The sequence below is a fragment of the Tasmannia lanceolata genome, unplaced genomic scaffold (assembly GCF_043159265.1).
Source record: "Tasmannia lanceolata isolate RefF3 unplaced genomic scaffold, GAP_Taslan_0.1 ptg000013l, whole genome shotgun sequence".
NCBI lineage: Eukaryota > Viridiplantae > Streptophyta > Magnoliopsida > Canellales > Winteraceae > Tasmannia > Tasmannia lanceolata.
Window position 1 is genome coordinate 44,541,094 of NW_027518690.1, and position 64,398 is coordinate 44,605,491.

General features: G+C 39.3%; 3 protein-coding genes and 4 pseudogenes across 3 annotated transcripts in view; 1 reads left to right on the forward strand and 6 right to left on the reverse strand.

Moving 5' to 3' along the window:
• LOC143889226 (uncharacterized) overlaps positions 1-1,302 on the forward strand; it is a 1,440-nt gene extending 138 nt beyond the window's left edge. The window contains exons 1-2 of the mRNA XM_077393406.1: positions 1-367; positions 783-1,302. The exon at positions 1-367 is cut by the window's left edge and continues 138 nt beyond it. Of these exons, the coding sequence (XP_077249521.1) occupies positions 97-367; positions 783-1,021 (510 nt within the window). The 5' untranslated portion in view covers positions 1-96 and the 3' untranslated portion in view covers positions 1,022-1,302. The remainder of the gene's footprint in view (positions 368-782) is intronic.
• Positions 1,303-14,480: 13,178 nt separating this feature from the next.
• On the reverse strand, positions 14,481-14,957 carry LOC143891310 (dirigent protein 2 pseudogene; annotated as a pseudogene).
• Positions 14,958-27,574: 12,617 nt separating this feature from the next.
• On the reverse strand, positions 27,575-28,438 carry LOC143890226 (dirigent protein 2 pseudogene; annotated as a pseudogene).
• Positions 28,439-30,618: 2,180 nt separating this feature from the next.
• On the reverse strand, positions 30,619-30,987 carry LOC143891311 (dirigent protein 2-like). The gene has a single exon (XM_077395912.1). It carries the CDS (start codon positions 30,985-30,987, stop codon positions 30,619-30,621), a length of 369 nt encoding a protein of 122 aa, XP_077252027.1.
• Positions 30,988-37,105: 6,118 nt separating this feature from the next.
• On the reverse strand, positions 37,106-37,981 carry LOC143889227 (dirigent protein 1 pseudogene; annotated as a pseudogene).
• Positions 37,982-38,997: 1,016 nt separating this feature from the next.
• Positions 38,998-45,850, reverse strand: LOC143891313 (dirigent protein 11-like). Its single transcript, XM_077395913.1, has 3 exons — positions 45,779-45,850; positions 45,625-45,706; positions 38,998-39,903 (listed from the first exon to the last, which is right to left on the reverse strand). The coding sequence occupies exons 1-3, from the start codon at positions 45,848-45,850 to the stop codon at positions 39,665-39,667; spliced, it is 393 nt and encodes a 130-aa protein (XP_077252028.1). The 3' UTR covers positions 38,998-39,664.
• Positions 45,851-46,201: 351 nt separating this feature from the next.
• LOC143889228 (dirigent protein 2 pseudogene) lies at positions 46,202-46,982 on the reverse strand (annotated as a pseudogene).
• Between the last annotated feature and the right edge of the window lie 17,416 nt (positions 46,983-64,398).

Genomic DNA, 64,398 nt, shown 5'->3' on the forward strand with positions numbered 1-64,398 from the left:
AAATTCTTCACATGGTTGTTTAAGGGAACTCACTTTCTTTCTGGGTTTTTTCTCTCTTCCTAGTACCTGTAGGGGTTTGTTCAGAAGAATAAAAAAATGATTCAGTTGCTCTTTTCGCTCTTATTCTCCGAGGTGGCCGTGGTGTTTCTTCTCTTCATGAAAACCCCATTGCTTAAATTGGTTATTGCGAGTTTGGATCGGGTCAAGAGAGGGAGAGGGGTTGTTATGGTGAAGACAATTGCTGGTACAATTTTCGTGGTGTTGGTTTCGAGCATTTACAGCATGACAAAGATCCGGAAACGCTCGCTCAACACGGCCACGGATGAGGTTCTCATGGTCAAGCATCTTCTTGAAGCTTCACTCATGGGTAATTCTTTTTTATGGTTAACTGTTTTTAGATATGGTAAGATCTCTGATCTTACACGATATAATGGAAGTATTGGGTTTAGTTAGTGGACCAGGTGCAAGTTCGATCGAGTTTCTGATGATGATGTCTTAGTTGAGTTAATAACTAGTCTAAATAGTAGAGGTAGAATTTAATGGAACTCTTTTGGAAAACTTTACTGACCTTGTAAACTATTTGAATTCTAATTAGGGGTACTATTTCCGCATGTTGGCATTTAGTCTAAAATGTGAGATGCGTGTGTGTGTCTGGGCGCGCGGGCATGCCAGCCTCTCTCTTGGGGGAAGAAATCGGAAACTTATTTCGAGGAGGGTTGAAGACCCCTGGGATTGGATTTCAGGCGATTGAATCTAAAGTAGAAAATTGATTAAATTTGCAGGTTTCTCGCTGTTTGTTGCACTAGTAATCGACCGATTGCACCATTATATCAGGGAGTTGCGTGGTTTGCGAAAGAACATGGAGGCTACAAAGAAACAAAACAGTGGATTTGAGGATGGGAAGAGCAAGGGCCTAGAGGAGAGAAAAGCATTGGATGAAGAAATTGCTGGTCTGAGGGCAAAGGTTAAGCAGCTTGAATTAGAAGCTGAGACGAGGAAGAGAGACACAAAATCTGTCTAAGCTAATGTTGTAGCTCTAAGGAAACAATCAGAAGGTTTCCTTCTTGGAAAGTATAAATGATTAAATAAGACACAAAATCTGTCTAGGCTAATGTTGTAGCTCTAAGGAAACAATCAGAAGGTTTCCTTCTTGGATAGTATAAATGATTAAATAAGACCAACTCTAAATGCTTAAGCTTCTTGGACATGGTATCAGAGCAATTGCCCGTAGCAGGTCTGTGGTTCAGAACACCAACAACTCGTTGATTTTAAAAATCCACATGTACGGCCAACCTAAAAGAGGGGCCGTACATGAGGGGGATGTTGGAAGTATAAATGATTAAATAACACCAACTCTAAAAGCGTAAGCTTTTGGACTAATTGGTTGTTTCACATGCTCGAGGAAAACCAAAACCTTTGGAACCAGTTGCAATCACTTCACCATAGATTGTCACATTCTGACAGTAAGAAGATCATGTAAGACAACTTCTTACTTTATGCTGCTTTTCTTTGTACTGGTACATGGTATCCTTCTTTTGCCCAAAAAACATATTCTCTGAGCTCCTCTTTCACAATTTTTGTTCATTACAAATGACTAATACGTTGCTTGTGTCCTTTGATGGGGTATTTGCTATCTATTCTGTAGACACGAGGAAGTGAATCAATACATATGATTTTAGTAGTTACTATGTAAAAGAAACAACTTTCTTTTTATTAATTAGAATGCAGTAAACTGCATAATGCTTCCCATGTTTGTATAACTTGTGTGGGTGGCGGTATCAAATAGCATGTCAATGACACACACACACACACATGTATACATTACAAAAGGGGATTGGAATATCTAGTGATATTAAGAGATTGATATTTCCTATACTATCAATGACTGGTAAATATGGTCGTGTTTCTTGCAATCCAAATCTCCCACTAAGCAATGTAGAAAATCACCAAAGCACACTACTTACCAGCCTTGGTAAATCTCAGACAATGCTTCCACCCTATCAAGGAAAATAATACGTGTACAAAAGTGTTACATGCACAGTGCAACGTGTGGTTGTTGGGATAACGATGGTGATGTGGCTTTGGGATAAACCACTTGGTTTGGGTAGATCTTAGGTTGTTATTATCTTTTTGCAATTTCTTAGGAAAGCACTATTTCTTAGGAGTTGCACGTAGGATGTTGTTGCTTGTTTGTTGCTAATGTTTAGGTGACGTGGTAAGTTGTTTTCTCTTTAAATAATATGTAACCAGTCATTTTGAGGAATGAAGAAATTGTTTCAAATCGTGTCTCATGCACAAAGGAGGATTGATCCTTCCCTCAAAGTGGATCAAGAACTCGATCTTCCCTCTAAGAAGATCAATCCGCTACGAACTGGATCTGGTTCGTAACAAAGTGGTATTAGAGCAAGGCATGGATGATCCAAGGATCGGATGGTTGGAAGCTGCGTTGCGTTCTCTTGCGGTGGAACAAGAGAGGATGATTAAGGAGATGGAGGTGATGTTTTCTGCTCTGAATGCTCGGTTTGACGAGATGACGGCTACACATACGCGCGGCCCGAAGGAAAGCTCCAACAACCAAGACCGTAATGGTGGAGGTAGATCTTATGGCATCTATGTGACAAATGTTTCACATTTAATGAATTCTTGTCTTCCCAAGTACAGAAAAGGGAAGGAGAAAAAGCCACAAAAGAAAGGCGTTTGTCAGCCTTGTCAATTCCGACAAGGTCGTCGTCAGAAAATCCGTCGTTCCTTGAAACATCTCCAATGCCATCAAACAGATTCTCTTCCACAACCATCTCTGTGTCAACATTTCCAAAAAATACGGCTATGGAGCTTTGGTGATCAACACGGTCAGATTAATTTGAATATGGAGGTGGATCAACCCTTGATGACACCATACAAAATGGAGACTAATCGTAGGACGAAGAAAAGAAGAGAGGGAGGAAGAAGGTAATAAGAAAAAGATAAGAGAGAAGACTTTCGAAAAGTCCTGCAGAAGAAGATTTTATTTTTCTTTGACTGGCCAGTGCTTCATCTCCAACCTTGAGGACAAGGTTGATTCCAAGAGGGGGTGGAATGTTACATGCACAATGCAACGTGTGGTTGTTGGGATAACGATGGTGATGTGGCTGTGGGATAAACCACTTGGTTTGGGTAGATCTTAGGTTGTTATTATCGTTGGCGAGGGCTGCAAGGCAAGGAGTTTTGGAAACTTACAAATCTCCCAAAAGTATCCAACGTCTCTTTCTAAAATTGGGAAAAGAAAGGAAGCAGCATATTTTTAATTCAAAGCAATTTCTATTTGAGTCCGATTAAATTAAGGAACCTAGTTATTTGTTGCTTTTTAGGACTTTAGGTGATAGTAGTTGATTTAGAAGTAGAGTTTTACTTGGAGAAGAAGTTAGTGCTTTATAAAAACCTATGTGCAAGGGTTGTTGCACAGTTCATATTTGTTTTGGAAATCAAGAAATTTTCTTCTTTCTTTTTGGAGAAAGTTGTTTATCTCGTTCTTTGTGGATTCGACGAGCACCCTTCGTGGATTTGAAGGTTTATTCCGATCGGTGGTTGACAGAGATCAATCCTCGACTCGTTCTTCGCCCTTCCGGCTACGCCAGGTGGTATCAAAGCCCTGCTATGTTCCGTACATGGCTTCCCACGGAGAACGGGAAAATCAAGAAACCGTGACGGTGGAGATGTTTAACATTCTCCAGGCTACCGTTAATCAAATAGCGGAGCAATTGGCATGGTTTAATCCTACTGAGCGCGAGCAACCCCAAATCGACGACGGTGATCGGTGACGGCACGCTCAAGCTCTACGTCGAGTTCCACGCTCCAGCCCTAGAGTTACATATTTTCCTAACGTTTATTACTCTAGCAATGAGGAATTTGAAGACATCATCCATCTGAGGTATATTCGTGACCGCGCTCCGAAATCCACGGTTCGTAATCGCGATTATTGTATTAAGGTGGATTTGCCCAATTTTAATGGCCAACTCCATCTCGAAGATTTTCTTGACTGGTTAGCGGCGGTCGAGAGATTTTTTGACTACATGGAAGTTCCCGAGGAGAAAAAGGCAAAACTTGTGGCCAACAAACTTAAGGGAGGTGCTTTGGCATGGTGGGATCAACTACAACTCTCACGTATAAGGATGGGGAAGTGACCAATCCGGACATGAGCACGGATGCGTCAAGTCCTTTGTGAGAGGTTTCTACCCGTTGATTATGATTATATGACTTTTTACACGAGTCAAGCCGTGGTAAAAACATCGCAGACGGTAAAAGCTAAGGTGACTTTGAATCTTCCTGTTGGCACAAGCAAGCCGGCTGAGGCATTTCCAACACAAGGAAAAGAATGCGGAAATGTTCTTTCTACTTCGGCAACGACCAAAGTCCCATGTCATGGTTCGTACCAGTCACAGTTTAAGCAACAGGTCATGTGCTACAAGTGCAACCAATCGGGTCACAAGTCCGATCAGTGTCCCCTAGCCATTGGTGACGAGCTTGAAGACGATGATCAGAAGCTATGTGATATAGAGGAGCATAAAGAGGAGGAAAATAAGAAAGAAGACCTCATTCCTGCCCTTTGTGCATCCGAGCAATACTTAACTATGCATCAAGTTATGTGTTCATCAAAAGTAGAGGAGGACCCCAAACCCTTTCAAGTGGAACGGCAATTATGTTTGGTACTAAAAGAATCTCTTATCAACTCAAAGAAGGAAAAGAAGAAAAAACGAATCTACAAAGGTGTCAAAAAGAAGAAAAAGAAGCTCGATGAGTCCAAATCTAAGTACAATGACAAAGGGCCAAGCATCAATTTAGTAAGGTCTTTGAAGTTGGAGATTCTATAACGACATCACCATTGAACTCGAGGTCGAGTTCTCTTCAAGTGAAGGGGAATGACGTGGGCTGCAAGGCAAGGAGTTTTGGAAACTTCCAAATCTCCCAAAAGTATCCAACGTCTCTTTCTAAAATTGGGAAAAGAAAAGAAGCAACATATTTTTAATTCAAAGCAATTTCTATTTGAGTCCGATTAAATTAAGGAACCTAGTTATTTGTTGCTTTTTAGGACTTTAGGTGGTAGTAGTTGATTTAGAAAGTAGAGTTTTACTTGGAGAAGAAGTTAGTGTTTTATAAAAACCTATGTGCTAGGGTTGTTGCACAGTTCATATTTGTTTTTGAAATCAAGAAATTTTCTTCTTTCTTTTTCGAGAAAGTTGTTTATCTCGTTCTTCGTGGATTCGACGAGCGCCCTTCGTGGATTCGAAGGTTTATTCCGATCGGTGGTTGACAGAGATCATTCCTCGACTCGTTCTTCGCTTTCGACTATGCCAATCATTTTGCAATTTCTTAGTAAAGCACTATTTTTTAGGAGTTGCACGTAGGATGTTGTTGCTTGTTTGTTGTTAATGTTTAGGTGACGTGGTAAGTTGTTTTCTCTTTAAATAATATGTAACCAGTCATTTTGAGAAATGAAGAAAATTATTTCAAATCGTGTCTCGTGCACAAAGGAGGATTGATCCTTCCCTCGAAGTGGATCAAGAGGCCGATCTTCCCTCTAAGAAGATCAATCCGTTGCGAACTGGATCGGGTTTGTAACAAAAAGCTCAAAAGCTTATAGAAATACCAAAAAGAGAAGAGCAACACATAAATGATAAAAGTTGAAAAATACAACAAAAACATATCATATTTCATTCTTATCTGTTTTTTTTTTCATTGTAATTTATTGAGAAAATATCAAACCTCAAATATAATTTGCAAAGATTAGGAAACAAAAAATATATGGAGCAAACAGTGATGTGCAGGCTGATCTATAAACACCTCCGATCTTTCAATGGCGATCTTAGGGAAAGAGAGGAGAAACAGAAATGGGAAAAATTGGTGTTGGCGAGAGAGAAGATACAAAAAGAAATGGCAATCATGAGAGCTGGAGTGTGGTCGAGGGCAACTCGAGCTACTTATTTTCAAAGATTAAAAAGTTTCAGGGGTTATTTTATCTCGGTTAGAAGTAAAAATAGACAGATGTTAGCAGGGGTAACCCAGAAAAAAATAAAACCTGTGTACGAGCCTCCTGAATTCTTGGTTAGGTTATTGAATTCTGATTTTCCCTGATTCTAGTCATGTCTATCCAAGCAAAACATTGCGAAATTTGTAGTTCCTGGAACTTTCTACATCTTCTAGTTGGTCATTTGCATCCTAGAATACCCAAAACTTAAATGTGCTTTTGCGATAAAAAACTACTGCTTCTTATTGACATGACCAATCCAAGAGACAACACTAGATGGGAAAACAGAACAAGTGCATCCCCAAAAGAGGAACAAATTTTTACCCTTGAATGAACTGTTCATTGACACACTATCAACATTTGATTATTGTGTCAGAAACGGATGTTTTGCAAACAAAATCACAGCTATGAACATGATTTGGATTAGATTTGTCGTGGAGGGAGGCTCCTATCCTCATCCATGGAGTGATTTGGATTAGACTCATCATAGAGGGAGGCTCCTCATCGTGGAAGGAGGCTCATGTCCTCATCCATGGAGTGATTTGGATTAGACTCATTGCAGAGGGAGACTCCCTCAACATTATCAGGTGGATGAATAGACACTGAAAACATTTAGACAGGATTTGCTCTATTCTCAAGGTGAGAGATCGTTATTCATGTTTTGTTCCAAAGATTGTACTGGTGTGAGAGATCATCAGTATGGTAGTTTTTGAACAATTTCAAAAGAGAGAGTTACTTGTTGCATTGGGAGTAGCTGATCTTTCAAGGCGAGAGATAACATTATTCATGTTTTGTTCCAAAGATTGTACTGGTGTGAGAGATCATCAGTATTGTAGTTTTTAAACAATTTCAAAAGAGAGAGTTACTTGTTGCATTGGCAGTAGCTGATATTTCATCTAGCCTACCGGCCACTTCAGAGATCTTAGAACAAGAATTGGAATCCATTTTCGAATGGTGTTTGGAATTACAATTTGCTACCTTTTGGAATTTTGAAACTCTGCAGAATGTTGTTGTGCTAAATGATGGTATTTAGAATGTTGTTGTGCTAAATGATGGTATTTGACTCCTGTTCATGCATTATTTGATCTGAGATTTTGCTCTCCAATGGGATTATATTCCTGAATTGTTCTTGTTGGCTGACTACAAACTAACCCCATTTCAATTGCTTTGGGGCTCTTGAGAGGTAGGAGATAAATCTAGTTGAGGGCTGCCTATGTACACAGTTTCTATTACTCGTGGTCATGGATGGAGTGCTCAAATGACCTGCGTAGAAACATTGATAACCATTGCAAGTTGAAGGCTATGTTACTGGTCTTCATTGCATACAACCGGAATCTCCAAACAATTTGTGGAATGAGTGGTTACATACTATCTTCCCCAGGTTCATTTTGCTTGCGGCCTATTTGGACACCGATTGGGAGGGCATTTATTTACCGGGACAGATTTGACATATGGCTCCACCCTTTGTTCCACACTTTGACGGTTATGATTGCTATGGTGATTGTGAGACTAAGTGTTTACAATAGATCAGTGCTCTAGAGGCATATCGCACAAATAATGGTGCGTTAGGGAGACTGTAACATATCATGCCAAGTATATGTGGATGTGTTGGGACAGTGAGCGCTTTGCATTTAGTGAGCCTTGCATTTTCCCTTGAGGGCTCTTAACATGCCAATCCCTATTTCCGCATGTTAAGACAATTGTCCACTATTCCACATTCATTCTCGTCCTCCAGCCATGTACTACTGATCAAGCTTCCTTCCCTTCAGACTTCCGGCTGAGTTTCCTGAATTCAAACTTCATGCCAAACCTTCAAGCCTCGTTTATAAATAAATTTCATTGCAAGACCATCATGGAGTGATCAAACCAGAAGGATTAAAACAATGGCGTAACAAACTAATATCCTCAACATTTTTTTATTAGTACCGAACATTTTTTTTATGAAGTACAATTAACTGTCACTTGAAAATGACTGGGTCTCCAGTCAATGAGAAAACATTAAGATTTGTATGGAGTATCATGCCCTAAAATTTGGAACTCAGGAACATGTAACATAGGTTAGCAAGATTCAGGCCACCAAAATATTTCTGTTCAAGAATTTTTGATATTAGACTTTCAGAACCCAATTATGAATTATGTGCCTGTACATATTTTTTTGCCAGGGTTCTTTCAAGTCACCAAGGAGTGACGCTTCTTTAATTTTAAGATGTCTTCAATCATAAGCTGTAGATAATATGGAGTGCATGGTATCCATATTTTATTATTTGAATTTCCAACTTCAACTATGGAAATCACTGTATTCATTCTACTCATGAAGTCATGTATGGACATCTACGGCCTCCCAACCCCTTCTAAAGAGAAAATTAATGAACACCTTATTCTCTTTGAACATTAGATGCATCACTAAACTTTGAGACCACTGGATACCAGACTACTTACAAGACCATCGACCTACTACCTGACATTATGTTGCATCATTCCCTAACAAAGCCTGGAGCTTGTAGAAGGCTGACATTGCATACCAATTTATTGCTTAAGCAAATGGAAGAACCCATTCCCTGTGTACTACTAAACTCAGTTATTCTAAATACTAGTGTGCTAGCTCCTCCAAATAATACGATCAGAATAAACAATTATATAAAAATATGCATATATGCATGGAAATAAAATTCGAGGTACATGATGGGGATGCCTAGTATAATATGTATAATAATCCATCACACGCTACCACCGATTAATTATTTTTTACACTGTTCACAAATACGTCGATAAAAATGATAACAAATATGTTGTCAAAATGAATTGCATTCCTAAAATTTGATTCCCACAAGAATTTATCCAGATCCTACGTTTTTTTCCTACTTGCTGCTCCTCCTGCCACTATTTCCAATATTAATTGAGCATATAATTGAAATTTGGAATCAACAAAGGGAGGTAATAAAAGTGCAGAGGAAGTAACTGTAAAAGCCTAGGCGCAGCAATAGCTGGAAATATTGATCTCGCAGATTAATGTAGGGTACGTGTTTGGCTACAATGAATTTTTCCCCTGGAATATTAGCTTAACGAATGGTGAGGGAGACTGGAAGAGGGATTGATACATGAGGGACTGTGAAGAGAGGGTAAGAAAAGCCTGAAAATCAAGGAAACAAAAAACTCCACTCAAAATATGATGGACTTTTTCCTTGTTTTTTAGCCACTTCTCACCCTCTTCTCATTCGCGCCCTCTCAAGTGTTTCTCCCACCTGCACTACGCCTCTCTCACCACTTTGAGAAACTAATTTATCATGAAAAAAAATTCATGGTTGCCAGACATGGCTATATATGAAAGGATTAAGAGTATTATAAAAGAATGGAAAAATGACAAATCACCATTTCAATCAGTGAACACATTTTTTGGTACTCTCAGTCAACATGTTTTATCAGTTGGAATGGCAATGAGCAAGTAACCAGGGTGAGCAGTGGATTAGGTGCCTTTAGAGGCTAAACTTCCTGTCATTGTCAAATGAAAGGAGTGAGGAGCCTATTGAGAGATGGAAGAAACTCCCAGAAATTAGCAGTAAACAAAACTTGATATAGTTCTAGTTGGATTTACCTCAAACTAAGTCCTACAACATGATTTTTTGCAAATAGCAATGAGAAAATTATGAGAAATCAAGATTAATGCACCAAAAACTATGTTAATGATATATTACTCTATCCATACATAAAAAACAAACTAATAAATTGCACAACAAGAAGAAAACAGTCAAAACACTAAGTGCTGATTTGAACCTTGACAGTGGGTTCAAGCACAAGCAACATCAACCCAAAAGAATAAGCATGAGACCCAAATGCAATCTCACAATAGTGAAACAGGAGAGAAGTAGCATTCAACTTTGGAATTACAATAAGCAACAAGCAATGAGGAAGGGTTTTGTGTGCGAATTCAAATTAGGTAGGAAAACCCATAGACGAACACTTGTGTCTCCATGTACTATCAGTTTGTCTATAGTTATAGTTTGTCTATAGTAGAAGTCTCTATAATCCCCATGCCCTTGACGACCGCTCTCACAGGCTCACCGCAGCCTCATTGGAATCCATTGTTCCAATAGGACCTGAGAAGGCCCACAACATCGTTGCTCCCTACCCGTCTCTCAATAGTTCTATGTGTGCTGACCTTGGGTTACCAAAGCTAAATCCATCAAAGTTGAATTTTAGCTTCCCAAGGTCTGGTGGTTTCCATTCTGGCGATTTGTTTGGTGCCTGATCACTGCTGAAGTAAATCTCTCTCCACCTCTGCGACAAATCATAGGCTGATACAAGCCCAAAGCTCGGGAGGGTTTTGACCCAAGCTATGGTCAGTGTGATTACCTTTATATAGACAAAGTGCGAAAACAACACTTTCCACAAAGTCTTTCCTTTTAACCATCATGGAACAAAGGACCATCCCTCCAAAGGGTCAATTACTCTAGCCGGAAGACCCACTCTATGTCAAACCTTATCAGGATCTTACTCCATACTTATTTGGCCATCCTGAATGGACAAGTGGTCCACTGCTTCGCCTGACTCCACAAAGAGGGCAAAGTGGTCTACTAATAGCATCTGTCGATTGCGCAAAGCCTCCAGTGCTTCTAGTAATCTTGCTACCCGATCCAGCTCCCTATCGAAAAAATTTCTCATTAAATTATATACCATGATATTCTCTCTTCCACCCACTTGAAACACTCCTTCAAAAACACCTCCTTGTTTGCTACCACCTTGAACAAATCTGGAAAAAAATCCTTCAGAGGGGCTTCTAATAAAAAACCTCCACTGTCAATTGGTGTTATTAGTGGATGCTTTTTATTAGCATTAAAAAGGAAATTTTATGTTTTATCACCACAATTTGGATAAAAACATCAATCCAGACAGCATTGTATGTGTCCATTCGTACTCAATTCAGTCCCTGGGATTATGAGCAGATGAAGTTCCCTAAGTCAGCAACAATTACTCTAGCCTGCCCTCGCTTGTTGGCTTAGAAATCTACAGGGAGCCAAGGGGCTGTGTTACATGTTCATAAACAGCTTCTTTGAGCTTGATATGGTTTTTGCATCTAGTTACTTGGCCAATTCTTCTTCTCAAATAATTCGAAAAAAAAAAGTGCTTCTCAAATAATAGAACATGATATCTGCACTCCTTGTTTTGATAAGGGCACTCCACACTTTATTTACCACTCTTTAATTGACTATTGAGAGCATCTTGAGAATTATAGCAGTCTTTAAAACTAAATGTGTAAAGATTGTACTGCCATTATTGAAACAAGAAAGTGTTGGTATTAATTCCTAATATAGTTTTTAATTAAGGCGAAGCTGCAAATATTGTTGAATATAATGCAAAGCTTGTCGTTACTTCACCTCGTTGATGTAGTTCAATACACTACCCTGTGTCTCATTATGCCTAATCTGATTTTGCATCCAGATTCCATACAACTGATATCTCACAAGCGGAGCACATTGGAGCACCCACACCAACATGTTTATTCACTACGCTCTTGATGCCAATACTGTCCACAGACACAATCACATTCTAATTAAATTTAATTGATTTAAAAATTTAATTGAAAAAACTGATAAATATGAAAGCCAACCTAACACTTCGGGTTCCATCAAAAGCACACAACTTAATCTGAGAGCAGATTGTTTTTGGCTATGCCTGTATAATTACCATCCAAAATATCAAGAAATGAGCAAGCCTTCTTTAAGTAATATCGCCAGTTCGGAATGAATGATACTGAAAATTGAACGCTTCTGAATATGCTACAGGGGATACCTCGGTTGACAACATTTCCATTATCATTTCACCATACTGTGACACACTACTGTTTTGCATATTCCTGGCTAACAACCCCAGCAGCTCCAATGGCATGATTGATTTCAGTAATAACAGTTTGCAGATAAATAATCAGAGAATAACAACAATCAGATGAGAGCCCGCGAATAACTACCAATTGGTAAGCCTCAAATATGGAAAAGTCAAATTACAGTAATCAGGTTCAACACCTGGGAGCAATCACATCATAAAATAGAGCACTAGGAGGAAGTTGTTAACGTATGAAGAGGCTATTTATTCAATTTGCTCCAACAAAAAGGTACGCGTCGAGCAAGATTCTTATGAGATTCATGGTTTAAGAGGTCTTTCCCCCATCTTGGCAGTTTGGACAATGGATTGAGGAGATTATAGATCCAGGGGAGTGATCTTCCATTTCCTTGCATCATGTTAGAAGATTTCCAAATGTTGAGGCGGATAGACTACCGAGGGAGGGAGCTTTCTTATTAATCCAATTCTTTATCATTAAAAAAAACACAAGGGTTGGTAAATATCAAATAGAACTTTATTTTCCATCAAAATCTTATTCAATTTAAATAATAATAAAGAATTCAAAAATAAATAAAAAAATCAGAGTTCTCTGAATGAATTTCAATTATAGAACTTTATTTTCAAACAAAATCTTATTCTCTGAATAAACGTTTCATAATAGAGAATGAATCAAACCAGTCAGCATATAGTATCTCTTCATGGGTACCATATGCTGTATTCACCATGTTTTTCTATGAGCACAGGTGAATGGGCGATATTTCACCATATTCTAGAGAGCCAAGATTGGCTGAGAAGATCAAATCGAGAAAGATATAATCCAATCATTGCTAGAACATCTTCTGGAAGGTCAGAAAACGAAGTTCTTTGAGCCCTTTAACGAAGAATACCACTTCTGTGTAGTGTATATAGTAATCTAAGAAATCCAAATTCTATCCTCTTGACCAGATTAGCGTAACGGTGGAGAGTTGCCAAACTTATTCTCAATTTAATCAGGAATCTCTATTTAGCTAGATTCTTAATGTAATGTATGACGATTATTATAGAAAGAAATGGGAGATGATTTTTTCACCCCTGTAGGATTATGCCCCCCACTTTTAAAAGTGAATTGTGGCAGACTTTAACGCTTTTTAATGTCAAATCAAAAGGGGGCGCATAATTTTACAGGGGTGAAAAACTCATCTCCCAAAGAAACCCATAGCACCAAATTTGCTATAGGGTAATGATAAATTCGCACCCCCTTTAGGATTATTCGCGGCCGTTATAACGTGATTTGAGGTAAAAAAAGTGTTAAAGTCTTCCACAATTCACGTAGAGAGGGGTGCGATTAATCCTACAGGGGTGCAAATTTGTCAGCTCCCTTGTGGAATTACACACTCTCAATTTACCTAGATTCTTAATGTAATGTATGATGATTATTATAAAAAGAAACCCATAGCACCAAATTTGCTATTGTGGAATTACTCTCTCTCTCTCTCCAAATTGGCAACAGGCACGCAAGAATGCAATCTAAAACCTCAATGTTTCAATCGTACACGTCTCCTTATCTATGATTAAGAGACGTCATCAAGTGGGCCCAGAGTTGGTTTGAGTGGGGCCCAGACCTGCCGTGTGGAAATACTCTGATGCCATGTGAAACAACCAATTACTGTGATACAATATCTGAATAATGTTAAAAAGACAGATGGTTGCGAGGTTCATTCTAGTAGTCCCTTAATTTTGAATCGGGTTAGGTTGGGAAAAGCCAACGATTTAATTTCGGGTTGGGTTAGGGTTGAGGACATGGGTATCCCAACCCCATGCCGAACCTGACCAATTTAATTTTATTGCCATTATAACATCATAGGGTTCTGTGTTTTTTGTTTTATTTTCTCATGATATTTCCCTGGGCCAACCTGAACCTAACTTGACTCAATACAAACCGATTTGGAAAAAAACAGGTTAGACGGGGTTGAGAGATTTAAAGGGGTGTCGGGTTAGGGTTGACCTTCCTTGATATGAGGAGGCTTGGGTGACGACGAGGGAATGCTATTTTGGGTTGGCCTCAACCCGTCCCAAACAGGCCCAAGTTTCACCCCGACTACATTCCTAACAGCCCTTTTTAGGCCCCAAATGTGTCAAGTGGATGTTATAAGATTCACTGGGATGTGAGTTATTGTTTGATTTCTTTGGACTGGCCGTTAGTTATTTCAGGATGGAATTCATTGATCTTACCGAGGTCCTCAAGTATGGGCCATTGCTAGGTGATTCCGGGACCCAACCCACAAGCCCTTGACCTCTTAAGCTCATTTAGGATTTGTCAGGAAGAGGAAAACATTTTACTTTTATATGCCTTAAATCTTACACATGGGATGTCCGTTCCACATTTGACTCATGTGGGTCGAGCCATTATGGTCTAGAAGATCAATGGTCAAGATCACACGTCTCTGTGCGGGACCCAGAAATAAACGTTCAGAATGATCCAGCAAATGATGACAAATGAAAAACTATACTCCAATAATAACACCCATGCACATCACAAAAGAAGCGTGAAAACTTGAAAACATGGTGACATTTGGGCATGGAATCCTCTCAAGCAGCGTACTAAGAGGCAGACATTATTCTATTATAAGGAAATAAAACATAAGCTCCACCATGGAATCTGGATTCAGTAATGGTGAACTGTGACATTAAACTTGATAATCGCATTGAAACCTTCAAAGAATTCAGTTTCTAAGACGGCATATCCCCTAGCGAACCGAAATGCACCTGTTCCGGACACCACCGACACCTCTCTCTGCCTTTGTAAGAACCGATCCGTGCCTTGGATTTCCAGGGTGCTACCATTGTACTTCTTATTTGTAAAGACAATTGAAAAGAGGAGGTGGAAATCCATTTCGTCCAACGCCGAATTCACATAGATTCCGTTTGCTCGCCCCACCTGATTAGACTTCCGATCGACTCCTTCTGTCACTGCATCGTTGATCACCGTTACCGTACCAAAATTGAGTACGCTCGAACTGGTTCCATTGGCCCCCACAACGGCAATTGCCGTTGCATTCTCACCTGTTACCCAATCTTGTAGATAGAACACCATCTCTGTCTCCTTCAACTTTGGGTGTTTGGCATCAGAGCTGACCCCCATCGCTATAAGCAGAGCTAGGGTGAATTTTAGACATCTTAAGGTGTTTGGTGCCATGGATCAATGGTCTAATTAGTCTGGATGGATTATTTCATGAAGAATACGAATACTTCTATTTATATTGGTAAAGATAGGTTGAGAGACTGTCTTGTGGTTGATTTTGTGGATTGGAGAAGCAAAAGTTGATGTTGTAGCTTGTTGGATGGAGAGTGATGGAGAGTTCTAGCTTGTGGAGAGTTCTTACTATAAAGATAGGTTGGATGCACTATTGATGGAGAGTGATGGAGAATTCTATCCTTATCAGAACTTCAAAATCAATATATGATAGGCGACTTCCTGACAAGTCTAATGTTCTACGTATCTGTTATAGTAAGAAAGGGAAGATGGTATCCCCCCTCTCAACTCCCAGCATCCCGCGAACTGTTGGATGACCTATTTACTCTGGCAAGGCATAGCCAAAGAATTTGATTGGCTCACATCAGTTATGTTGCTGAACTCCGGCAAGGCATAGCCAAAGAAATATTTTAAAATAGAGATTTGCTCGGCAATGTCCCGGAAAGCCATTTCGTGGCTCACTTTTGCAGAAGAGAACAGCCACCTGGCTCACTTTTTTTTCTTTTTTTCTTTTTTCTTTTTTTTTTTTTAAATTTATGGCAAATCTGTTTCTTTATTTTCTAGATGTTTGGCACAAAGAAAAGCAAAAATCCCAATGGTGGTTGGCACAAAGAAAATGTTTTATGTAGTTTTGGCATAAACATTATCTCAGTTATCTCAATGGTGGTTGGCACAAAGAAAAGCAAAAATCCCAACTTGGGAAGACTTCTCAAAAGAAAGTAGCCGGTCATACTAGAAGATAATGCTAATCTGTTTCTTTATTTTCTAGATGTTTTATGTAGTTTGGGCATTAGTTCCCATGGGCCATTTTGGCTTTTTTCTATTGGATATTGTTAGTAGTTTTGGATCAAGTGGTATTAGAGCTCCGGTTCCACCATTGTCTTGGGACCGCTAAACAATGGTGAACATTTGCACTTCACTACAACAACTACGTGAAGAAGAAGGCCTAGTACCTGTATCCGTTGAGCAAAGAGATACGGTGGAAGATCGTGGAGTAGATCAAAGACTTTCACAGATCGAGAGCCAATTGGTGACCATGATACAATTGATGTCTGCCAAGGAGGCATCAACCTCGCAGCCGAATCCTGAACCTGTCACCCGTGCGAAAGAGGTGGAGGTCGAGAATGAATGAGAGGAGGAAAAAGGAGATCCGGAGTCGCAAACATTTGACATGCAAGAGAGAATCCAAGTTCAACCATTCAAGGTGGAGGCAAGGATCAACATGCCGGTGTACGATGGCAGAGTCGATGAGGAAATATTGGACGATTGGATCGACAAGCTCGAAATGTATTTCTCAATCTACCCATACACAAACACGTAGAAGGTAAATTTCACTAGACTAAAACTGACCAGTCACGCTCTCACGTGGTGGAATTCCTATGCGAGAAGCAAGGGATTAGCAGATGTGACCTGTCAGTAGTTCAAGACAATGATTCAGAAGCAGTTTTACCCCCTCGGATACCAGAAAGACTGGTGGGTACGATGGTAATACCTACAGCAACAGTTCGAGCAAACAGTGCAAGAGTACAATACAGAGTTCCACAAACAAGCCATAGTGCTTGGGATCTCCCTAGAGGAGAAATAAACCTTTATGAAATACCAAGGCAGATTACATGAGTACATCCGAGAAGAGTTAAATCTCTTCCCCATCGATACTATTGTGGGGGCAAGCATCAAAGCGATGGGAATCGAGAAATGAGATCGAAGGCACAAGAAGAAAGATGATCGAACAAGAGATAAACCAAAGTCAGATCCAAAGCCGAGTAAGTATACCAATACAATTCGTAAGGCTTAAACGTCTAGGGGATACAATCGAGGACTGTTGGATACTACACCCTGAGCTACAACAGACGAGAGCCCGAAACACAAACACGAAAGAAGAATCTAAGGCTACTTTACATGCCGTAGAAGCAGAGAAACTCCAGGAGATGACAACCGTAGATGAGAAGTTGACACTCATGACCAGATCTGATTGAACACCTTCAGTTCAAGACGAACATGAGGGGCTTTTCCATGTTTGGATCCAAGTCAAACAGAACTTGGTCAGTACGATCATCGATCCAGGATGCCAGAAGAATTTAATCTCCGTAGGACAAGTCGTCAAGATGGGATTGATGACCACTCAACATCCACAGCCGTATCCACTTGGATAGATCTAAAAAGACATGGAAAGGAAGATCACACATCAATGTACGTTCAAGTTCACCATTACGAATAAGTACGTTGACGAAGTTACCTGCGAGGTAGTACTGTTAGATGTCTGCCAAGTAATTCTTGGCAGTGCATATCTATAGGATCGCGATGCTATCTTCTATTGTAAAGAGAGAAAGTACCGACTCATCAAGGATGGGAAAGATTACATCATCAAAGCAAATCAACCGACAAAAGCTCTCATCTCTACCACTCAGGCCAAACGATTGGTGAATGCTAGCGGCAAATTTGTGACTCTCATGACAAGGCCAAAGTCTAGTAGATAATGACGAACACACTAAAAACCGGGCCCATCTAACTGACAAAAGTTCCTAAGCCGAGGAAGCGGAGACGCACTCGGAAGGCTCGTCAACCGAGACAAGGCAGATCCCGTGAACGAGGTAGGCTAGATTAAACACTGTTCAATTGGAAAGGGTGGATCTACGCTGAGCCAAACAAAGTGGACATGTAAAGGTGGGGGGTCAATCGCCTCCCTCCATCTAGAATGTTGATCTTGCAGGAGCAAGATCCCTCAAAAGAGGGGGAGCCATGATCCAGGTGGATCGTGAAGTGATGGGCCCAATGGTGGTTAGCACAAAGAAAAGCAAAAATCCCAATTTGGGAAGACTCATCAAAAGAAAGTAGTCGGTCATACTAGAAGATAATGCTGATCTGTTTCTTTATTTTCTAGATGTTTTATGTAGTTTGGGCATTAGTTCCCATGGGCCATTTTGGCTTTTTGCTATTGGATATTGTTAGTAGTTTTGGATCACACAATCAGCTGTGAAATGGCTTTCTATGAGATTGCCTAGCAAATCCCTTTAAAATAAAGAGGCAGAATATATGGCAAGAGAGAGGAAGATACTTAAACAAGCAGGTGAAATTTTCAGCTCCAATTTTATTTTGTGGCAATGAAATGGTTTTGCAAGGCCACGGGAAAACGTCATAAATCCCGACATTATCAAGTGGCTGAGAATATTCTTGCACTCTCTTACAATGCTTTTCCTCTCTTGGCAAGTTGCTAAAACTAGTGTTTTTTCTTTAGAAAGACAAGTAATCGACTAGAGACCTTTTGATTTGCATATTGGACACAACTATAAAAAATTAGTTGATTGCCTCTAATCTGATCCTGAGATAGAGACCAAAAACAAATTTCTTACTCAATTTTCTTTGTGGTTTCAGAGCATTTTTGAGGTGAGAGAAGAGAGAGGCATCCTACCTTCTCAAAAACCCAAGAACTTCCTTTTATTTGCTACGTGCCACATAAGGCTTAAGATGAAAAGGCCACATTGGGCATTATAAATATTTAGGCCATATCCGGAAACCAAGATTTTTTTTTCATGATAAATTACTTTCTCCGACTGGTGAGAGATGGTAGGATGGGTGGGAGGAGAGACTTGAGAGGGCACGAATGAGTAGAAGGTGAGAAGTGGCAAAAAAACAAAGAAAAAATCAATCATATTTTGGGTTGAGTTTTTAACTTCCTTGTTTCTCAGGCTTTTCTTACCCTATCCTCACTCAGTCCCTTGTATCTATCCCTCTCCCACCCTCACCTGCACCATTAGGTGCGCTAATATTCCAGGAAAAAAAATTCATGGTAGCCATGTGCCCTAGTAGGTTGTTTTATCAATTAGGATTGGTTATTGCTATTATTTAGAAGAATTGTGAAAAAAAAAAATTAATACAAGGTTGTTGGGAGGATTAGGTACCGTGTTTCCTAAAGGGGGCTGCTTTTCGTCAAACTAAATCCTTCTTCCCAAAGATGTGCCAGGGCTAGTTGTGGGTCTAGACATCACTAAAGATTGCGTGAAAGCACTTAAAGATGCCCTTGTCAAGATTCCCAAGAAAGAGAATTCCAACTGACCCAAGAAACGTCACTTCTTAAAAACTTAGACAAGTACCTTCGAAAACTTAAGGCTATATAAGATGATCTGGTAGCTAGCTAAAGGCAAGACGGTTCAATATCAAAATAAAGTCTTTCGTCTACTTGCAAGTTGCAACCATACAAAGGAAACGATGGATTGATGGTTGAAAACAACCAAACTCCATTCATCACACATGGGATTGAAAAAATGGTTTACTATATGTCAGTCAAATCAGGAGTGAAATGCTCTATAATTTTGAATTTAATTCTGATGACTGTAGAGATTGTTTCGGTCCTAACCATTACCCGACAGTGTGAGTGTGTGTGGTTTGTGATGGATGTGTGGACATACCAATTTGTAGAAAATCCAAAATCCGATTCTAAGGGTAATCACTTTGGATTTCAAGCGATTGATAAGGAGAGGAGAACATCACTTTTCCCTTGGGCTCTAATGCCTTTCAGACAAAAAGATTTTTAACGTATGACGCAATGCCAAGGTGATGGCTTTCAATGTTGATACATGCGGAATGTAAAGGACATGTTGATACACTCAGAATGTAAACGACTCGAGTTAAACGACAGTGTCAAAATGACTAGAGATCAACATTGATCCGATTAACCTTTTAATAAAATAACACAAACATCAATGCGAGGGATAGATAATTAAAGATAAATTCTCACCTGAGACGATGAATCCATTTCGCTGGGTCTTCAATTCTTGGAGAGAAGCTATGTAAAGTACAATGAGAAAAAGTAAAGTAATTGTAAAGATAAGTTATGGCATGTTTGATGTTCGGTTGGGGTTGGGCCTAGACTGTAGCTCAACGATTGAGGCTTTGTTTATCAATCTTGAGGTCGCAGGTTCGATCCCAGCTTACCTACCAAAAAAAAATGTTTGATGTTCAGTTCTATAAGCTACAACATTTGATTTTTGTATGCCTTAATCTTACACTTTGGATGACCATTCAGCATGTGACCCATGTGTATCGCGTCACGATGATCTACAAGATCAATGGTCTAGATTATATGTGCATGTCTCCATGTGGTACCCAAAATTGATCACTAAGATTGATCTAGCATATGATGACAAATGAAAAACTTAATTCACATAAAATATCCATATAAACAAAGAATAAGTGTGAAAATATGAAAACATGGTAAATTTGGGCATGAAATCTTCTCAAGCAATGAACTAAGAGGTAGGTAAGCTGGGATCGAACATGGGACCTCAAGATTGAGAAGCAAAGCCTCAACCATTGAGCTACAGAACAAAACTCGGCTGCGCAACGCCCTAAAATAAAGAGAAAACTGGGGGTGTGGAAATACAAACATGGGGTGTGAAAAATGTAAAATGATGGAATTGATATTGCCACACCCACTGCTTTTAGTGTATTTTAATGCGTTGCGCTGGAAGCCAAGTTTTGTTCTGAGCTACAGGGCCAACCCATTAGTTTTGCAATTACAAGGAAAGAAAAAGATTGCTAGCGTGGGAAAAGGCTATTTGTTTGGTTCTCTACTCCGTCACCATATCGTTATTCTTTTGGATTTTTGACGACTAGTCCTTGCTTTGCAAAATTATTGCTAAGGACTAAGGAGTCCTTAAGAATTTGATATTTGCTAGTTATTCTCACTTTTAGATGATAATTCTCATACAATCCCCAAAACAAACATAGTTACTTTTCTCATTTAAAATTTTTAAGATGAAAACTTATTCACAACACCTCTCTCTACGGTTCACACTCCCACAAGTCCACAACCAATGCTCTCTCTCTCTCTCTCTCTCTCAACATGAACAGCTTGATGGGTCAAATATTTTAGGGAAAGTGATACATGCACCCCTTGTCTTCATTGGGCCGCCGATCAGTGTATTTATGACTACTCTTTTTACACTAATAGAAGGTTGGCCAGGAAGGTAAAGGGATTTAGATTTTTGAACAAGATAGGCCCACCATATTTTTAAAAAAATGCGTACATCTATAGGCAGACATAATATAATGTATAGTTTTTAAGCCACTTGTACTCACTTTGTTCAAAGATCCAACCGTTCATCCTATGGAGATGATTTTTGGGTCACAACCTATTTATGTTGAGGCCAAAGAAGTGAAAGGTTTGGATCTTATGTGGCATCCTTAATTAGGTGCACATATAATAGGCGGCCCCAATGTACATGGTGGTCTGCATGGATGCGCACATTTTTTTTTTTTTTTTGCTGCGGAGAGGCCTGCAACAGGTTGGTGCCCTCCTAATATATCGCATAAAATGGGGATATTATATGGCGGTACCTTGTTCGAAGATTTAAACCACTCATTTGTTTGGCCTTAATGTAGATAGGCTATGTGGCAAAAATTATCTCAATTAGATGATCCTAACCCTCAACTCTGTTGATGGACGATACCCTGTATCATTCTCTACACATCGAAAGAGTTAGGATAACATGTGGAGATGATTTTTGGGGTAAGGCCTAATAAATGAACTGTTTCAATCTTTTAAATGTAAGCCTACCTTTTTCTGAATGGTAGATAATGATTGGTTGCGTGTGTTAACTGTTCAAAATTCGAAACAACGAAAATATGAGGAAAGTTTTTATGGTCGGCCAACTAGAGAAGCTTCTCTAGTCCGCCGACCAAAAATAGAGTGGGCTCATGTTGTTTGGATCATCCAAAGCATTCATTTGATGGGCCCTATCATAGATAGGGTGTGTCCAAAAAATCAGCTCCATAGGATCATCTTTGCCCTTCGATTTGTTGAGGTTAAAAATGGACAGTGGAGGTTAAAAACATAGTGACCCCACGTTGTTTTGATGATCCAAAGCATTCATTTGATGGGCCCTGACATTCATTTGATTTTTAACCTCCACAAATCGAAGGGCTAGGATGATCCTATGGAGCTGATTTTTTGGGCACACCCTATCTATGATAGGGCCCATCAAATGAATGCTTTAGATCATCCAAACAACATGGGCCCACTGTGTTTTTGGTCGGCAGACTAGAGAAGCTTCTCTAGTCGGCCAACTAGAAAAACTTTCCTCATCAGGTGGCCTAGGAAGAAAAGGGGCTGAATATATCACTCTCGCTAAATAATTCATGCCGTGAAAAGGAGTGTTCACGTTAAAAGAGTAGAGAGGTGAGTGTGTTCAGAGTGGAGAGGGTGTGTCTGCACTGATTCTGCGTGTGAGGTGGAGTAGGTTGTGGGACCTTTTATGATTTTCAAGAATGTTAAAGCAGAGACTAATCGGCAAATACGATATAAGAACTCACTTTGGTTTTTCTCTTTCGATTCAGAGGCAGCTGTTGTATTTCTTCTCTCGATTAAAACCCAGTTGGGGCAGAGCCAGGAATTTTCACTTGCGGGGGCCAGGACTAATTTACACTTGCCCGCATTGGTCAACCGGGGGGGGGGGGGGGGGGGGGGGAGGTGTGCATGGCCACTAACCATCATAGAGATTTTGCAAGTCATTGGTCCCTCTCATGCTATATGTGCCTCCGCCCGGGTTGCCTAAGTTGGTGATCATGGGTTTGGATTGGGTCAACCGAGGGAGATGGCCTGTTATGGTGAAGACGATCGCAGCTTCAATTTTGTGGTGTTGGTTTCAATCAATTACAGCATGGGAAAGATCATGGTCACTGCCACGGATCAGGTTCTCATGGTGAAGCATCTTCTTAAAGCATCACTCATGGGTAATTCTTTTTTTCCCTCCTTTCTCGTTTTGTTTTTGGAGAATTGGAATTAGGAGGTTTTGAATCTCTGATTTCGATTACCATTTCAGTGTTGGGGATATAGTAATTTTTTTTTTTTTTTTGGAATGGTAGGTAGAATATATATTAAGAAAAAGACCGAGGTGGTCTTGGAAAAAGATACAAGAGAGACTACAATACAATATAAAGGATGAAGGCAATATCAAAGGGGCAAATAGTCATACTGCTCCAATCTATCCCTGGATATAGTTAATTGTTTCTAGATATCGTAAAATCTCTGATCTTACGAGATAAAGTATTGGGGTTTAGTCAGCTGATCTGGTGTAAATTCGATCGAGTATTTGACGATGATGCTTTAGTCAAGTTCATAACTAGTCTGAATAGTAAGGGAGAATTTAATGGAACTCTTTCGGAAAAGTTTAGTGACCTTGTAAACTATTTGAATAACTGTGTATGTTTATTTTTTCTCCTTTTTAGCTTGTATACAGTTTCAGATCCAATAATTAATATTATTGGTGGCCACATTTTATATGAAGTATCATAAAGTATTAATTATCAAATAGCATTGTCCATCACCCCCCTTCCCTTACCCCTAGTCACGATTATCATATAGGTGTTGTCCATCACCCCTGCCCCTTACCCCTAGTCATGTGGTACATTCTTCATCCAATTCTATGTCCTTGCCCAACCCGCATTTCTTGTGTACTAGGTTTTATACCAGATGTTAAGAAGAAAACCTGAGAATCTCCAATTGTCATTGCTAGGCATGAGTCTCCATTTCTGCATCCTCCATTGGTGCCACTATCATTGCCATGCTAGAGTCCGTGGCTGTTGTGAGTCTTGTGACTGCAACAACAGACTCCACAGAAGAGACTCAAGAACGTTTCGTTCGTATATACCTACATATAGTATATACTTTGATCTACCTACATATAGTATATACTTTGATCAACACTAATGTTCGTCTACATGTACTTTGAACTTTGTTTCCTAAGAAAGTACTCTCTTATATCTTTTATCACTTAATTTTTGGATTAAGTGAGAGAGTATATAAACTACCACCATCGGAACATTGCTGGTTCCTGGTCTGAGAAATACAATATAAGAGAATATAAATGTATGGAGCATAAATTATTAGAGCCCCATCTGTTCAGTTAGAAATTTTTTGTATAGCAGGGACTGGACAAACATTGCATCTCATGTGCAGGGGCGGAGCTACATGTAGCATAAGTGGGGCAGTTGCCCCTGTTGAGTTGGGTCAAATCCTTAAACTTGCAAATTCAGTCCCCGGGATTACTCATCCAGGCATGGTTGTCGTTTTCTTAAGTCAGACAATAGTTGCTCTGGCCTGGCTTGGCTTGTATCTGCAGGGAAGCTAACATGATGTCTTACATGTTCACAAACAGCTTCTTTGAGCTTTTGGACCGTTGTATTCTCATATAATTGGAAATGATATCCACACTCCCTGTTTTGATAATGTCACTCGACAGTTTTTTAACTGCTTTTTTAGTGGCTATTGAGAGCATCTTGTGAGTGATGACAGTATTTTAAAGCAAACCAAAAAAAAGTGTAAAGATTGGAGTGCTATTATTGAAACAGGAGTGCCATTAGGGTTGGGATCAACCTATGGCGCTAGCCATAACCTATTCAGGCATCAAACCCTTAAAAAATAGATTAGCATGACAAAATCACCATCCTTGGCATTAGAAAAAAGAGCCATCTAACTAGATTAGCATAACAAAATCACCACCCTTAAAAAAGCAGGTGCCCGCGGGTTGACCCGACCCGGCCCGTGTTTTGCGGGTTGGGTCACCCGCGGGTTAGTTTTGACGGGTCACTAAAACTCAGACCCGTGCCCGCAAATTTGCAGGTGGGTCGGGTCAACCCGCGGGCACGGGTCGCGTTTGCCAGGTCTATTGCAACTTTGATTAAGTGAATCAAAACCCCTTTCTCTCGTACAACGGTTTGCCTCCTTCCTTATCTCCGATTCCTTTCTAGTTATTGATTTCATCTATCAAAACCTATTTTGATTCTATTGATACAGGAGCTTTAAATAGATAATAAAGTAATAAACAACAACAATCAATAAAAACTCCTTTTTTTCCTATATCAATATAAAGAAGCCAAGTAGAAATATCTTTTCAGTTGTTGGTTTTATTCATCAAAACCCATTTTGGTTTTATACAAGTCAAGAAAATCTTGTTTCGTTTTATTTTCTTCCGCAGAAGATGCCATGACTCCCAAGAACTCATCCACAAGACAAAAAAAAGCTCTTGCACCCATGAATACCAAGCATGCCTTACATTCATATTAGACCCAAATGGAATCTTCCAGCCGGCCATTTCCAATGCCGGCAGAGAGGAAGCCACAAACAAATTCATTAGAACGACTCTTGAAATAGGCCATGAAAAACATACGTCTTAACAACCATTCAAAAAAAAAAAACATACCTCTTAACACCCTTCTCCCAACACAGACAATTTCCAATTCTGGCAGAGAGGTAGCCACAATTTCTTTCGAACGACTCTTGAAATAGGGCATGAAAAACATCCACTCTTAACACCCTTCTCTCAACTCAGTTTGCACTGCTAAGTTATAAGTGTGAAACAACCAATTACTCCAAAACCCCAACACAGTTTGCATGAGTACTTCTCGATCTATTCCAAAATGTAAGTGTGAAACAACTAATTACAACTAATTACTCCAAAAGCTTAAGTTGTTAGAGTTGCTGTTATATAATTATTTATACAACACTCCCCCTCACGTGTGGCCCCTCTTTTTTTGGGTGGGCCATAAACGGTGGGATTTTAATATTAAGGAATTGTTGGGTTTTTTAAACCAGGACCTGCCGTGTGGAAGTACTCTGATACCATGTTAAAAACACAGATGGCTGCTAGGTTCATTCTAGTGGTCCCTTAATTTTGAGTCGGTTTAGGTTGGGAAAAGCCAACGATTTAATTTCAGGTTGGGTTAGGGTTGAGGCCTTGGGTATCCCAACCCCATCCCAAACCTGACCAATCTAATTTTATTGCCATTATAACATCATAGGGTTCTGTGTTTTTTTGTTTTATTTTTTCTGGGTTAGGGTTGAGAGATTTAAAGGGGTGTTGGGTTAGCGTTGACCTTACTTGATATGAGGAGAATGCTATCTCAACTAAACCCGGCAAAATGGGACCCGTACCCGTGGGTACACCCGGCCCGCAGGGGTACGGGTACCAATTTCAATACCCGGGAAAAAAATACCCGCACCCAACCCTTACCCGTGACCTGCGGGTGGGTCTGGGTCGGGTGTTGGTGCCCGCGGGTTACCCGCCATTCGGTTTTTAGCTTTTTATTCTTAAGGCCTAAACACTAAACACTAAAAAATAGACTATGAGGGTGGGCCAACAAAACAAGTCAAAGCAATCAAACCATGTAACTGGTATCTTTGGTTGTACCAAAACAAACATTTGTTAAAGTAGATGAAAATTTGTATGATGAATGGGTGTATAAACATGTAATCATCCCATCCTTGATATTTGATCCAACAGCAGCTGACTTGTTAAGAAGCTGCTGTTGGATTAAATATCAAGGCTTGTACATCCATCGTACCACATTTATGTGTTCATACACCCATTCATCATATAATTTCTTTTCGTAAAAAAAAATATAATTTCTTCTTTAAATTTGCCAGGTTACCCACGGGTATACCCGTACCCGCCCTGGTGGGTTCCGAGTTCATGAAAGGCTACCCGTATCCACGCCGGTATTTCTTACCCGTACCCGCCGGTACCCGTACCCGCCCGGGTTACCCGTTTGCCGGGTCTAATCTCAACCCGACCCAAATGGGCCCAAGTTTCACCCCGACTACATTCCTAACAGCCCTTTTTAGGTCCCAAATGTGTCAAGTGGATGTAATAAGATTCACTGGATGTGAGTTATCGTTTGATTTCTTTGGACTGGGCGTTAGTTATTTCAGGATGGATTATTAGGTCCAATTTTAGATGAGCATAACCTTCAATGTTATCTTTCAATATAAAAAGATTCATTGATCTTACCGAGGTCCTCTAAGTATGACCCATTGCTGGGTGATTCCGGGACCCAACCCACAAGCCCTTGATCTCTTATGCTCTGTTTGGTTGCCGGGTTTTTTTTGTGCCTGGGAGTTTTGTGGGAGAGTAAGTTAAATTTTGGTCCCATCCCATGTTTGGTTGCCTTTTAGCACTAGGTTTATTTTAACCCCACTCTTGTAATGATTACTTGTGGGGTGAATTTTTTAATCCCACTTTTGTAATGATTGCCTTTTCATCCCATCCCAAGATAACCCCAGGAACAAAAATAAACTCAGGAACCAAAAATAAGCTTGAGAAGAATTTTTTTCTACCCAACAGTTCAAGCAACCAAACAAAGGTTTTTTTTTCTCCCACCATATCTCCCAGGGTATTTTTTTCTCCCACATAACCAAACATGGGATTTTTATTTTACCAGGATACTTCCAGGACTTTTTTTTTCCCACCTATCTACCAGGGTATTTTTTTCTCCCACATAACTCCCGGGAACAAAAAAAACCCGGCAACCAAACAGAGCATTAAGCTCATTTAGGATGTCGTCAGGAAGAGGAAAACACTTAGTTTTTATATGCCTTAATCTTACACGTGGGATGGTCGTTCCACATTTCACTCATGTGCGTCCCATCATGATAGTGTAGAAGATCAATGGTCTCGATTACACGTCTCTATGTGGGACCCAAAAGTTATCGTTAAGAATGATCCAGCATATGATGACAAATGAAAAACCATACTCAAATAATAACACCCATGCACATCACAAAAGAAGTGTGAAAACTTGAAAACATGGTGACATTTGGGCATGGAATCCTCTCAAGCAACGTACTAAGAGGCAGACATTATTCTATTATAAGGAAATTAAACATACGCTCCGGCTCCACCATGGAATCTGGATTCAGTAATGGTGAACTGTGACATTAAACTTGACAATCCCATTAAGACCTTCAACCAATTCAGTCTCTAAGATGGCATATCCCCTAGCGAACCGAAATGCACCTGTTCCAGACACCACCGAGACCTCTCTCTGCCTTTGTAAGAACCGATCCGTGCCATGGATTTCCAGGGTGCTACCATTGTACTTCTTATTTGTAAAGACAATTGAAAAGAGGAAGTGGAGATCCGTTCCGTCCAACGCCGAATTCACATAGATTCCGTTTGCTCGCCCCACCTTATTCGACTTCCTATCGACGCCTTCTGTTACTGCATCGTCGATCACCATTACAGTACCAAAATTGAGTAAGTTCGAATTGGTTCCATTGGCCCCCGCAACGGGAATTGCCGTTACATTCTCACCTGTTACCCAATCTTGCAGATAGAACACCATCTTTGTCTCCTTCAACTCTGGGTGTTTGGCATCAGAGCTGCTCGCCATCACCATAAGCATAGTTACAGCGTTTTTCAGACATGTTAAGAAGGTGTTTGGTGCCATGGATCAATGGTCTAATTGGTTTGTATGCATTATTTCACGAAGAATGCTTCTATTTATATTGGTAAATTTAGGTTGAGAGCTTATAATTGATGTAGAGTAAGTTGCTGAAAATATTATTGCGTTCTCTTAGCATGCTTTTTTCTCTCTTGGCAAGTTGCTAGAGACCTTTCCATTTACATATCGACACAACTATAAAAACAAAGTAGTTAGATGCCTCTCGCTAATCTGATCGACCAAAAACAAATTTCCTACTCAATTTTCTTTGTGGCTTCAGAGCATTTTTTTTAGGTGAGAGGAGAGGAGAGGCATCCTACCTTCCCAAAAACTTCCCTTTATTTGCTACGTGCCAGGCTTAAGATGAAAAGTGTTGTGTTTGCCTTGAATTATCAGAGGCAGAGTCGTTTAGGACTCTTTATTAAGAGCCCTATTTTGTGGTTTGTTTCCCACATCGCAGATTCCTATCTCACATGGGAACCTAGTGATTGGTTTTGATGGACACTCCTCAAACGAAAAAGCAAGGCTTTGTGGTGTACAGCGAAAGCGTTATTAGAGTGTTGTGTACGAGTTGGACTTGGAGGAATCAGAAACAAAAAAACGCCTAACGTTTGGTTGCCGGAATTTTTTTGATTCTTGGGACTTTTGTGGAATTTCCGCAAGAAACCCACGTTTGGTTGGTGGGACCAAAATAATCCCAGGAACCAAAATAACCCCACACAAAACCCCAGGAAAGAAAAAAAAATACTACAAGGAACCAAAATAATCCTAGGAACCCAAAATAAGCTTGCAAAAGAATTTTTTTTTTCTTCCCAACAGTTCGAGCAACCAAACAAAGCAGGATTCCAAGAATTTTCCAGAAAAGTTTGGAAAGGAAAATATTTATAAAATTTCCTACTTTTTTTTCACACATGAAAGAGATAACTTGAACAAGTCATATTCAATTTTGACTTGAGAGACCTTCAATTTATCATAATATCCCTCCAAATTAACCATAATCAACTAATTTCTCTGGAAAGAAAAAAATTTCTCAGAAAAACATTTTCCATCAGAAAGGTTTTTCTTGCATTCCGGATTATTTTGGTTCCTGGGATTACAATTTTTTTCCCCACCATAGTCCAATCAACCAAACATGGGATTTTTATTTTACCGAGATACTTCCAGGGAGTTTTTTTCCCACCAATATCCCAGGAAGTTTTTTGTTCCACAAAAATTCCGGCAACCAAACGGAGGTGAAGAAAAAGAAAAACTTCTCCAAGGGTTTGTACGACTCTCTTGTGTGGGACAAGGGAAGAGTAAAGGTGAGATTTTGTGATCTCTCTTGGATTGTTAGCAACAAGAAGAAGCAAGGCTATTCTAGGGAGCGAAGGCGCTTGGATCCTAGACTACGTAGAATTTATTTCCGGTGTAAGCTTGGATCCTAGACTACGTAGAATTTATTTCCCGTGTAATTCGGAGAAAGCTTTGGGCTTTTGTAATCTGGTGAGTGCTTCTTGTAACCCAATTATTTTCCACATAGTGAAATCTTTTGAAGTCTTCTCCCATGGACGTAGCCACACATATTGTTTGGTGAACCAAGTAAAATCTTGGTGTTCTTGTGTCTACATTCCCAACAGCCCTTTTTAGGCACCAAATGTGTCGAGTGGATGTTATAAGATTCACTGGGATGTGAGTTATTGTTTGATTTATTTGGACTGGTCGTTGAGTTATTTCAGGATGGATTATTAGGTTCAATTTTAGATGAGCATAACTTTCAATATTATCTTTCAATATAAAAAAATTCATTGATCTTACCGAGGTCCTCAAGTATGACCCATTGCTGGGTTATTCCGGGACCCAACCCACAAGCCCTTGATCTCTTACGCTCGCTTAGGATTTCGTCAGGAAGAGGAAAACATTTTATTTTTATATGCCTTAATCTTACACATGGGATGGCCGTCCCACATTTGACTAATGTGGGTCGCCTCATGATGGTCTAGATTACACGTCTCTGTGTTGGACCAGAATGACCCAGCATATGATGACAAATGAAAAACCATACTCAAATAATAACACCCATGCACATCACAAAAGAAGTGTGAAAACTTGAAGACATTGGTACATTTGGGCATGGAATCCTCTCAGTCAAGTACTAAGAGGTAGACATTATTCTATTATAAGGAAATAAAACGTACGCTCCACCATGGAATCTGGATTCAGTAATGGTGAACTGTGACATTAAACTTGATAATCGCATTGAGACCTTCAAAGAATTCATTCTCTAAGACTGCATATCCCCTAGCGAACCGAAATGCACCTGTTCCGGACACCACCGACACCTCTCTCTTCCTTATTAAGAACGATCGGCACCTTGGATTTCCAGGGTGCTACCATTGTACTTATTTGTAAAGACAATTGAAAAGAGGAGGTGGAAATCTGTTCCATCCAACGCCGAATTCACATAGATTCCGTTTGCTCGCCCCACCTGATTAGACTTCCGATCGACGCCTTCTGTTACTACATCGTTGATCGCCGTTACGGTACCAAAATTGAGTCCGTTTGAATTCATTCCATTGGCCCCCACAACGGCAATTGCCGTTGCATTCTCACCTGTTACCCAATCTTGCAGATAGAAGACCATCTTTGTCTCCTTCAACTTTGGGTGTTTGGCATCAGAGCTGACCCCATCGCTATAAGCAGAGCTAGGGCGAATTTCAGACATCTTAAGGTGTTTGGTGCCATGGATCAATGGTCTAATTAGTTTGGATGCATTATTTCTTGAAGCATGCTTCTATTTATACTGGTAAAGATAGGTTGAGAGACTCTAATTGATGTAGAGTAATGGAGAGTTCTAGATTGTGGATGATTTATTGGGTTGGAGAAGCAGAAGTTGATGTTGTGTGAGATAGTCTACACTCAACACCAAGAAATGGCAATGTTTATTGACTAATAAATTGAATATCTCTTTTTATGGTAGGTAATAATTTGAATATGTATCCTTATCAGAACTTCAAAATCAATATATAACCTGCCAAGTCTAATGTTCTACGTTTCTGTCATATTAAGAAAGGGAAGATGGTATACCCCCCTCCCCAACTCCCAGCATCCCGCGAACTGTTGGATGACCTATTTACTTTTGCCATAATTCCACTAAATTAGTAATTGGAAATTTTAATTTATCTTGGCCAACGGTTTGCAAACCAAAGAATTGTGGTGGGCTTGGTATTGGAAGAATCCGCTTGCGCAACAAAGCTCTATTGGGGAAATGGCTATGGAGGTTCGGGGTTGAGAAGGATGCTTTATGGCATAATACTATCGCAAGGAAATATGGGCAGGGTTGGGGGGATTGGGAATGTAGAACACCGTCAAACAGGACTGGTTCTGGTGTGTGGCGTTCTATTCACTCTACACGGGAGCTTTTCAAACCATTTATAAGATTTAGACCGGGCAAGGGCAACGAAACCCGATTTTGGATTGATCTATGGATAGGAGACTCTCCTCTATCTGTAGCTTTTCCGGATATATTCAGAGTGGTTCTAAAAAGGGAAGCAACAATTTCGGATTATGTTATCCGTGGTGAAGACGGAGGGGTTTCTTTTTGGGATATTAGGTTTCGGCGGAATTTAAAGGATGAGGAGATCGAATCTTTCACATCTCTCCTCAATCTTTTAACTAACACCTATCTATCCCCTACTTTATCGGACAAGTGGATATGGACACCTGATTCTGAAGGGGGTTTTACTGTAAAAAGTTTTTTCCTGAAATTAACAATGGGAGATGGATGGGACAGCAAATGGAAACGCTTATGGCTACCCTATATACCCCCAAAGATAGCGGCTTTTGCTTGGTTGGTTGCATACAGATGTATTAATACTTGTGAAAGGCTTCAAAGGAGGAGTGTTCGGTTGGCAAGCAGATGTGCTCTATGTTGTAATAGCAATGAATCAATTGACCATCTGTTGTTGTTATGCCCTTACTCCAACGAGGTATGGATGGGGATTCTCAGATTCTTCGGAATGTGTTGGGTGCTCCCAAATAACATTTCAAAGTTGCTCATGACCTGGACGGGAGCTTTTCATGGCTGCTTGGGGCAGAAGATGTGGAACGCTATTCCGTTTGCAATAACATGGTTTTTATGGATAGAACGTAACAACAGAATTTTCAATGATCGAAGCAAGGCTCCTAGATTTTTATGCCTCTCCATTATTATTGCAATCCTCACATGGGCAAGCAGTAAAGGGGGCGTACCATATTCAATATCACATATATTGCGGAATGGATTCACAGTCGTGATGGAAAAGCAGGGTGTAAAGGCCATCAAGCCGATTTGGTCACCACCGCCGGAGGGCACTCTTAAACTCAATTTTGATGGAAGCTCGATGGGAAATCCAAAACCTGCGGGGTTTGGGGGAGCAATTCGCGATTTTATTGGAACCACCATTATGACATTTTCTGGACCGGCGGGTGTATGTGATGCGAACGAGGCGGAAGCTAGAGCATTATTATTCGGCCTTCGTTGGTTTAGGAATCATAGTTTGGGGCCCTTAATCGTGGAAGGTGATTCAACCAACGTCATTGCATGGGCGAGGAATCAAGGTCCTGGACCTTGGCGGCTTGCAAACGAGATTGATGAGATACGAGATCTCATGGGTTTCATACGTCCGTTGATAACGCATCGAAGGCGTACGGCTAACACTCTGGCCGATCGTTTAGCGAAGGAGGGAGTGGGATTATCGATTCCGAATGTTGTATTTAATGCTCCGGGAGCGAATCTCTTGTAATTCACTGTATTACACAGGGACATCTTGTCCCTTCTTCGTGTAATTTCCTTCTAGGAATTAAATAAACTGTTATCTTTATAAAAAAAAAGTAATTGGAAATTTTCACACACTATTTAAATTGCCATTGACTTGATGATCTGAAATCTCTCACGCCGGAGTTAGTTGCACCAAATGCAAAAGGATTTTGATTGGCTCACATCAATTATGTTGCTAATCTCAGGCAAGGCATAGGCAAAGAAATAATTTAAAATAGAGATTTGCTAGGCCGGAAAGCCATTTCGCGGCTCATTTTTGCAGAAGAGAACAGCCATCCTGGCTCACCTTTTTTTTTTTTTGAATGGCAAATAAATTTATATTCAAGAAGAGCGACCGAGATGGTCAAATACAAATAGGAGCAGAATGCTTAAGAGCAATGAAACAGAAGGAACAAAAGCAAAAACAAGGCTGCCCTCGAGGGGGTAAGAAGTCAAACATATATTGATCATCTCTTTTAACTCTTGAGCCCAGACCGAGCTAAACGATCGGCGTCAAAATTAGCCAATCTCTAAACAAGCTAATAAACATGTTGATACAACATTAAAGCCCCCTCCACCCTGTCAAAAATCTCATCAAACATTGACCCAAATCTCCATGCAGGCGGCTGGCTTCTAGTTGCCCACCGAATAGCGTTGAGCGAATCCCCCTCAACAATTAGTCCACTGAGATTCAAGCTCTCTATAATCTTTATTCCTTGTAATAATGCTCTAATACAAGCTTCATTCGAGTCTGTTATTTCGTTCGGACTCGAGAAAGCCCAAATTAGAGTACTCCTTTTGTCCTTCAGGACTCCACCTACCCCTGCTGGCCCTGGGTTACCAACGTTGGTTCTATCAAAATTAAGTTTTAGCTTGGGGTTCCCAGCTAGGATTAGGGATTAGTGTTTGTACTTTACTGGCACATATCTCCCACCATCCCCTCCATAAGTCATAACAAGAGATGAAAGTAAAACTGGGAAGGGTCTTAATATGGTGAGTGCAATCGCTTTCATGTATAAGAACGGTGTGCTTTTTTTCCCGGCCCTAAAAACCCTGACATTTCTTCCATATCACCAATAGTGTAGCTAAGAGAACTACCCACCACAAAATCTTTCTTTTTTCCCCACCAAGGAACAGAGAACCAGGAGACTAATAAGTTGGTCAAGTGTAGTGGAAATACCTATGACATCCAAAATTTCCGTAAAATATCTCCTTGCCGTTCTACAATGTATAAAAATGTGATCCACCGACTCCCCTGATTCCACACATAATGCACAATGGTCCACAATGAGCCGCAAAATGGCTTTCCATGAAATTTTGTTAGAAACCTACCGACTTCTCCAAAAGCTTAAGTTGTTGGAGAAGGCGTTATTTATTCTTTTATACTTTCACACTCCCCCTCACTTGTGGCCCCTCTTTCTTTGGGTTGGCCTACACCAAGGGCAATATTTAATCTTTTGTACTTTAACACTCCCCCTCAAGTGTGGCCCACTTTGCAAACACGTGGCACATGTGGTCCCACCTTGGGCCAACCATTGCATGTGGTTTTTGTTTTTGTTTTTTTTGTTTTGACATCAGGGAGGTTTGAAGTCGTGACCTTTGGCTCTAATACCATGTTAGAAACTTACCGACTTCTCCAAAAGCTTAAGCTATTGGAGAAGGGGACGTATTTAAGTTGCTGAAAATATTCTTGCATTCTCTTAGCATGCTTATGCTCTCTTGACAAGTTGCTCAAACTATTTTGTGTTTTCTTTAGAAAGATAACTCACCGACTAACCTGTACAGGTGTGGCTCTTTGGCTCAAAGTCATGGGTATGCTCCTCATTGATGCGAGTTCAAATCCCCCGGGCTTACCCGATGCGCATGGTTTACGGGTGATTGAACTCATCGGTTGGGAACAGTCCCACCCTAAAAATTGGGGTGGGGATACCCTATGTCATTCAAAAAAAATCTCACTGACTAGAGACCTTTTGATTTACATATTGGACACAACTATAAAAGAATAGTTGGTTGCCTCTCTCAATCTGATCCTGAGATAGAGACCAAAAACAAATTTCTTCTCAATTTTCTTCGTGGTTTCAGAGCATTTTTTAGGTGAGAGAAGAGAGAGGCATCCTACCTTCCCAAAAACTTCCTTCTATTTGCTATGAGCCACCTAAGGCTACGAAAAGACCACATTGGGCATGATAAACATTTAGGCCATATCCGGCAACCAAGAATTTTTTTCATGATAAATTAGTTTCTCCAACTGGTGATCGAGAGATGGTAGGACGGGTGGGAGGATAGACTTGAGAGGGCTAGAATGAGTCGAAGGTGAGAAATGGCTAAAAAACGGAAAAATCAATCATATTTTGGGTTGAGTTTTTACTTTCCTTGTCTTTCAGGCTTTTCTTCCCCTATCCTCAGTTAGTACCTCTAGTATCTATCCCTCTCCCACCCTCCCTCCACCATTGGGTATGCCAATATTCCACGAAAAAAAAATCATGGTAGCCACATGCACTAGTAGGTTGTTTTATCATTTAGGATTGGTTATTGCTTATTTAGAAGAATTATGAAAAAGCAATAGAAGATTGTTGGTAGGTGTTGCTATTATTTTAAGTAAGGGGATCAAGGACGTGAGAGTTGTTTCCTATTTTGTAGGTTTGTTTCCTATTTTGTTAGTAGTCAAGAGAGTCCATTATATATGGAGTTGGTTCTATTTGGGAGGATTGCTTAATGATTGAAATTCCTATAGGAAGCTGGTTTTCCTCAAACTAAGCCAACTTTATCTTCGATTCCTCTTCCCAAATATGTGCCGGGGCTAATTGTGGGTCTAGATTCCCAAGAAAGAGAATTCAAACTGACCCAAGGAACGTCCCTTCTTAAAAACTTGAACAGGTGCATTCGAAAACTTAAGGCTATATAAGATGATCTACTATCTAAAGGCAAGACGGTTCCATATCAAAATAAAGTCTTTTGGCTACTTGCAAGTTGCAGCCATACAAGGAAACGATGGAGTGATGGTTGAAAACAACCAAACTCCATTCATCACACATAGGATTAAAAAAATGGTTTGCTATATGTTAGTCAATTCCCAAGTGATATGCTCTATAACTTTGAATTTAATTCTGATGGCTTTAGAGATTGTTTTGGTCCTAATGATTACCCGACAGTGCAAGTGTGTGGTTTGTGATGGATGGACGGGCATACCAATTTGTATAAAATCCAAAATTCAATTCTAAGGGTAATTGACCAATTTCCATCCTCTGGGATTGGATTTCAGGCGATTGATGAGAAGATTGATGAGAAGAGGAGAACATCATTTCTTCCTTGGGCTCTTATGCCTTTCAGACAAAAAGACTTTTTAACATATGATGCAATGCCAAAGTGATGACTTTCAATGTCGATACATGCATAATATAAACGCACGATAAGTCGTTACACTAGAATGTAAACGACTCGCGTTAAACTTTGATGTGTGCAAAACGCAAATGAAGGTATCAATGCACGCGGAATGCAAACGACTAGAGATCAACATGGATCTGATTAACATTTTAATAAAATAACACAAATGCTAATGCAAGGGATAGATAATTAAAGATAAATGCTCACTTTAGACTATGAATCCATTTCGCCGGGTCTTCGATTCTTGGAGAGAAGCTACAATCACTGCAAAGTAAAGGACATTGTGATAAAGTAAAGTAATTGTAAAGATAAGTTATGAAATGTTTGATGTTCGGTTGGGGTTGGGCCTGTAGCTCAATGGTTGAGGCTTTGTATATCAACTTTGACGTCACCGTTGGATCCCAGCTTACCCACGGAAAATCGAAAATGCCTTAATCTTAAACTTTGGATGACCGCTCAGCATGTGACCCATGTGGATCGCGTCATGATTGTCTACAAGATCAATGGTCTAGAATACACGTGCATGTCTCCGTGTGGGACCCAAAAATATTGATAACTATGATTTATGCAAATATATATGATGACAAGTGACAAACTTTATTCAAAAAATACCATCCACATAATGAAGAATATTGTGTGAAAACTTGAAAACATGGTGACATTTGGGCATGAAATCCTCTTCAAGCAACGTACTAAGAGGTAGACATTATTCAATAAGGAAATAAACGTACGTTTCATCAATCAATTTGGATTCAGTAATGTTGAACTGTGACTGTAAATTTGACAATGGCATTGAGACCTTGAAAGAATGCAGTCTCTAAGACGGCGAATCCCCTGGCGAACCTAAAAACACCGGTTCCAGACACCACCGACACCTCTCTCTGCCTTTGTAAGAACCGATCGGCGCCTTGGATTTCAAGGGTGCTGCCATTGTACTTCTCATTTGTAAAGACAATTGAAAAGAGGAGGTGGAAGTCCGTTCCATCCAACTTTGAATTTACATAGATTCCTTGTGCTCGACCCACTTGATTCGACTTCCTATCGACACCTTCCGTTACTGCATCGTCGATCACGGTTACAGTACCGAATTTGAGTCCGTTCGAATGGGTCCCATTGGCCCCCGCAACGGGAATTGCTGTTACATTCTCACCAGTTGCCCAATCTTGCAGATAGAACACTATGTTTGTCTCCTTCAGCTTCAAGTGTTTTGCATCGGAGTTGCCCGTCATCGCTATAAGCAGAGCTACGGCGAATATCAGACATCTTAAGAAGGTGTTTGGTGCCATGGATCAATGAATTAGGAATGCTCGATGACTAGTCGTCTAATTGGTTTGTATGCCTTATTTCATGAAGAATGCTTCTATTTATGAAGAGTTTTTCTCTTGTCTAAGGCAGGATTTGGGAATTTGTTTAGCTTGTGGTTGATTTTATGTCTTGGAGAAGCACATGTTGATATTGTTTAATATATAGTCTCACCAAGACTTGGCAATATTTATTGACTCTAATAAACTAATTAACTATCCTTCTTAGAACATCAAATTCAATATAGGTGGCTCAATTCGTTTACACTTCCTCTCCCCCTATCTCACATCTAATCCAATAAAAGGCCAAGTCAATGTTCTGAACTCAATTCGTTTACACTTCCTCTGCCCCTACTTCACATCTAGTCCTATGAAAGGCCAAGTCTACTGAATGACCCATTTATTTTTGCCGTTTGTCCTTATAAAGATCTATATATGGTGACATCACCTTCTTTTCTTATCTTTTCTTTTAAAGGTTATGGTGACACCCCATAATTCTATTAAATTACTAATTAAAAATTTTCACCCACTCTTTATTTAGAGTGCCATTGACTTGGCGATCTGAAATCTCTCTTGCAAAGGGAGACATCAGCCATGTTGCTTTGTTTGGTTAATCTGATGCAGGCGATAGCCAAGGAAATTCAAATTGCTGCATCTCAATTCCTTTACACTTCCTCTCTCTCTATCTCACCTCCAATCCCATAAAAGGCCAATTAAGTCAATGTTCTGGGCTCAATTCCATTACACTTCCTCTCCCCCTATCTCACATCTAATCCTATGAAAGGCCAAGTCCATGCTTTGAACTGCAAATTATTGGATGACCAATTTCCTTTTGCCGTAAGTTTTCCTTTAAAAAATCTTTGGTGCACCACATAATTCCATTAAAAAAATAAAAAATTTCTCCCCCTCTTTATTTAAAGTGCCATTGACTTGGTGATTTGAAATCTCTCCTGCAAAGGGAGACATCAATCATGTTGCTTTGTTTGGTTAATCTGAAGCAAAATATAGCCAAAGAAATAATTTAAAAGGAGGGAGCATTTAATGCTAGAGAGTGGAAGATGGCTCCAATTTAAGTTATAATAAAAGCCCTACTTTGCTATATGTTTCATGATTATTGAAGCATTTCAATTTGTCATTTAATAATTCCACCAGAGGGGGTCGTTCATAGTAAAGAAAGGGGGCCAATTTTATAATTGCCTAAATAAGCAAGGCTATGAATGCACAAACTCAACTTGTCTTGTATAAACAGAGGTCAAAGTTTATTACGGTTCCTAAAAGGCTGTCAGAAGCCAATTTCCAAAAGGAAAAAAAAACAGAAAAGACAAATTCAGTTTGTACAATTATTAAAACATGACAACTATGAAGCCATTAAGCAATAATGATAATCGTAATCACCTGTACATAAATGATATTTCCACCTTCATGCAGTCATTTTTGGAAAGTATAAATAAAAGGGGTTGGAAATGCTGGAAAGAGGATGGAAATATCATTTTCTTTGCTGATTCCATGCATAATAGAAGAAGGCTCAAAAGGCATCTGTTGTGTGGTTAGATGGCCTCTAATAGAATCTATCCCCCTATATCTGACCCCACTCTGATCACAACCCTTGGATCAAAAGGTCTACCCTGGTAACATGAGCACTTTGCATAGGCACCTTCTTCAACCATTTTCAGCACTGCTTTTACTCTTTCTGATGCCTAAATGAAAAAAATAAAATCAAAGATTTGAAAACATTCCTCATTATCTAAATTAGCATCCCCTTTCAGAGGAGGTGATATCAGCAGGACGGGAACAACTGATTTTATTACATGACTGCTCATGATGTTCAATAGACCTATTTTGCACCCAATGGTAGACATCTTACAATAACTGTCCTAGTTTATCTTTTATTTCATTTCTTCTCGAACACGGCCATCAAATTAATAATGGAGAACTGTGACATTGAACTTGATGACTGCATTAAGCTGTCCAAGATCTAGTTTCACTGTCTCTAAAATGGCATAGCCCCTGGCGAACCGGAAGACGCCTGTTCCGGACACCACCGAGACCTCCCTCTGCTTAAGCATGAATCGATCAGAACCTTGTATCTCTAATGTGCTGCCATTGTACTTCTCATTCGTAAAGACCACCAAAAAGGCTAGATGGAAGTCCGTCGAATCTGTTAACTAACCAACTTCTTTTATGCAGGAGTTGGTTATGTTTTAGAAAAAAAGAAGAAGGAGAAAGGCGTTATTGATCTTTTATACTTTAACACTCCCCCGCACGTGTGGCCTACTTGGCAAACACGTGGCACATGTGGTCCCACTTTGGGCCGTCCATCGCATGTGGATTTTTGCTATCCGGGAGGTTTGAACTCGAGACCTTTGGCTCTGATATCATGTTAACTAACCAACTTCTCCAAAAGCTTAATTTTTGCTATCCGGGAGGTTTGAACTCGAGACCTTTGGCTCTGATATCATGCTATAAGTAGTAGCACCGCAAATTGCATGAATCGAGTCAATGTGTTTGGTGCCATGGATTGGTTCAATTGACGATGTGTAACTGGCTTGTATGCAATTGTTCATGGAAGGAGCTACTTATACTGAGAGAAATGGTAGGTTTTGAGGGCCAAACTTAGGCATCAGAGTCCCAAACAGAACATTTCTAACCTTTGAAATGTTCGTTGTTAATCAGTAGCCATCTCACTGTAGAAACATGCTGTTGCAACTTTTTTTTGAATTTGGAAAACAGTTGCACGTATGTGGTTGGTGGTAACAGAAGTGTCACGTTGCACTTCCGTCCTCGATACACTTTTGGTTGGTGAAGATGTACACCAAACCAATTGGGGTGCGACTTGGGCCAACCCAATCTTGGCCCGGGTTAGGTTGCTATTCCCTAGGGTTAGGGTTGGGATAAGCCAACCCAACCTGATTTATTTAATTTTGGGTTGGGTTAGTGTTAGGGGGGGTGATAAATTCGCCCATTTTCTTTACATGGGACATCCAGCTCCGGTGGCAATCAGGCCCATTGAATACTTCCTATGTAAGTACATCAGCCCCCAGCTCCGGTGGCAATCAGGCCCATTGAATACTTCCTATGTGAAGTACATCAGCCCCTTTGCAGTCATTGATACACTGGAGCTGGCTCCCAAGTAGGGGTGCAACTTGGTAAGGTCGGGTTGAGCTTTTGCTAAAAAAAATGAATAGAAATCAACCCAAACTCTACGTGATTTTAAGATAAACGCTCCAACCTAAATCACCAAAATCGACCCGAGTTGCATCCTTAGTCCCAAGTAGATTGGCTGTTAGTATTACTTGTAATCCCATTGGGGATCGGCCTTTGATTGTACTCGGGGACATTTTGTCCCCCTCCGGTTTTTTCCGGTGAAATGGAATAAAATGTCTGTTACCTTTTTCAAAAAAAAAAGAAGTAGAAAAAGGGGCAGATATATCAATTCTGTTATTGGTGAAGCCTGATCTCAGTCTAATCTGGAAAGTACTATACACTCTACCTCGACTGCGGCGGTCCCGAATTTTTTAGGGTATTTTTATACTGGGGGTAGTTTTGTATTTTCATGAATTAGGGTTTTTTCTCTTTATTGTAACGCGTCTTAGAACACCATATAAAAGGGATGTGTTATCAGGAGACGCCCGAGAGAGGTGTGAGGGTTTGTAATTTTTTTCTTCAGAATAGTGGAATCGTTGGCTTGTCGCTCTGCTGTGGACGTAGCCCATACCAAACTGGTTGGGTGAACCACATAAATCTGTGTGTTCTGTGTGTGATCTTTCGTTTTATCTTTGCATTGTTATTCTATTGCGTTGTTAATTCCTAACAAATTCCCCCTTTTGTAATTTTTTCTTGTTTTGTCCCGATCCAACTTGAACTCAGCCCAACCCAACCCAACCCGGCTCAATTTGAAAAATCGGATTAGATGGATTGGGTTATTTGGAAAATCAGATTAGATGGGTTGGGTTAGGATTGAAACTCCTCTACGCAAAGCTCGATTTGGGTTGGCTTAGAGTTGAGGTTATGCTACCTTGGCATGGGCTAGGGCTGGCCTCAACCAGGTAGTGGTTCGCATAATCCAGACTTAAGATTCCGAGTGTACCAGCGACGAAGGAGATGGAGATTGGCAGATGACTTTGATCTGGATTGATGACGAGATTCTTTGATCCGTATGTCCGATATCGATGATCCGATGGAACAGATTATCCACTGAAGTTCCAGACATACTCGAAACGACGGCGGGCCCACATATATTTTTCAGAGATGACTCAGATGTCATGCAGGTCATTTTGGATCCCGTATGATTCAGAAGTAGCATGTGCATAAGATGAGTGTAGTGGATATGTGAATGCTTAGATGGATGTGCGGCCACACAACACTAGATAGAATTAAAAATGACGACATACATAAAAAGGTGGAGGTGGCTCCAATTGAGGAGAAGATGAGAGAGCACCGCTTAAGATGGTTTGGACATGTCCAACGTAGGCCTTTGGATGCTCCGGTGAGAAGAGGCGACTCGTGCCAAATTGAGGGAGTAAAAAGAGGTAGGGGCAGGGCGAAAACAACTTGGGTAGAAACAGTGAGGAAAGACTTGATAGCTAGGAACATAACAGAGAACATGACCTTGGATAGGATAGAATAGAAGAAAATGATCCACGTAGAAGAACCCAACTAGAACCAAGATTAGAGCCGGGTAGATTCCTTTTACCTTCTTCATGAATTTTTCCTGGGATTTATGTGGGAGAAAAAAAATCCAAGGAGATTGGTGGGAAAAAAAATAGTCCTAGAAGTATCCCTAGAAGTTTTTTTTTGCTTGAACTGTTGGGAAGAAAAAAATTCTTCTCAATCTTATTTTTAGTTCCTGGGAGTATTTTTTTTCCTTCCTAGGGTGTCGTGCGGGGTCATTTTGGTTCCTGGGATTATTTTGGGTCCACCAACCAAACGTGGGTTTCCTGAGGAAATCCCACAAAAGTCCCAAGAATAAAAACAAACCTGGCAACCAAACAGAGCTAAAGGATTCATTTAGCCGACCCCAACTAGTTTGGGACAAAGGCTTTGTTGAGTTGAGTTATAGGGATTTACAAGTCTTTTATGAGTCTTTTTAAATTATAGGGGTAATAGGGTCTTCTTACGTCATAATAGCTTAAGTTCTTTGAGTTATGGTTGTTTTAAATTGGCCCCGCACTGGTATTACAGGAATGAATGTAAGTGAGAGAAAGTCTTTAAGTCTTTAGATAGGGGCAGTTTACTACCTACGGTTTTTTATTTATTTGACATAAATACTTGACGTTGGTTTTATGAGAAAGGGACACTACATTCATTTGTTGTTTAATATTGAGAGCTTCTTGGAGAAAAAAAGGTTTCAACTTCTCCTCCATTGGTAAGATGCCAAGGATTCTTTGGTGAGATGTCAAAGAAACTCATGGTGTGAAGCCTTGAGATAAGTAGATTACCTCTTATTGCTTGTCATTTATTGTTTCTACTAATCTTCTCTCATCTTTCTTAGTTTTTCACCGTCAGCCACCTTCCCGGAAACCCCAAACCTCCATTAACCTCACCAAAAACCTTTCTTGCATTATTTTTCACTGGTATTCTACCCAAAACTCCTAAAATACCTATTAAAAAAATCACATCCTTAGAAACATCATTCGAACCCATCCATATCACGTGCCCATTTCATTCCGAAAACTAATTTTGCACCCTACCGAGATCCTTCAACAGCTTCATAGCATATGTTTGCACCACTCAAACCTATCCTAAACAAGGTTGCCAGGGCGGGAATCGAAAACGGGATTCGATTTGGGATTCGAAAGCGAGATTCGAAGGCTCCGGGGATGGTTGGGAGCGGGATTCGAAATTTCGCAGGGGAATCGCCGAAGACTCGCTGGGGATTCGCCGGAGAGCGATAAAAATTTAATAAATGATAAAAATTAAGGAAAAATACCTAAAAATCAAAATCTAAGCATTCAGATGTCCACCATTAAACATAAACATAATTCTCCAAATACCAAAATTATAACATTCAACAAAAAATTCAATTTCCAGGAGGCCCAGGACTCCTGGAAATTGATTTTCCAGGATTCTCCAGGAGGCCCAGGAATCCACCATTAAACAAAAAATTCAATTTCCAAAAAGCCAAATATCAAAATTATTACAGAATATCTCCAGTCTTTTCAATTAAAAAGATATAAAAGTTAGTTTTTCCTCTTTCCCTTCAAATAAACAAGATCAGTTCGTCCTCTTCCTTCTCCTCTTCCTTCAACATTTTCTCTAAAGAAGAAATTTAAATATATGAATTAATATTTATAAGACAAATATCTTCACTGGGAAATTGAAAGTGTTAAAAATTTTAAATATGTCTATTCAAGTGTGAAATTGTACCTCCCCTTGTATGTACTCCACCCCCCCCCCAGGAAACTAGTAATACGACCTTGAGTGGATGGTCATCCAATTTCAGGTTCCGAGCTGCTAGCGGGATCTGATTTCACATTCTCCACCCCCCATGAAACTAGCAATACGACCTTCAGAGCAAATGGGCAACCATGGGAGAGTCCACTCAATGTCCTTACTTTCGCGACAATTACTGAAAAACTACTTTGTTTCACTTCTACGGGCACCCGCGTGTCAACTTAGAAACGGGTCACAAAATGTTGACCCGGACCCGGAAATTATGGGCGGGCCAGGTCGACCCGCGGGCCCGGGTCAATTCTTGCCAGGTCTAGCTGCACGTGCATGCACCAGCCATCATATAATTTTTCAGGCAATAGTGAAGATGATACAGAAACAATTGGGCGAAAATATCTTTTTTTTTTATGGGTAATGAGTGAAAATATCTGCTCCATCTTAAGTGATAATAAAAGCCCTACTTTGCTAATGGTGACCAATCTCCTATACTGTTTAATGATTGTTGAAGCATTTCAATTTTTCTTTTAATAAAGCTATCAAGAGGGAGGCTTTCCTTGTAAAGAAAGGGGGCCAATTTTATCTTCTTCTTTACATTATTGTCTAAATAAGCAAGGCTAATAATTGCACAAACTCAGCTTGCCTTGTTTAAACAGCGGTCAAAGGTTATTAGGGATCTCAGAAAGTTATCAGAAGTCAATTACAAAAATAAAAATAAAAAGAAAAACCGAATCTGTGCAATTATTAAAACATGGTGGTACTTGGAGCCATAAACAATAATCATAATCATAATCACCAATAGAGAAATGAAGTATTTGCCTTTCAAATGAAATGTACCCATGCCACTTCATTGAGATAGTATCAATGTTTAAAAACGCTGATGTGATGCAGGACGCAGCTGAAGAAAATCTTACTTGACTCGGCACCAAGCGGTCGAGTACTCAGTCGACATAGTCATCATTCGTGAGAGTCAAGGGAGTTTTTATTGACTCTGTAGGGCAAAACGTGGAATGAGGCCAAGGTAAAAAGGGAGTCGACTCGGGGGAGTTTAAAAACTATGGATAGCATAGTCCCGTGATCTAAAAGCAAATTTGAAAACATTATCAAATTATCTAAATTAACATTCCCCCTCATAGGAGGAGATATCAGCATCAACTGATTTTATTTCAGGACAAGATATCAGCATCAACTTATTTTATTAGGGAACAGCTCATGATGTTCACATCAATCTATTATGCACCTCTGTAAATAGCATTGGGTAGACCTCATACAATAATTGATTAATTGTGCTAGTTTACTGTATCTTTTGTTTCATTTCTTCTCGAACTATTGAAATCTTAATTAATAATGGAGAACTGTGACATTGAACTTGATGACTGCATTAAGTATTCGTTTCTTCAGTCTCTAACAGGGCATAGCCCCTGGCGAACTGGGACACCCGTTCCAGACACCACCGAAACCTCCCTCTGCTTAAGCAAGAATCAATCGGAACCTTGGATCTCTAATGTGCTCCCGTTGTACTTCTTGTTCGTAAAGACAAACGAAAAGACGAGATGGAAATCCGTTGAATCCAGCTCAGAGTTCACATAGATCCCTCATGCCTCACCCACTTTGTTTGTGTTCCTCTCAATGCCTTCGGTTAGCACATCACCCGTGAGAATCCAGCAATGGGAAGTGCGGTCACAGTGCCGGTCACAGTCGTGCATATAGAACACCATGTTTGTCTCCTTCAACCTCTAGCCTTTAGCCTCGGATCTGACCGCAGCTGCTATAAGTAGTAGCACCACAAATTGCACTAATCGAGTCCATGTGTTTGGTGCCATGGATTGCTTCAATTGATGATGTCTAACTGGTTTGTATGCAATTGTTCATGGAAGGAGGTACTTATAGTAAAAGAAATGGTCGGTTGACAGTGCCAAGCTTAGACAAGAGAGTCACAAACAGAGAGTTTCTAGCTTTTGAAATATTTGTTGTTAATCAGTAGCCATCTGAGTGTAAAATAACAAGGAATAGTGTGATAAAACTTGAAAACATGGTGACATTTGGGCATGAAATCCTCTCAAGCAACGTACAAAGAAGCAGACATTATTCTTTAAGGAAATACACTGTACATTCCACCAAGCAATTTGGATTCAGTAATGTTGAACTGTGACTGTCCACTTGATAATCGCATTGACACCTTCCAAGAATTCAGTCTCTAAGACGGCAAATCCCCTAGCAAACCGAAACGCACCCGTTCCGGACACCACAGACACCTCTCTCTGCCTTCGGATGACTCGATCGGCACCTTGGATTTCTAGGGTGCTCCCATTGTACTTGGCATTTGTAAAGACAATGGAAAAGAGGAGGTGTAAGTCCGTTCCGTCCAACGCTGAATTCACATACATTCCCTGCGCTCGCCCCACCTGATTCGATTTGCTATCGACGCCTTCTGTTACTGCATCGTCGATCACCGTTACCGTACCAAATTTAATTACGCTTGAATTGGTGCCATTGACCCCCGCAACAGGAATTGCTGTTGCATTCACATCATGCAGATAGAACACTAGATTTGTCTCCTTCAGGTTCAAGTGTTTGGCATCAGAGCAGCCCGCCATTGCTATAAGCAGAGCTACCATGAATTTCAGACATGTTAAGGTGTTTGGTGCCATGGATCAATGGTCTAATCAGTCTCTATGCATTATTTCATGAAGAATGCCTCTATTTATATTGGTAATGGAATGTTGAGAGAGACTCTAATTGACATTGTTTAATATAGTCTACACCAAGACCTGGCAATGTTTATTGTCTAATAAACTAAATATCTATTCTTCTTAGAAATTCAAATTCCTGCATCTCAATTCCTTTTACACTTCCTCTCTCCAATGCCATAAAAGGCCAATTAGGTCAATGTTCTCAGCTCAATTTCATTACACTTCCTCTCCCCCTATCTCACATCTAGTCCTATGAAAGGCCAAGTCCATGCTTTGAACCGCAAACTATTGGATGACCAATTTCCTTTTGCCGTAAGAGATTTCAAATCAGGCACTTTTGTGTTGTTGGGCCCAAAATAATTCCAAGAACCAAAATAAACCGGCAAGAAACCCTACCCTGGAAAAAAAAAAGGCCAGGAACCAAAAATAAGCTTGTATAAGAATTGTTTTCTTCCCAACAGTTCAAGCAACCAAACAAAGCATTTTTTTTCCACCATAGTCCAGTCAACCAAACATGGGATTTTTATCTTACCGGGATACTTCCAGGGAGTTTTTTTTTTCTACCAATCTCCTAGGGAGTTTTTTGTTCCACAAAAATCCCAAGAACCAAAAAAATACCGGCAACCAAACCGAGGAAAATAATTTAAAAGGAGGGTGCCACTGAAAATTTTCACCCACACTTTATTTAAAGTGCCATTGACTAGGTGATTTGAAATCTCTCCTGCAAAGGGAGACATCAATCATGTTTCCGTGTTTGTTTAATCTGAAGGAAAATATAGCCAAAGAAATAATTTAAAAGGAGGGAGCATTTAATGCTAGAGAGTGGAAGATGGCTCCAATTTAAGTTATAATAAAAGTCCCCTAATGTTTCTTGATTATTTGATTATTGAAGCATCTCAATTTGTCATTTAATAAATCCACGGGAGGGGAGCTGATAGCCCACCCCAGGGAGGCTATTTTCTCCCCACTTCACGGCTAGCGTTATGCGTTAGGCTTTAACGGCTAACTCTAAACGGAGGTTTTTTTTTCCCCTTTCTTTTCCTTTATTTTTATGATGTAGTGTGTCCCCACCCCCCTTGAATCATTTAGTGCACGTTTCCCAACTTTAGACTCTCTCTCTCTCTCTCTCCACACAACAGGAATAGTTGATGGGCCCCCAAAATTCTCCTTCTTGGTGCCCAAATCCAACCCACTATGACAGTGTACCGTCCAGACCATAGGATGATCCAAGCGGTCCATTTGATAGGCCACATCGTAAATAGGTTGTGTCCCAAAAAACTGTTTTCATATGATGATCCTAGCCCTCAGATATAAAGAGAAATTGCTTATTATGGAAACCTCAATAGATTGGAGAGTTGTGATCATCCTATGCAAATGATTTGGGGGCACAACCCATTCACGTTATGGCCTATCAAATGGATGGCTCGGATCATCCTATGGTCTAGACGGTACACTTCATTTTAAAAAATATGGGTGGGGTCTAAATTGGGCCTTAATGTTACTATACGAACCCCACCATAGGATGATCCAAACCATGGGCGGCTTGGATCATCCTATGTTGTAGAGGGTACGCTTCAATTTGAAAAAATATCGGTGGGGCCTACGATTGGGCTTTAATGTTACTGTACGACCAACTCCATAGGATTATCCAAACCATGGACGGCTTGGATTGTCCTATGTTGTGGATGGGCCTTAATATTACTTTACGACCCACTCCGTAGGATGATCCAAACCATTCATTCGATGGGCCACAATGTAAATATGATGCACCCCAAAAATCATTTCCATAGGATGATCACAACCCTACAATCTATTGAGGTGCATAAGATGTAGTTTCTATTTAGATCGGAGGGCTAGGGTCAGCCTATGAAGATGATATTTTGGGACGCAACCTATTTACGTTTATGGCCCATCAAATGGACGGTTTGAATAATCCTATGGTGTGGTATGGGTGGGGCCTACGTTGTTCAAAGATGAGCCCACCATTCCACCAACGGTTTCTGTTGGGCCCACCAACTGTTTATTTGTGTGTGTGTGTGGAGAGAGAGAGAGAGAGAGAGAGAGAGAGAGGTCAAATGGTGGGAAACGTCACATATACGTTAACGCCTAACGTTTAACATTAGCCGGCCGTTAAGGGAGGGAAAATAGGCTAAGGGGGGGAGATATCAGCGCCCGGCCAATTTTATCTTCTTCTCTACATAATTGTCTAAATAAGCAAGGCTATGAATGCACGAACTCAACTTGTCTTGTATAAACAGATGTCAAAGGTTATTACAGTTCCTAAAAGGCTCTCAGAAGCCATTTCCAAAAAAAGAAACAAAAAAACAAAAAAAACAGAAAAGACAAACTCAGTTTGTACAATTATTAAAACATGATAACTATGAGAGGAATTCTAAACTGAAGGGAGCCCTTGCAAAAAAGAGGTAAAAGAGCTCTCCTATTGGCTATACATCACCATCATGCATTAATAACGGCTGAAAAGTCAAACATGATGGTGATGTGCAGCCAATGGGGGAGCCCTTTCACCTCTTTTTTGCAAGGGCTCCCTTCACTTTAGACTTCCTCTAACTCTATGAAGCCATTAAACAATAATGATAATGGTAATCACCTGTACAAAAATGATATTTCCACCTTCATGCAGTGTTAGAAATTTTAAAGAATTTGAAAAATCAAAAGTGCTTTTGCCTTGTCTTTAAAATTTAGAGGGAAAGATTCAAAATTTGATTTCCCTTTTATTTCAAAAGCTAGTGACTTTTGAGTGCTTTTTTGGGTTTAAATGAAAAAAAAAGATTTTTTAATGCCCAAAACGGTTTCCATTTTACCCCATTAATTGCTAAATGTTTTTTTTTAATGGCACCCCAAACAGTTATGATAATAACACCTATTAAAGTTGCAAAACCGTTTCATCTCCAATGGTCACAGATATGAATGTCGGAAGAGAAACGTTCAAGGCTTTTAATGGTGGCTTTTCTCAACATTAATACCCATTATTGGTGGCTTTTTCCAACAGACACTTTGTGGTCTATAAAAAGGAGAGGAGAATACGGTTTGGGAAAGGCTAAGAGTTTTTGGGGTCTACGTTTGGGGTGGCTTTTGTCAACAGAAAAAGAAAGAAGTTTACACAGAAAAATGGTTATGTTTTCTGGTTTTGATTCCCGGATCCCGGTTGCACCGGTAGGGGGCGGATACGATTCTTAAGGAAAGTGACCAGTGGCACGACTCAGCCTTCTCTTTTCAAATCTAGTTTTTTCCAAACGTTTTTCCATCAAAAGAGATAAGTGCAATATGTTTTTCATGTTTTATTTCAATTATGGTTTAATTTACAATACATGGATTTTTGGCTTCGACTTGCACTGTTTTGAGGTCGAGTAACATGTTTTCGTTTCAAGTAATGTGTTTTGGGTTCAACTAAGCCATATATCATTCTTTCATTATTTGTTTATAAGATCTGTAGAAATCTGATCCGTCTATTTTATCCAACACTCTTAAGAATCATATTTGGGCTTCTTAAGATATGGATTCTTTCCAACAAACTTAAGAATCGTATTATTTCAGATTTACTACTTCTCTTATTAGGGTCAAACTTGTTACTAATCTATGATCTATGGCTTTATAAAAAAAAACCCAATTTTGGTGTAAACAAAGTCAAAAGATATGTTCAGATTTCTCAAAAGAAAATAGAACATTTTAATGATTTTTAGCCTCATGTTATGATGTTGATTGTTGATCCGTTTATGTTTGCTCTTTAAAACATGAAAAGTTTCATAATTTATTTCAATTACAGTTTTGGAATTTTACATGCTTGGTTGAAATTCATATGATGTTTTTTTTTCATCATTTAGTTAAAACTCTTTTGATGTTTGGAACTAAATGGATCACATAGATAGGTTTAGGAAACACCTTGTTTTTAAATTGGTGTAAAAACCCATCTCTTATTTGGTTTGGCAAATTAAAAGGTTGAGTACCTTAGCACTCAATATTGTTATTGGCACCTAAACTAGTAGATTATACTTGTTTGGCTTTGATGATGGATTTTCTTATTATATCTTTATAAAATTGCCTCAACATGTTAAATTTCTGTTTTTAAGAAATTTTGATGGTTTATTAATAATAAAAAAAAGGAAATTCATGGTTGATCATCATAGGGGCTTGATATTTGGACCGTTTGTGGTGGCTTGTAAAATCAGTAGCCTATGTTTTGATATCAACACTCATTTATCTAGTTAAATGTTTTGACACTCATTTGTTTTGATAATGGTACATGGTTAAAAAATGATGCTTGTCAACTGTTTGCTAAAATGCCTTTAAGAGATAACCATGTCTTGTTGAATGCTTGTAAATGAATCTAATGGCAATATAAGTAATGATTTATTTTCAATGAGAAAAAATCTGCATTACTTGAATGGGAATACTATACAGTTCATATACTATCAAAGTTTAAAGTTCTTGTTCTTGTTAAGGAACTTGGTGTATTGCCATCATGAATTAGAAATGATGTTTTATATGTACTACGGCATGGGAACTCTAAGAGCCAAATTGGGTTTGGCATTACCCTAACTAGTTCATTCCATCTAAAGAAGAATTGATGAAATTCATCAATATAATGCAAGTTAAAATGTCAGTCTAATTTTCTGTATTTTTTTGAAAAATAAGTAGATTTGGCATATTGGAACACAATCTGAATATTACATGCATTATGTACCTATTACATACATATTCTGCAGATTGCAGAATGTAAGTCTATAAAAATCCTTATATAGAGATTGGACAATTGAATGTAATTGCGTATGCGTATTGTATGGACATGACTCTAAATTCTTGATTGGGAGGCTAACCATAATTTTTGGAGTATGGCGGCTTAAAATGTAAATGCCATGTACTCACTTATGGTTTGTTGCTCGAAAGGTACATGTGTACATTAAATTGGGTCTGGTAGTTCAGAATTAAGAGCTAATTGTTCAAATTGTGGGGGTCTTGCTGTTCAAGAAGGCTAGGTTGTGCTAATTGGATCTCTAATTGAGAGAATCAAGGTATACCAGTGGGTACTTATTCACCTTGAGTGGTGGAGCGATTTCATGACAATCGGTTAAACAAATGTATTGTGAAGACCCACTATGATAGCAAGATTATAGCCTTATCCCTAGCAGGAGGTGGAGCCAAATGGCTCAAGTTATGTTTTTATGGCAGATGGGTTGTTATGGCCAAGACTGGTTCCCTCGGTAATTTTATATAGTGACTGCCAAAAAATGCTTTAGCCAAGGCCAAATGTAAGACCTTAAATGGCAAAATGAACATGATTGCCTCAGGCATAAGTTGGAAAAGCAGATGGGGGACAATAACAATCGACTTTGTAAAGGCGGAGAGGAGTCTGCAGATCTTCTAGTAAAGCCACATAAAGTGGTATATAAGGCATCGGAAAGGAATGGGGTTAAAGCCCGAGGCATTAATCATTAGTGATGGATACCCAACCTATGTGAAAGGAGATCCCTGGAATTAGGTTCAATGGGTACTAACAAGTCACCGGATGGTTTGTTAACACTATCACCCCCTACTCCTAGATGCCAAATGTTGAAGGATAGTGTTCACTGCAAATGCGGTAGGATGAGTTTGAGGCTCTTAATTAGTTCATAACCTTAATTGGGTGGTGTGTTACTTGCAGTGCACACTTGATAACTGACCTAAGTGAATGTGGAGGTGAGGCCGCTTCCTATGAAAATTTAACGGGTAATTCTCTAGAACATTCATGAGAACTAAAAGTGGAACAAGGCCAAAATGTTCCAATACTGTGAATGAATCACTAAGGAGTCGAATGTAGGGTGTGAGTAACAGGTTAGCCGGTTACAACTACGAGAAAGAGTTGAAGGAGTCTAACTCTACCCGTACTCGGTAACGTAATCTTTTTATCCTAAATATCGGTTGAAGTCCAAAAGACACCGGTATGAATTCACTTTATTTTTCTAATGTGCTTAGATGCTTCCGTTTTTAAACACTAAGTAATTTTGAATCTTGTGGGGGATTGTTGGAAATTTTAAAGAATTTGAAAAATCAAAAGTGCTTTTGCCTTGTCTTTAAAATTTAGAGGGAAAGATTCAAAATTTGATTTCCCTTTTATTTCAAAAGCTAGTGACTTTTGAGTGCTTTTTTGGGTTTAAATGAAAAAAAAAAGATTTGTTAATGCCCAAAACGGTTTCCATTTTACCCCATTAATTGCTAAATGTTTTTTTTTAATGGCACCCAAAACGGTTATGATAATAATACCTATTAAAGTTGCAAAACCGTTTCATCTCCAACGGTCACAGATATGAATATTGGAAGAGAAACGTTCAAGGCTTTTAATGGTGGCTTTTCTCAACATTAATACCCATTATTGGTGGCTCTTTCCAACGTACACTTTGTGGTCTATAAAAAGGAGAGGAGAATACAGTTTGGGAAAGGCTAAGAGTTTTTGGGGTCTACGTTTGGGGTAGCTTTTTGCCAACAGAAAAAGAAAGAGGTTTATACAGAAAAAGGGTTATGTTTTCTGGTTTTAATTCCCGGATCCCGGTTGCACCGGTAGGGGGCGGATACAATTCTTAAGGAGAGTGACCAGTGGCACGACTCAGCCTTCTCTTTTCAAATCTGGTTTTTTCCAAACGTTTTTCCATCAAAAGAGATAAGTGCAATATGGTTTCCATGTTTTATTTCAATTATGGTTTAATTTACAATACATGGATTTTTGGCTTCGACTTGCACTGTTTTGAGGTCGAGTAACATGTTTGCGTTTCAAGTAATGTGTTTTGGGTTCAACTAAGCCATATATCATTCTTTCATTATTTGTTTATAAGAACTGTAGAAATCTGATCCGTCTATTTTATCCAACACTCTTAAGAATCATATTTGGGCTTCTTAAGATATGGATTCTTTCCAACATGCAGTCATTTTTTGGAAAGTATAAATAAAATGGGTTGGAAATGCTGGGAAAAGGATGGAAATATCATTTTCTTTGCTGATGCCATGCATAATAGAAAAGAAGGCTCAAAAGGCATCTGTTGTGGGGTTAGATGGCCTCTAATAGAATCTATCCCCTATATCTGACCCCACTCTGATCACAACCCTTGGATCAAAAGGTCTACCCTGGTAACATGAGCACTTTGCATAGGCACCTTCTTCAACCATTTTCGGCACTGCTCTTACAATTTTCAGCACTGCTTTGAAAACATTACCTTATTATGTAAATTAGCATCCCCTTTCAGAGGAGGTGATATCAGCAGGACAGCAACAACTGATTTTATTACATGACTGCTCATGATGTTCAATAGACCTATTTTGCACCCAATGGTAGACATCATACAATAACTGTCCTAGTTTATCTTTTATTTCATTTCTTCTCGAACAGAGCCATCAAATTAATAATGGAGAACTGTGACATTGAACTTGATGACTGCATTAAGCTTTCCAAGATCTAGTTTCACTGTCTCTAAAATGGCATAGCCCCTGGCGAACCGGAAGACACCCATTCCGGACACCACTGAGACCTCCCTCTGCTTAAGCATGAATCGATCAGAACCTTGTATCTCTAACGTGCTCCCATTGTACTTCTCATTCGTAAAGAACACCGAAAAGGCTAGATGGTGTTGGAAAATTTGTTGAGAGTACTGTTGATGATAGAAAACAGAAACTTGTTGCTTCAAGGCGTGATATCACTTTCCTTAAGACAAGATTCGCCCCCACTAGTAGTGTGCAAAGGGGATCCGCGAATTGCCTCCAAGATACAATGAAGCCTAGTAGGGAAGCCCTACTAATGTTTGATGACGCGTAGCACTAGCAGAATCAAACCCGAAATGCTCTTCCGAAATCTCAAGCCTTAGAGAAATCTCTAGATTCTGTTTCTGCAGAAAAACAGTATCTAGAACAGTAAACAAAAGAAAAACAGTATGTAGAAATACTTGGGGATTTTTGTAGGAGTGTAGAAGAGAGTGTAAAGTCTGTCAGAATTGCCAATTCGATTTCTATCTAAAATGACTGAAGTTTGCACATTTTTTATAGACCATCTGGTGTCTTTACAGTGTGAAAAACACCTCTACAGGGCACCTTTCCAGAATGTTTGAAATCTGACCGTTAGATCGCACCCATTGATATTGAATGGTCCTGATCGATTCTAGAGGTGACTGTTGGTTTGAGTAAAACCTCTCTCCAACCCAGTCATCGTTAGATCAACCATCTATGGTGTGGATCGCACCCCCTTGGCACATGACCGTTGGGGGAAGGGACACAACCCATTTGATCACACCCTTTGACCGTTGGAGTCATGGGCCCGTTGGGCCGACCGTTAGGCCCGAACCGAAGCCCAACCCAACTGAACCATTCGGCTTGATGGGCCTGCGAACCATTTGACCCACCCATCCGACCGGTCCACCTTCATCTTGATCCAACGGTGCAGATCAAATCTGGAAAAATTAAAGGCTCCAATCGCTCATCGCGACGTTGCGTACATGCGAAGTGCAAAGTGCGCCTAAAAAAGCGCCAATAAAGCGCCACTATGAGCCCTATAGCCCATTGCCCACGCCGCGCGCGCGTGCGCGTGCGCGTGTGCGAACGGTGCGTTGCACCGTCCCGCGGGTCCAACCATGGGTTCAACCCAATGTGCAATCAACAAGAGTTAGAAAAGGTAGTGCTTTATAAGCCCTTCTCTTTCTTTTCTCTCATCCGATGTGGGACTATCTTTTCAACTACATTTCTACATCCTTTTGTAAAAGCAAATATTTCCAAAAAAAACATTTTCTTTTTCCCAAACGCTTTTGATAAAACATTTTCCAAAACACTAAAAACATGTAATATACATGATTTTGAAAATGCAAAATCACTAACAATCCCCCACCATTTTCAAAATCAAAATTTTTTTTTCTCATCAGGCTTGGAAATCTTATGCATAGATGAAGGTATCTCTCGATTTGAACCTTCACTTAGTGAGGACATATCAAAGTTAACCAGAATTGATAGTAGACGTATCTTTGAACTAGCTATTCTATATGATTAACCGGATACGTCTCACACACAAGATTTCACCTCTTTGGGCAATTTCTAAAACCGACACATGTACTGGCCTTGTGTCTATATCTTGGTTTCATGAGCGCTCTAGAGACTAGTCAGGTCTCATAGGAAGCGGCACCACTTCCACACTCACATAGGTAGGCTTATCAAGAGTGCCCCTGTAACTAAAACACTCCAACACTATGTTATAAGCCTATTAAGAGTTTAAATACTCAGCCTTCTCCTTTTCAACATTACAGGTACCAAGCACTTTACCTTGGGATGGCAAATAATACAGATTATAGTGCTTGCAATCACTCCATATGATGTACTTGGACTCATTGAACTCAAGACTTGATGTTTATTCAAGTGTTGAGTTGATGTTCCATCATTGGTGACTATTGGTTAATGGCTTTAACCCCATCCCTAATGATGTTTTACACACCAGATCTCTTGCAAGAGCTTTAGTGAATGGATCGGCAAAGTTTTGACTCGATCTCACAAAATTAATAGTTACTACTCCATTAGTAAGTAACTGTGGACCCCGATCCGAGAGAGAGGCGGGGAACGGGCCCCACACTAAGTCTCAGGATCCTCCACATGAATGGAGAGCTCTACCAAGGAACTCTCGAAAGAAGTGCCCCTCACAGCATGAGTGGCGATACAAAAGGTGAGATACCTCTCGATTCGGGGACTAGCCCAGATTCGAGGCGTACTTTAAACAAAGAAGAGTCGCCATCCAAGGAAAAAGGCAAATGGGCCTTGGATCCCATACTATGCTCTGTTGCAACGGATAACCAGAGATATAAAATAAGGTTCGTGCCTGGTTACGAATTCGGAAGGTCTAAAGAGCACCTCATCCGCCCAAGTGCAAACACCTGGTCTCTTATGCCATTTACTTAATAATTTTGAAGAGTTTTGGGGGGGGAATCATATGAAATGGGAATGAATATCTCCGAGAAGACGTCTATCTAATCATGCATGTCTCGGAGATGAAATCAAAGGCACACAAGATAAAATAAAAAGAAACATGTATCACCTAAGCATAGCTAGGTTATAAGTGACATGCCTAATGGGTGTCTAAGTTCTGATGAACAAACACATGCATGACACACCAAAAAAGTTTAAGGTCTGCGCAATAAAGTAAGAAAACACTGCAAAACATAGAAAATGACTCGATACCATACAACCCTAAAACTCTAATCTATACCTAGGCCCGAGTCTTTAGATGATCTGATGTTCATCCAAAGAAGCCTACGTATCCCCGCCTCCACGAGAATCAAGGCAACGTAGTTCTTCGCACCTATTCTAAGCTATGATGCCTAAGACATCTAGACCTCTATCCTAGACTCAATCTAAAAGACCGGACTAGTTCTTAAAGCTTCTTATGTGATTATTTAAATTCCAATGGATTGTAGATTTTAAGACACCCTATATGCCTTAACTAAATGCAGGTTAGCCCTAAGCTAATGCAGGTGGTTCCTATAATCTATGTGTAGCTAGGCTGTATATCCTAAGGAAAACAATGGGATCACTAGCGTATCCAAGACTTAATCATCAATCGGCGATATGAATCGCCAACTGACTGGACGGAGGCGCTCCTATAACTCTAGGACAAACTCCTAACTCTAACACAAACACAAACAAACTACACAACACATCAAAGACAAACTCAAAACTCTAAAACTCTTTAACCAAGACAAACTCCTAACTCTAGAGGAAGATCTTGTTGAAAACAAGGTTTTGAAGATTTTTGGTATTTTTTCTTAAAATGGGTAAATGATTTATTTACAAAGGTTTGGCTGGACCTGAGATAAGAATCTCAAGCTGCACTACGTACCTTGTGGAAGAGGATCAAGCCAACGTAGTTCGAAAAACGATTTTCCTAACTACTTCTAAATGACTCAAGATTTTTGAGATTTTTAGCTTTTCAGATATTTTTGATATTTTGGTTGTTTTATAGTATTTTTTGAGTTTTTGATGCAAGAGGACTGAATCCTATCATCATAAGGGGAGGACAGACTCCTGAAATCCCGCAAAGGTTGGACAGCATCCTATGCTTTGCGGGAGAAAGAACAGAAACACGACTCTGCAAGGGTTGGACAGCATCCTATACCTTACAAGAGCGGATAGAAAAACACAAGATTTGATGAGAGGTTGGATAAAATCCTAACCCCTATGATGATAGGACTGAAACCTGAAAGAAAGATAGACTCTCTAGCTAAGGACAGACTCCTAGGCAAAGGACTGACTCTGAAAAAAAAGGATTCTAAGAAGGAGGTGCTAATGAGACAAAGCCTGTCTCCTAAAAGAAAATGAGATAAAGAAGGGTGCTAGTGAGACTATCAAGCTAAGATAAAGCTCACAAGTAATAAGGAAAGACCTTGTGCATATTTAGCAAAGGTAAAACATCCAGCCGGGCCGGACAGCTACCTAGCCCTAGGGTGCAACAAATGTGCAACCAGATACCCATATAGGATAGGGGTATGAAGCCAAGCCGAGTAGGGTGTTCTCCCAAAACCAAATGATACACAAAGAGAAGGTTTAGCAAGAAAATGAGACTAGGTAAGTCTCTTAGACACAGAGGTAGGATAGAGAAAATACTAACAAGGAAAAAGAGACCTTGTGCATATTTGGCAAAGGTAAAACACCCAGCCGGGCCGGACAGCTACCTAGCCTTAGGGTGCAACAAATGTGCAACCAGATACCCATATAGGATAGGGGTATGAAGCCAAGCCGAGTAGGGTGTTCTCCCAAAACCAAATGATGCACAAAGAGGAGGATGCTAATAGAATGAGACTGGGCAAGTCTCTTAGACATATAGGTAGGATAGAGAAAAATGCTAACAAGGAAAAAGAGACCTTGTGCATATTTGGTTTAGGTAAAACACCCAGCCGGGCCGGACAGCTACCTAGCCCTAGGGTGCAACAAATGTGCAACCAGATACCCATATAGGATAGGGGTATGAAGCCAAGCCGAGTAGGGTGTTCTCCCAAAACCAAATGATGCACAAAGAGGATTTAAGACCTATGAGACTAGAGATAGTCTTCTAGAGGTTAACTCAGGTTGATTCATTAATGAGACAATGCCTGTCTCCAAAGATTTGGATCTAAAAGACTAGGCAAGTCTTTTGAGAAAATAGAATGCTATTTGGACTGAGCAAGTCCCCTAGAGATGGGCTTGGGCTAGCGCCTTCATCGCCCTACAAGAAAAGGGGATTCTAATATCTAAAGAAAATTAACAGCAATCTATAAGACTGTGTTAGTCTATCAAAGAGAGAAGAAAAAGTTGCCAGATAATTGCAAATTTCACTCTAAAAACAAATCAAGTGCTAAGCAAAGAAGAATATACAATTTACTTGTAATCATAAAATGATAACTAACATTAATTAGTCCAGACCAGCCGCTGGATAGCCTAATAAAGTAAAAAAACAATATCAAACACTTCTAAACCAACCACAAACCCCAATACGGGGACTCCAATGAAATCAGATGATGCCAAAGTAATCATCTGATATCACATACACATAATAATATTTCTAATCCCGCCTTGAGATCAGACAGTACTCATGTCGATAATATCGAATAGAGTAGTCATCTGATCTCCTTCTTCCTATTAAACAATTTATTTAAATAAATAGGAAATGAGTGTAATAAGCTTTGAGATAATCTCACCTGAACAATCCATTTATTTACCGTCTTCAAAACCTAACTCAAAGCTTAGTATAAAAGACAAATAATAAATTTTTAACAAATCATACAAATATTTTTAAGGATATTTCCAATTTATACAAAATTTAATACATAACAGGGCATCAACTTGTGCAGAAAATGTGCTTAAACCAGTGTCTAAACAGAAGACGGAAATGTGTAGAAACTGTGCATAAACCAGTGTCTAAACAGAGGACAAAAATGTGCAGAAAATGTGCGTAAAATGAATTGAACCAGTGTCAAGACAATAGAGAAATGTGCAAAAGAAAATGGGCTGAGTTAATACCAACACAGTGCAGAAAATGAAATGATCATGTGCCAAAACAGTGTGGAAAATGTGCTGATCATATGCCAAAACAGTGTGGAAAATGAAATGATCGTGTGCCAAAACAGTGTAGAAAATGATGGACAGCAGTTTCACTGAGATGGGCATATTAAAAGATGAAAGGAAATGAAATCTACATGATCAATTATAAGTGTTATAAAGTGAAGGAAATAATGGACACATATATAAAACAAGGTAATATCCAAATAACTAAGCAAAATCAACAATTAATATCTTATTCCCTCTCAGATCAAAATCTATCATACAAATGTCCCTGCCATCTGACAAGACATAACTCTCTACTATGTATACATAAATCCTAAATTTCTGCTAATCATTTGCTATGCAATACGTTCTTTACATATGAATCACAAGATTCTAGATACTTCGATCTAAAAAAAAAATGATATAGTCATGACCATGAACAATCATTGACAACTTTGCCCTCTTTTACAAATAATATTAAAACAAAATTTCCCATAAAATTAACATGACACAATGTCAGGTACTAATAAGAAACAAACTAGATCAAGTATACATATATCTCTATTTTTTTTTTAACTTTTTCATCATAAGGAATATTTAATTGAAGCATAAAGGCTATTGCCTTAAAAAAAATGAACCATGTTTTTGTCCACTATCCAAAATGATCATGAACCCGTCAAAACTAATCAGCCATAACAGTTCTTTTTTTTTTTTAGAATTTTCTCTAAAATTTTGTGAGATGAAACATCAATCGACTTTGAATATATACTTCTAACAATAGTTGAATTATTTATGGATAAGTACATTAGGGCTGACCGTACTATTCTAAAACATAGATTTTAATCATTAATAAATTGCAGTTGGATAATATGATAATACAGGGCAGTAAGCTCATTTGTAAATGGATATTTGTCCAAGATGTTTCTATGGTTAATTTTAAAGATAAAAATACCGAGTGTTAAGAGCATTAAGAAGAATTTGATATAGAAAGGGGCATCACACTAGAGAATATTACCTATATAAAAAATAATAATAATAATAAAATCATGATCTATAGTACAATAATCTTAAAACAAAATACCGGAATAAATGCTCACTTCTATTTGACATTTAAAACCACCTCTAGAACTCTTAGGATATTCTTAGAAATGAGGTACTGTACATAATGTCGAAGATCTACTATTATAACTATCCCAGAAAATATATAAGAATATCCATTTTACTAAAAATAGATTGTAAGTGAAGAATCCAAAATGATTTTCTCTTGGCCTCACAACTTGAACGATTCTTAATGGCTTAGTACTACATTAGTCTAAACCATATTATTATTTAGGCAAACATGTCACTTTGCAACCCAACTAGCATAAAACCATTTCTTTATGTAAGATAAATATCACCCAAAAATTATCATGAAATAAATGCTGGCTATACAAGAAAAATGAGTGGGGTATAAGCAATCAGGAAAACACTAAAGTAGTAACTCTGTATGTACAACACGCTTTGAATTTACATCATTCTAGAGATTATATCATAACAGGAATAATAATAATACAGTATAAAAATTAAAACACTTGAATCACCGGTGGCTTAAACAGTTCAATGAACTAAACTGAACAAAACTTAAGCCTAAAACACACAACGGTCAAAACAATTATGATCTAAAATTCAGACAAAAAAAAAAAACAACAAGGATCTAATAAACGGGACATCTATATCAAATATAACTCAATACTACATCTTTAAGATCAATGAGAAAAATCAAAAGGCTCTAACTTCTCAAAAATAAAAATTCATTTTCAAGAATAAAATTAGGCCACTATTTTCATGCTCTGAACACTATTTGAAATTACTCTTTCATTTACTCAAAATCAATATTTCAAAACATACTCTATGTAAAAGATTCTCTAAAAAAAAAAAAACTCAAGATCAGCACATATCCTTATTGCAAATTAAAAAGAAATAGAAGTACCTGATAATGCCGTCGATCGATTGTAACAAATGATTAGTCACCTCTGAATTTCCTCTGAGTAGAAGCTTGTACAAGAATCTTCACTTTCATTTGTCTTGAAATTTTTTTTTATTTTTTTTTTTTTTTCAAGCTCTTGAATCGGAGAAGATGAAGAATAAGAAGGTTTTCTCTCTCTTTCCCTCTCTGCTCCTCTCCTCTGTGACGAAAATGAGATTCCCCTTTTACAGATCTAAGATTTTAAGAACTTTAACTAGGGCTTGTAATGATTGAGAGTAAAATAGATTTGGAGAAGAAGAAGATAGCAAAGAAATTGATCCAAGGTTGCTATTGGCCGGAATTCCAACAGATTTGCCGGAAAAAAATCAAACGGAGAAGAAGAAGAGGAGGTTAGGGTTTCTATGAAGGTTTCAAGAAGACTAATAGAATTTCAGACATGGAAAGGAAGAAAAAGAAAAAAAAAAAAAAAAAAAAAAAAAAAAAAATGAATATGAGGAGAAAATAGCATAAACAGGGAAAGAACCTAGCTAGCACTGACCGGAATCGGGTCAGAATCTAGTGGATCTGGACGGAGAATAGACGATTCCGATCGAAAAAAAAAAAAAATCGGATTTGCAATAGGGAAAAATAAAACAGACAAAATGCAGATGGAGAAGAAGGATCTAAGGCGACAGAAATTGATCGGAATCTTACAGATGATCGATCGGAAAATATCGCCGGAGAAGAAGAACGGAACGAATAAGGCAGATGAAAATCTCAGATCTATACTCTCTCTCTGCTTCTCTCTCTCCAACGAAAAAAAAATTCTTCTTCCTCTTTTAAGCTGATGGTTTTTCATTCTTATAGAAAAATTCAGAAATGATATTGGCACTACCACTGATAAGCGCACAAATGTGCGACCCTGACCGGATGATTCACCCCCCCTACAGCTTGATAACTGCACTAACTCCGCTTGTCTTTTTCGAATTTTCTTGGTGGATTTTTCTGAAATTTTGCCGAGACAATTCTGAGATCCTAAGGCTTCTGAAAATGTATTCATGGGTATTTGGGGTCTTTGGATAACTTGAATTTTTTCTAAAATACAAGGTTTTTAGGGTAAAAATGAAAAACCTAGTGGGCCACCCCCTATTTACACTACACACACCCTCTCAACCTGATTACTGGGCAAACGAGTCATGATCTCGATGAAATTCTGCAAGGGGTTAGAAGAGACCCTAATCCAGCCTAGGGCGAAGTTTGGGACCCTAATGCTGAGATTCGGATGGATTTGGCATGAGCCGGGAGGGTTTAGGGCTTAGTCAAAATGGGGTGTCTACAGATGCCCCTCTTTGGCAGAGCGTGCTTGTCACGCGAATGTCAAAGCTGAACAGACAAACCATTTTGGCTAGCCCAAAATTAAAGAGTTTAAAATTTTTGATTTTTGATTTTTGAAAATGATACACACAAGATAACATGGTGAAATAGCCTTTCGCCGGACTCTGACTCTGCAAACGCTGGTGAGATAGCCTCTCTCCAACTCTTAACTCAGTACATATTGACGAGATAGCCTCTCTTGCAAAACATTAAAGGATAGATTTGGATTGTGAATGATCTTGAAATTTGAAGAGAAAAATGAATCTGGATGCCGTGTGAAAACGGTCTTGAATGCCGCTTGGAAACGGACTTTGAATGCCATGTGAAAATGGACTTGAATGCCATGTGAAAATGGACTTCAAATGACTTTGGATGCCGTGTGAAAACGGACTTTGAATGCCATGTGAAAATGGACTTGAATGCCATGTGAAAATGGACTTGAAATGACTTTGAATGCCGTGTGAAAACGGACTTTGAATGCCATGTGAAAATGGACTTGAAATGACTTTGAATGCCGTGTGAAAACGGACTTTGAATGCCATGTGAAAATGGACTTGAATGCCTTTGATTGCCGTGTGAAAACGGACTTGAATGCCTTGAAATAAAATCTTTCAAATGGTGAGAGAAGTGACCAAACTCCAAATCGCGGAGCCATTGGCAAAACATCTTTTAAAATCTTTCAAATGGCGAAAGAAATGACCGAACTCCAAATCGCGGAGCCATTGGCGAAAACAACTTTTAAAATCTTTCAAATGGTGAAAGAAAAGATCAAACTCCAAATCGCGGAGCCATTGGCGAAAACAGCTTTTAAAATCTTTCAAATGGTGAAAGAAAAGACCAAACTCCAAATCGCGGAGCCATTGGCGAAAACAACTTTTAAAATCTTTCAAATGGTGAAAGAAAAGACCAAACTCCAAATCGCGGAGCCATTGGCGAAAACAACTTTTAAAATCTTTCAAATGGTGAAAGAAAAGACCAAACTCCAAATCGCGGAGCCACTGGCGGACAAATATATATTTTTTTAAATGAAAGGAAAATTCATTGAAACGAATGAAGAAATGACCAACTTTGATCGATTTCACAAGGTAAATAAATCATTCTTTGCCAAGAATGATTGAAAATGCATGATCTTTGCTGAAGATAAAACTCAAGGAATTTGAAGAAAATTTCAGGTATTAACCCTTTTAAAATGATTGAAAAGCATTTTGCTGAAGGTTTGACAATT

Excerpts from the sequence above, each read along its gene's own strand:
- LOC143891313 (XM_077395913.1), bottom strand. The coding sequence starts at position 45,850 with ATGGTGTTCTATATGCACGACTGTGACCGGCACTGTGACCGCACTTCC. Across the intron at positions 45,707-45,778 it reads GCTGGATTCTCACGGGTGAT|CTGGATTCAACGGATTTCCA; the intron begins GTGCTAACCGAA and ends GTGAACTCTGAG. Across the intron at positions 39,904-45,624 it reads GAGCACATTAGAGATCCAAG|ATTCGACGGACTTCCATCTA; the intron begins GTTCCGATTGAT and ends GTTAGTTAACAG.
- LOC143891311 (XM_077395912.1), bottom strand. The coding sequence starts at position 30,987 with ATGTCTGAAATTCGCCCTAGCTCTGCTTATAGCGATGGGGTCAGCTCT.